The sequence below is a fragment of the Triticum urartu genome, chromosome 1A (assembly GCF_056163025.1).
Source record: "Triticum urartu cultivar PI428250 chromosome 1A, HENAU_Tu73, whole genome shotgun sequence".
In the NCBI taxonomy this organism is placed as follows: Eukaryota; Viridiplantae; Streptophyta; class Magnoliopsida; order Poales; family Poaceae; genus Triticum; species Triticum urartu.
The window spans coordinates 132,915,648-132,986,978 of record NC_141873.1 but is presented as its reverse complement, the minus strand read 5'-3'; the positions used below and the strand labels follow the sequence as shown (position 1 = coordinate 132,986,978).

The 71,331-nt window shown below is 48.4% G+C and overlaps 2 protein-coding genes and 1 long non-coding RNA gene across 8 annotated transcripts; all 3 read left to right on the top strand.

Annotated features, from left to right (window-relative positions):
- Positions 1-27,553: 27,553 nt before the first annotated feature.
- LOC147990359 (uncharacterized) lies at positions 27,554-37,680 on the top strand. The gene is made up of 3 exons (XR_015607731.1): positions 27,554-27,867; positions 28,859-28,933; positions 37,358-37,680. It is a non-coding gene; the product is annotated as an uncharacterized LOC147990359 (long non-coding RNA).
- A 16,142-nt stretch (positions 37,681-53,822) lies between these two features.
- Positions 53,823-59,824, top strand: LOC125554594 (uncharacterized). Of its 2 annotated transcripts, XR_015599366.1 has the most exons (6): positions 53,823-55,685; positions 56,681-56,826; positions 57,756-57,911; positions 58,365-58,517; positions 58,618-58,723; positions 58,809-59,824. XR_015599366.1 is itself a non-coding variant. In XM_087515794.1 (2 exons), exon 1 carries the CDS (start codon positions 53,997-53,999, stop codon positions 55,641-55,643), a length of 1,647 nt encoding a protein of 548 aa, XP_087371920.1. In that variant the 5' UTR covers positions 53,823-53,996; the 3' UTR covers positions 55,644-55,685; positions 56,681-57,471. The 2 variants fall into 2 exon arrangements, 1 of the variants encoding a protein (XP_087371920.1); XM_087515794.1 differs by lacking the exons at positions 57,756-57,911; positions 58,365-58,517; positions 58,618-58,723; positions 58,809-59,824 and having other exon boundaries at positions 56,681-57,471.
- A 131-nt stretch (positions 59,825-59,955) lies between these two features.
- Positions 59,956-65,762, top strand: LOC125554555 (boron transporter 4). 5 transcript variants are annotated; one of them, XM_048718081.2, is made up of 14 exons: positions 59,956-60,139; positions 61,606-61,712; positions 61,814-61,896; positions 62,092-62,284; positions 62,393-62,531; positions 63,019-63,184; positions 63,270-63,436; positions 63,529-63,702; positions 63,874-63,969; positions 64,055-64,171; positions 64,260-64,600; positions 64,693-65,014; positions 65,119-65,253; positions 65,350-65,762. In XM_048718081.2, the coding sequence occupies exons 1-14, from the start codon at positions 59,963-59,965 to the stop codon at positions 65,413-65,415; spliced, it is 2,283 nt and encodes a 760-aa protein (XP_048574038.2). In that variant the 5' UTR covers positions 59,956-59,962; the 3' UTR covers positions 65,416-65,762. The 5 variants fall into 5 exon arrangements, with proteins under 5 accessions (XP_048574038.2, XP_087371906.1, XP_048574043.2 ...); XM_087515780.1 differs by having other exon boundaries at positions 61,594-61,712; positions 64,741-65,014; XM_048718086.2 differs by having other exon boundaries at positions 61,594-61,712.
- The last annotated feature ends 5,569 nt before the right edge of the window (positions 65,763-71,331 follow it).

Here is a 71,331-nt window from a genome sequence, read left to right as displayed (position 1 = left end):
TAATCAACACTACTAGTCACCCACAAGCACCAATCTATAGTTCTGGTAACAAGATTGAACACAAGAGATGAACTAGGGTTTGAGATGAGATGGTGCTGTTGAAGATGTTGATGGATTGCCCTCCCCAAGATGGGAGAGTTGTTTGTGATGATAATGACGATGATTTCCCCCTCTGGTGGGCCCCTCTGGTAGTTATTTGCTCCAATATTCCATAAAAATTCTCTGTGAAGTTTCAGCTTATTTGGAGTTGTGCAGAATAGGTAGCCTGACATACTTTTCCAGATCTAGATTTCCAGCTGCGAGAATTCTCCCTCTATGTGTATACCTTGCATATTATGAGAGAAAAGGAATTAGAATTACTCCAAAAAGCATTATTATGGATATAAATATCTTAAATAACAATAAGAAAACATGATGCAAAATGGACGTATCACCCTCCAAGGGAGTCCGAATAGGACAAGGAGGAGGGGGCACGCCCCCCCCTTTCCCTCTCCCTTTCCTTCCTTTTCCCCTCCGGTGAGAAAGGAAAAAGGGGGGCGAATCCTACTAGGGGTAGAGTCCTAGTAGGACTCCCCCCCCCATGGCGTGCCCCTTGGTGCCCGGCCTCCTCCTCCCCTCCTTTATATATGGGGGCAGGGGGCACCCCACAACACATCAATTGTTCTCTTAGCCGTGTGCAGTGCCCCCCTCCATAGTTTACTCCTCCGGTCATAGCGTCGTAGTGCTTAGGCGAAGCCCTGCGCGGATCACATCACCATCACCATCACCACGCCGTCGTGCTGACGGAACTCTCCCTCGACCCTCTGTGGATCAAGAGTTCAAGGGACGTCATCGAGCTGAACATGTGCTAAACTCGGGGGTGCCGTATGTTTGGTACTAAGAACGGTTGGATCGTGAAGACGTTCAACTACATCAACCGCATTAATCTAACGCTTCCGCTTTCGGTCTACGAGGGTACGTGGACATACTTTCCCCCTCTCGTTGTTATGCATCTCCTAGTTAGATCTTGCGTGAGCGTAGGAATTTTTTTTGAAATTGCATGCTATGTTCCCCAACAGTGGCATCCGAGCCAGGTCTATGCGTACATGATATGCACGAGTAGAACACAAAAGAGTTGTGGGCGATAATAGTCATACTGCTTACCACCAACGTCTTATTTTGATTTGGTGGTATTGTTGGATGAAGCGGCCCGGACCAACCTTACATGACCACGTTCATAAGACCGGTTCCACCGACAGACATGCAACTTGTTTTGCATAAAGGTGGCTGGCGGGTGTCTGTTTCTCCAACTTTAGTTGAATCGAGTTTGACTACGGCCGGTCCTTGTTAAAGGTTAAAACAGCACACTTGACGAAAAATCGTTGTGGTTTTAATGCGTAGGTAAGAACGGTTCTTGCTAGAAGCCCGTAGCAGCCACGTAAAACTTGCAACAACAAAGTAGAGGGCGTCTAACTTGTTTTTGCAGGGCATGTTGTGATGTGATATGGTCAAGATGTGATGAGATATAAGTTGTTGTATGAGATGATCATGTTTTGTAGAAGTTATCGACAATTGGCAGGAGCCTTGTGGTTGTCGCTTTATTGTATGAAATGCAATCACCATGTAATTGCTTTACTATATCACTAAGCGGTAGCGATAGTCGTAGTAGCAATAGTTGGCGAGACGACAACGATGCTACAATGGAGATCAAGGTGTCAAGGCGATGACGATGGAGATCATGACGGTGCTTTGGAGATGGAGATCAAAGGCACAAGATGATGATGGCCATATCATGTCACATATTTTGATTGCATGTGATGTTTATCTTTTATGCATCTTATTTTGCTTAGTACGGTGGTAGCATTATAAGATGATCCCTCACTAACTTTCAAGGTATAAGTGTTCTCCCTAAGTATGCGCCGTTGCGACAGTTCGTCGTGTCAAGACACCACGTGATGATCGGGTGTGATAAGCTCTACGTTCACATACAATGGGTGCAAGCCAGTTTTTGCACGTGCAGAATACTCAGGGTAAACTTGACGAGCCTAGCATATGCAAATATGGCCTCGGAACACTGAGATCGAAAGGTCGAACGTGAATCATATAGTAGATATGATCAACATAGAGATGTTCACCATTGAAAACTACTCCATCTCACGTGATGATCAAACATGGTTTAGTTGATATGGACCACATGATCATTTAGATAACTAGAGGGATTTTGTAACACCCTCGATGCGGCTATATCTCCCACGTGTAGAAGCACGACTTAGAGGCATAACCGCATTGAAAGCGATGTCGCAAGTGAGGTAATCTTCACACAACCCATGTAATACATAAGGGAAAGAGATATATAGTTGGCTTACAATCGCCACTTCACACAATTACATGAATAAAGCATTACATCAGCCAGATATAATCAAGGTCCGACTACGCAACCAAAATAAAAGAAGACTACCCCAAATGCTACACAGATCCCCGATCGACCCCAACTGGGCTCCACTACTGATCGACTAGAACGAAACAACATAAAGGACAAGATCTTCATCGAGCTCCTCCTGAGCTTGGTTGCGTCATCTGCACGGACTCATCGGCACCTGCAAGCTGGGTTTGGAAGTATCTGTGAGTTACGGGGACTCAGCAATCTCGCACCCTCGCGATCAAGACTATTTAAGCTTATGGGTAAGGTAAAGGTAAGAGGTGGAGCTGCAGCAAGCGACTAGCATATATGGTGGCTAACATGCGCAAATGAGAGCGAGAAGAGAAGGAAAAGCACGGTCGATAAAAGTATGATCAAGAAGTGATCCTAAAACAACCTACGTCAAGCATAACTCCAACACCGTGTTCACTTCTCAGACTTCGCCAGAAAGAGACCATCACGGCAACACACGCGGTTGATGCATTTTAATTAAGGTCAACTTCAGGTTTTCTACAACCGGACGTTAACAAATTCCCATCTGCCCATAACCGCGAGCACGGCTTTCGAAAGTTCAAATCCCTGCAGGGGAGTCCCAACTTAGCCCATGACAAGCTCTCACGGTCAACAAAGGAATAGACCTCCTCCCGAGACGTTCCGATCAGACTCGGTACCCCGGTTCTACAAGACACTTCGACAAGTTAAAACAAATCTAGCAACACCGCCCGAATGTGCCGACAAATCCCGATAGGAGCTGCACATATCTCTTTCTCAGGGCACACTCAGATGAGACTAGCTACGAGTAAAACCAACCCTCAAGTTTCCCCGAGGTGGCCCCACAGGCAGCTCAGTTCGGACCAACACTCAGAGGCGCACTAGCCCGGGGGGGTTAGAATAAAGATGACCCTTGAGTCTGCAGAACCCAAGGGAAGGTGGTAGGTTGTTAGTGCAAATGGTAAAACCAAGGTTGGGCATTGCTGGAGGAGTTTTATTCAAGGCGAACTGTCAAGGGGTTCCCATTATTACCCAACCACGTAAGGAACGCAAAATCCGGGAACATAACACCGATATGACGGAAACTAGGGCGGCAAGAGTGGAACAAAACACCAGGCATAAGGCCGAGCCTTCCACCCTTTACCAAGTATATAGATGCATTAATTAAATAAGATATATTGTGATATCCCAACAAGTAAACATGTTCCAACAAGGAACAACATCTCCATGTCCCAACAAGGAACAAACTGCAATCTTCACCTGCAACTAACAACGCTATAAGAGGGGCTGAGCAAAGCGGTAACATAGCCAAACAACGGTTTGCTAGGACAAGGTGGGTTAGAGGCTTGGTTCAACAATATAGCAAGTGGTAGGTATCGCAGCATAGGCATAGCAAAAGAGCGAGCATCTAGCAAGCAAAGATAGAAGTGATTTTGAGGGTATGGTCATCTTGCCTGAGATCCCGCAAGGAAGAAGAACGAGTCCATGAAGAAGACAAACTGACGTAGTCAAACGGTTCCTCACAAACGCGACATTATCGGAACCAACCCGAAGAAGCAAACACCGGAAAGAAGCACACAACATAGTAAACAACCAACACATAGACATGGCATGATGCACAAACAAGTATGATGCATGTCCGGTTTAATGATACATGTCATGGCATGGCAAAGTGCAACAAACAACACTACAAATTAAGTGAAGCTCAATATGCAACGAGTTGCATATTGACAAAACACCACAACACGTTATTTAGTTCGATCTCGTTTATGTACCCAACAATATTAAATGTTCTTAAACATGGCAAGAGGGTGAAGCAAATGAAAACTACCCATCTAGTCAAGTTTAAATGAGGCCGGGAACAACAAACAACAAATTCCGGTAAATCCCCATATGCATATTTTAGATTTGGTGCTGATCTGCCCTAAACACAATTTTAGAGTTAGTAAACATGTAAAGTAAAGCCACCATGTTAAACTAGGCATTTTTCTACCCCATTTACATATAAAGATTATTAAATTCTGAGTTACGGTTATTTAGTTATGAATTAAACCATTTTAGCATGGCATAGGAGCAAATTTAAACAAACAACATTTTAAACATAGATGAAAGTTGCAAATTATTAATCTACACAAAATTCTAAACATTTTTCATATTTAGATCATTTTAAACCGATGCATGGTTATTAAGTTATTATATGCATGATCTACAAGGGGTTTTCTGTAAAACATCAGTTTTCTGGAAATTAGCTAAATTCGCAGAGCCTAAAAAAATACTGGGTCGGATCTGCTGGCCCAACAACAGGAAAAAAAGGGTGGGGCGCCAGGGGTGTGCTCACATTGGGCCTAGGCCCAACTGGAGGAGGAGGCCGGGCAGCTGGGCCTCGCGCAGCGGTCAACGGGAGAAGGAGGACTCGGCGCTTGTCGTCGTCCTCGCGTGCTCGCATGCAGAAGCAGGGAACGGCGTGATGCAGAAGGCGGTGAGGGAACTTGGGGCCCCGGGAAGAAGGCGGTGGGACGTCAGAAGCAGCAGAAGAGGTCGGGGATGAGGAATCCATGGCGGAGGCGGTGAGATCCGGCGGATCTGGGCGGCGACGAGGTCAGTCTCTGGCGAAGCAAAGGCGCGGGGACAAGGAGGGCATCGTCTTCAGTCGAAGCAGGGCGCGGCGGCTATATGACTGCTCGCCAAAGAAAGGGCGTGGGACTTGGCGCTAGAACTTGGAGGCGCGCTGGTCAACGTGAGGAACTGGACGAGGCGCTAGTCGTCGACGTCGAGCTCGACCCCGCCTGGATCGAGACGACCGTTGCAGCAGACGATGGTGTTGTTCGTTCCCTGATAGAGAAGAAAAGAATGAGAAAGAGATCGAGATGTGAGAGGAGGAGAAAAGCAAAACAGAGGAAGGGAGGGAGAGACAGACGACGAGGGGTCCTGGTGGCTGTTGCTGCACATCGGCAACGGTTTGCGCCTGGCGGTGGTCGGTGGAGGCGGGGCGGCCATGGGAGGAGGTTGGCGGCGCAGGTCACGCGGGCACTAGAACAGGGCAGCGGACGGTGGGAACGGGACCGCGACTTTGCGGTGATGGGCGCGGTCAACAGGGAAGGAGGCTCTGGGACGGCACGGGGCGGCTCGGTGGTGGACTTCCATGGCTGGCGGCGCCATGATTGGAGGAGGCAGCTGCAGGAAGGCTCGGGCTCCTCTGGTCGCTGGTGGAATGGGTGGATCAGGAGGGATTGGTTTTGGTTGGCTGGTGTGTGCAATCGAGGAGGGGATGGATCCCGAGAGGGATTTGGTGGAGTGGCGGCGGCGATGGGACAAACCCCCTAGAAATTAGGGTTGGCTTGATTTGGCAGGAGTTGGACTATATATACGGAAATAGGATTGTGGTTGGACCCTCCGATCGTAATCAAACGATCGCGAATAATATAGCTAGGGAGTCCAAATAATAAAACGGTGATATTTTGTAGACGTTTGGGGATGATTCGGATCCAACGGTGACGACTGTCCGGGTTGGGTCCGGGACAGCTTTTGGACGCGCGCGCGAGGAGGTCCGCGGGCTGACGAGAGAGCTCCGGCTAAGCCTGGCGGTAGGTAGTGGACTGTGCAGAAGGCCTCAGGCTGAGAGAAGAGAAGAGAGAGGCCCGGCGACTGTTTCTGGAGACCGAAAACGTCCGACGATAGACCGGCTATACTGCCGCTATAATTATCCGTTGGGGCGTCAAACGAACTCCGATTGCGATGAAACTTGACAGGCGGTCTATCTACACTATAACAACACCGCATGCCAACTTTCAACCCATTCCTAGAACATTTTCCGGCCACTTATAAAAATACTATTTCGGACATGCCGCGGGCGCATGCAAGTGTGGTTGGGCTCAGAACGGACAACGGACGGAACGAGGAGGCCGGGAGAGGTGCAAGTTTTAAAACATGATGATGCAATGCAGATGATGACATGACAAGATGCAACACGCAAGCAAATGACATGGCAACGACGGCGAATAATTGGACGACACCTGGCGCAACGGTCTCGGGGCGTTACAGATTTCTATCTAAGTGGGAGTTCTTAAGTAATATGATTAACTGAACTTTTATTTATCATGAACTTAGTCCTGATAGTCTTTGCATATCTATGTTATAGATCAACAGCTCGCGTATAGCTCCCATGTTTCATTTTTGATATGTCCTAGAGAAAACTAAGTTGAAAGATGATAGTAGCAATGATGCAGACTGGGTCTGTGATGCACCGCTAGGTGGCAGACCTATTGCAAGAGCAGATGCAGATGTTATGAACGTTTGACAAGCTCGGTATGATGACTACCTGAGAGTTTAGTGCACCATGCTTTACGGCTTAGAACCGGGACTTCAAAAATGTTTTGAACGCCATGGAGCATATGAGATGTTCCAAGAGCTGAAAATGATATTTCAAACTCGTGCCCGTGTTAAGAGGTATGAGACCTTTGACAAGTACTTTGCCTACAAGATGGAGGACAATAACTCAGCTAGTGAGCATGTGCTCAGAATGTCTGGGTACTACAATCGCTTAAATCAAGTGGGAGTTAATCTTCCAGATAAGATAGTGATTGACAGAGTTCTCTAGTCACTATGACCAAGTTACTAGAACTTCATGATGAACTATAATATGCAAATGCAAGGGATGATGAAAATGATTCCCAATCTCTTCACGATGATGAAATCAGCGAAGGTAGAAATCAAGAAATAGCATCAAGTATTGATGGTTAACAAGACCACTAGTTTCAAGAAAAAGGGCAAGGGAAAGAAAGGGAACTTCAAGAATGACAAGCAAGTTGTCACTCCCATGAAGAATCCCAAAGCTAGACCCAAGCCTGAAATTGAGTGCTTCTACTGCAAAGGAAATGGCCACTGGAAGCAGAACTGCCCCAAATAATTGGCGGATAAGAAGGATGGCAAAGTGAACAAAGGTATATTTGATATACATGTTACTGATGTGTACTTTACTAGTGTTCATAGTATCCCCTCGGTATTTGATACTAGTTCAGCTGCAAAGATTTGTAACTCTTAAAGTGCAACTATCCCTAGGTGGTTTTGGTAATTCCTAACAACATATAGCTCATTGAGCTAATGCCATTTCAAGATGAATATCTCAGGAAAGCTCAATGATTGGCATGGCATGGATGAAAAAAGTGGACCCCTCAAAATGCTAAGGACAAAAGGATTGGCTCAAGCTCAAAGCTCAAGACTCTACATTTTCTATTTTAGTGATCCAAGATCACATTGAGTCTATAGGAAAAGCCAATACTATCAAGGAGGGATGAGGTGTTGCTTAATGAGGCTCTTGCTCAAAATGCTTAGTAATATGCTCCAAAACCCTCAACTACTTTCTCACATCCACATATGACCTAAACCAAAAGTCAAACTCGGCCCCGCCGATTCTTTCTATCCGGCGCCACCGAGTTTCAAATGTCATAGCCACTGCCACAAACCCTATGCAAATCGGTCTCACCGATAGGGATCTCGGTCTCACCGAGATGGGATTGTAATCTCTCTGTTTCCCTTCGTAACATTTTGTTCCCACCAAGATGAGCGACCGGTCCCACCGAGATTGCAATGTAAACTCTCTGTTTTCCCTTCGTAATGTTTCGGTCTCACCGAAATGAGCGATCGGTCCCACCGAGTTTACCTGACCAACTCTCTGGTTAGCTTATTACCAAAATCGGTCTCACCGAGTTTGTGTAATCGGTCTCACCGAGATTATGTTATGCCCTAACCCTAATCATATCGGTCCTACCGAGTTGCATGTCGGTCCCACCAAAAACCCTAACGGTCACTAGCTTTGCTGAATCGGTCCGACCGAGTTTAACTATTCGGTCCCACCGAGATTGGCAAGCTGTGTAACGGTTAGATTTTGTGTGGAGGCTATATATACCCCTCCACCACCTCTTCATTCGTGGAGAGAGCCATCAGAACAAACCTACACTTCCAACTTCCTTTTCTGAGAAAGAACCACCTACACTTGTGTTGAGGCCAAGATATTCCATTCTTACCATATGAATCTTGATCTCTAGCCTTCCCCAAGTTGCTTTCCACTCAAATCTTCTTTCCACCAAATCCATATCCTGTGAGAGAGAGTTGAGTGTTGGGGAGACTATCATTTGAAGCACAAGAGCAAGGAGTTCATCATCAACACACCATTTGTTACTTCTTGGAGAGTGGTGTCTCCTAGATTGGCTAGGTGTCACTTGGGAGCCTCCGACAATATTGTGGAGTTGAACCAAGGAGTTTGTAAGGGCAAGGAGATCGCCTACTTCGTGAATATCTACCACTAGTGAGGCAAGTCCTTCATGGGCGACGGCCATGGTGGGATAGACAAGGTTGCTTCTGATGAAGCCATGTACCTAGGGTAGGGTCATGGATCTGTCCAACATACCCTCCCCAAGGACATCTCTACAAAGAACCAGAAGCAGTCAAAGAAAAACCATCATCCACTCGACCATGAAGATGTGTTCACTCGACCACCTTGAAGACACTCGACCATGCTAACAACCAGTCGACCACCAGAAGATGTGAAGTCCTTCACTCCGCAACGGTCGGGGTTTAAGTCATAGCTTTATGGACATTTATAGCACTTTACTTCGGACGTTACCAGTAACGCTCCTCCTTTATGAACATTGAACCCTGTGTAACGGAGGGGAGCTGGGGTCCTGGCGCACTCTATATAAGCCACCCCCCTCCTCTAGGATAGGGGTTCGCACCTTCTGTAATTCACACGCAAATATCCAGTCGACCGCCTCCGGGCTCCGAGACGTAGGGCTGTTAGTTCCTTCGAGAAGGGCCTGAACTCGTAAAACTCGCGTGTACAACTCCTCCATAGCTAGGATCTTGCCTCTACATTCCTACCCCCCTATTCTACTGTCAGTCCTAGAACCACGATAGTTGGCGCCCACCTTGGGGCAGGTGTCTTAGCGACTTGTTGGAGAAGTTGCAATTTTTCCGATCCCCTTCATCATGTTTTCAGGCGGAGGTTTGGCTGAGGGCCGCGAGATCCATCTCGGCGCGCTCGTGTTTGTCGCCGACGACTCCGCTTGGCTTCAGGAGGCTCCACTCGACGTCGACGCACTCCCCGCCCGCGGGGCGACGCACTTTTGCGCGTGCATCCGCGACGTCCTCCTGCAGCAGCCGTCGACCCAGTATCAGTCGGCTCCAGCAACTTTCACCCTCCCTGTGGCCCGTCGGAGCAAACGTTCCGGTCGGTCGAGGCTTCAGCGGTGGGTGAGGCATGCGGCGGCTCGCCAGTCTGCCACCCCTCAAGTCGTGGCAATCGAGCCCGACGAAACTCTCTATGGCCTGTTCGATCTGTCAACTGGTTCCGTAGAGACTGCATCCGAGTGCGACAGCAGTGACCCAGCGGCAGAAGTTTTGATGGTCAATGGACCACGTAGTCCTCCTGGCTTCACCCGTGAAGACGGAGGCGACGGGAACGGCGATCCGTTGCGCATTCATGAAGAGTACCGCCCCGAACCCCTCTCTTCACGGCAGAGGGAGGAACTTCGCCGCTGGAACATGGATGCATTACATACTCCTATAGTTGGAGAAACCCCTGAGGCCCAGGCCTTGGAGCAGGCGCGCTTGGCCAACTTGGCTGAGCGCACTCGACTGGAGAACCTCCAGCGCGCACTCGACGATCACGCTCGGCAGCGTGCTCCCGAATCCAGTCGACGCCAACTTTTTCCACCTCCGACTCAGGTATACCGAACCCCGATCCAGAATCTAGCAGCTGCTGCCCGGATAGCGGAGTCGATCCAACCTTCCCAGTCAGAAGCTGGCCGAGGTCTGGTGCAGATTCGAGCCTTGCCCCGGGCGGCAGGAGAACAGAATACGGTTGTATCTCAGTCGCGGAATAGGATCCATAGCAGATCCGTGGTTGCAGACACAGTTCAGTCAGCCCATAGCCCAAGATCGCCCCCGAGGCGTGAGGGACGTGGGGATCGACGAGATTAGTACAGAAACCGTGAGCAGTATGATCACCGAGTCGATCGCGATGATCGTCGTCGAGTGCCCACGCCTCCCCCAAGGAGTGGGTCATACGTGCCTCGGCAACATGAAGACAGACGCCCTCACAGTGTTCGGCGAGGAATTCCAGTCGACCCCAGGGAGCCAGGCTTTGATGCGAGATCTATTCTCGTTCAGGGCTTGGTCGACAGAAACAGAGCTCACCGAGAGGGCCATGACAGGGATCTGCAAACCAGTAACAGGGTGCATGTCTCAGGTCCAGAGTGCTTCAGCAGAGCTATCAGAGCTGCAGTGATTCCCCCCAACTTCAGGTTGGCGACTGGAGTCAGTAAGTTCACTGGTGAGTCCAAGCCTGACACTTGGCTTGAAGACTACCGAGTAGCTGTCCAGATTGGTGGCGGCAATGATGAGGTGGCCATGAAACACCTTCCTCTGATGTTGGAGGGCTCGGCTAGAGCATGGCTGAATCAGTTGGCACCTGGCAGTATTTATACTTGGGAAGATCTCGCCCGAGTGTTTGTCAGAACATTCGAGGGCACTTGCAAACGGCCGGCAGGTTTGACGGAATTACAGTGTTGTGTTCAGAAACCGAATGAAACTTTGAGGGATTATATCCAAAGATGGATCACCCTACACCACACGGTGGAGGATGTGTCTGATCATCAGGCAATTTGTACCTTTAAGGAAGGTGTCAGGTATCGGGAGTTGAATCTGAAATTCGGCCGGACAGGAAATATGACTCTGACTCGGATGATGGAGATTGCCACCAAGTATGCCAATGGTGAAGAAGAAGAACGACTCCGGAGTGGCAAGCACAAAGCAGTCACCCACGAAGCCGGAGGAGGAAACTCAGGTCGGAAACAGAAGCGCAAGGCCGAGCCAGCTGCTCCTGGTGAAGCCTTGGCTGTGGTTCAAGGAAAGTTCAAGGGGAAGCCCAAAGGGTCATGGAACCCCAAGAAAGTAAAAGATCAAGATGGAAATGACGTGTTGGATCTGTCGTGCCACATCCACACCAAAAAAGATGAAGAAGGTAATTTCATTTACCCGAAGCACACCACTCGGCAGTGTCGGCTCCTAATCCAGCAATTCCGAGAGAAACAGCCGAAGGAAAAGGAGAAGGAAGCAGACAAGGCTGAGGATGAGGAAGGGGGTGATGATGGTTATCCCCACATGAATTCCACTCTGATGATTTTTGCTGACGTTGAGAGCAAAAGTCAATTGAAAGTCATCAACAGAGAAGTGAACATGGTCGCTCCGGTGACACCCATTTATTTGAAGTGGTCACAAACTGCCATTACATTCGACCAGTCTGATCATCCAGCGCACATAGCCACCCCTGGGAGACAAGCACTGGTGGTCGACCCGGTGGTCGAAGGCACTCGACTGACGAAAGTCCTGATGGACGGTGGTAGTGGCCTGAACATACTGTATGCAGAGACGTTGAAGGGAATGGGCATTCCGATGTCCAGACTCAGTGAAAGCAATATGAGTTTCCATGGGGTCATTCCGGGCAAGAAGGCTGCATCCCTCGGTCAGATTGGTCTCAACGTAGTTTTCGGTGATTCCAAGAATTACCGCAAAGAAAAGTTGACATTTAAAGTTGTGGATTTCCAGAGTGCCTATCATGCCATTCTGGGCAGACCAGCTTACGCACGTTTTATGGCTCGACCATGTTATGTGTACCTCAAATTGAAGATGCCTGGTCCCAAAGGGGTGATCACTATCTCTGGTAATCGGAAGAAGGCAGAAGAGTGCTTCCAGAAGGGTTCAAAGATCGCCGATGCTCAGATGGCCATGGTAGAATTGCAAGAATACCAGAAAAATGCAGATCCAAGTGATTTGTTGCGATCCAAGAAGCTAGCCACAGATTCAGCATTCCAGTCGTCTGGTGAAACAAAGTCGATTCACATTCACCCGACAGACCCCAATGCCGCTCCGACTCACATTTCAACCACACTCGACTCCAAATAGGAAGAAGCGCTCATCCAGTTCCTCCGTGAGAACTGGGACATCTTTGCATGGAAGCCTTCTGACATGCCGGGTGTTCCCAGGGGACTGGCTGAGCATCGTTTGCGAGTCGACCCAAAAGTGAAACCAATCAAAGAACATCTTCGACGGTCCGCCGTACAGAAGAGAAAGGCAATCGGTGAAGAGGTGGCTCAGCTTTTGGCAGCTGAGTTTATCCGAGAGATTTACCACTCCGAGTGGTTAGCCAATGTTGTCATGGTCCCAAAGAAGGACGACTCACTTCGCATGTGCATTGACTTCAAGCATATCATTCGGGCCTGCCCGAAAGATCACTTTCCTCTCCCTCGCATCGACCAGATAGTCGACTCGACTGCGGGGTGCGAGCGTTTGTCCTTTTTGGACACCTACTGCGGGTACCACCAGATCCGTCTGTACGGACCCGACGAGATAAAGACAGCTTTCATTACCCCGTTTGGGTGCTTCTATTATGTCACAATGCCATTCGGTTTGAAGAACGCTGGAGCCACATTCATGCGGATGATTCAGAAGTGTCTGCTCACTCAGATCAGTCGGAATGTGGAAGCATACATGGATGACATTGTGGTCAAGTCACGTAAAGGTTCCGACCTACTGAATGACCTTGCTGAAACCATTGCCAGCCTCAGAAGGTATGATATCAAGCTCAATCCATCAAAGTGCACGTTTGGAGTTCCAGGCGGAAAATTACTCGGTTTCCTAGTTTCCGAACGAGGGATCGATGCTAACCCAAAGAAAGTGGCTGCTATACTCTGAATGAAACGCCCTGTGCGTGTGCATGATGTCCAGAAGCTTACTGGTTGCTTGGCCGCCCTAAGTCGATTCATTTCTCGCCTTGGTGAAAAGGCGTTGCCGCTTTACCGACTTATGAAGAAATCAGATAAGTTCGAGTGGACCTCAGAAGCTGATGCAGCATTTGCAGAGCTAAAAGCCCTGCTTTCCACCCAGCCGGTGCTTGCTGCTCCAATCAGCAAAGAGTCTTTACTGCTTTATATAGCAGCCACTGGACAAGTCGTCAGTACAGTACTTACGGTCGAGCGGGAAGAAGAAGGAAAAGCTTATAAAGTTCAGCGCCTAGTTTATTATATTTCTGAAGTCCTGACTCCGTCAAAGCAGAGATATCCGCACTACCATAAGCTCGTCTATGGGATTTACATGACCACGAAGAAGGTTGCACACTATTTCTCCGATCACTCTTTTATAGTCGACAGCGATGCTCCATTGTCAGAGATTCTGCACAACAGAGATGCAACTGGTCGAGTGGCAAAATGGGCGATTGAACTCCTTCCCTTAGATATCAAGTTTGAGGCAAAGAAAACTATCAAGTCCCAAGCAATAGCAGATTTCCTCGCCGAGTGGATCGAACAGCAACTGCCGACTCAAGTTCAGTCGGAGCACTGGACCATGTTCTTTGACGGATCCAAAATGCTGAATGGTTCTGGTGCTGGGGTAGTACTGGTATCCCCCCGAGGAGACAAGCTCAGATATGTCCTCTAGATTCACTTTGATTCCTCCAACAATGAAGCAGAATATGAAGCACTCCTGTATGGGTTGTGCATGGCCATCTCACTCGGCGTCCATCGCCTCATGGTCTATGGCGACTCGGATTTGGTAGTCAATCAAGTGATGAAGGAGTGGGACGTCAGAAGCCCAGCCATGACTGGTTACTGCAACACGGTGAGGAAGCTGGAAAAGAAGTTTGAGGGGTTAGAGCTCCATCACATACCCCGACTGAAAAATCAAGCAGCCGATGACTTGGCAAAGATAGGTTCCAAGAGAGAAGCCATTCCCAGCAACGTGTTTTTGGAGCATATTACCACGCCGATAGTTCAGGAAGACCCTTTTACTGAAGAGCCCCCGCAGCCTAAGAGCGCCATAGACCCGACTGAAGTCCAGGTCCCAGCCGTGGTCGACCTGATCATGGAGGTTTTGGCCATTACTCCCGACTGGACAGTGCCGTACATTGCGTACATCCTCAGGAAAGAACTCCCAGAGGACGAGGAAGAGGCTCGACAGATCGTCCGTCGATCCAAGGCCTTTACTGTGATAAGAGGACAACTGTTCAGGGAAAGCGTGACTGGAGTCGGTCAGAAATGTGTAACACCAGAAGAAGGTCGAATGATCCTCAATGACATCCACTCGGGGACCTGTGGTCACCACGCGTCCTCTCGGGCCATCGTGGCTAAAGCATACCGAGCTGGATTCTATTGGCCACGAGCAAATGAAATGGCGAAAGATATAGTCGACAGATGTGAAGGCTGCCAGTTTTACTCCGACATGTCTCACAAGCCAGCGTCAGCCCTGAAGACCATCCCCCTCGTCTGGCCCTTTGCTGTTTGGGGACTGGATATGGTTGGACCACTGAGAACTAGTAGGAGCGGCTTCACTCATGTGCTCATTGCAGTCGACAAGTTTACCAAATGGATCGAAGCTAAACCTATCAAGAACCTTGAGGTCAACACCGCTGTCAGTTTTATCGGAGAATTGACATTCAGATATGGAGTTCCACACAGCATCATCACGGACAACGGGTCGAACTTCGATTATGATGAGTTTAGAGCTGTCTGCGCTTCTCAAGGCACACAAGTCAACTATGCTTCAGTCGCTCACCTGCAGTCGAACGGACAAGCAGAAAGAGCCAATGGCCTAATTCTCAAAGGACTGAAACCCCGACTGATGCGTGATCTCAAACACGCAGTAGGCGCTTGGGTTGATGAACTTCCGTCAGTTCTGTGGGGTTTAAGGACAACTCCTAATCGGTCGACTGGACGAAGTCCTTTCTTCTTGGTCTATGGAGCCGAAGCTGTTCTGCCAAGTGACCTGCTCCACAACGCACCCCGAGTCGAGCTCTTCTCCGAAGAGGAAGCAGAGCAGGCCCGGCAAGATTCAGTCGATCTCTTAGAGGAGGAAAGAGAGATGGCCTTGATCCGGTCGACCATTTATTAGCAAGACTTGTGTCGATTCCACGCTAGAAATGTGAGGGGTCGAGCCTTTCAAGAAGGAGACCTGGTTCTTCGAGTGGATCAACAGAAACCGCACAAGCTCGCCCCGGCTTGGGAAGGCCCCTTCATCATCACCAAAGTCCTCCACAATGGAGCATACCATCTTTACAGTGTTGAGCATCAGAAAGACGAGCCACGGGCTTGGAACGCGGAGCTGCTCCACCCCTTTTATACTTAAGCATTCATTCGAATAAAATGTAATAAGAAGTACCTTTGTAATTTGTTCGTCAAAGACAAGAGCTTTTCAGTCTTCTCGCATGATTGTTGTTGCTTTTATTTACCTCTAAAATCCCCCAGTGGGTGGGCTTAGCCACGAATCCGTTTCGCCTAAGTTCGAACGAAAATCCTACCGAGTGGTGAGCAATCCTCCCACTCGGGGGCTTAGCTGCAGTCCAGTACTCGCCTAAGTTCTCTCACTTGGAGACTTAGCTGCAGTCCGGTACTCGCCTAAGTTTGAAAAAATCCCACCGAGTGGAGAGCAATCCTCCCACTCGGGGGCTTAGCTGCAGTCCAGTACTCGCCTAAGTTCTTTCACTTGGAGACTTAGCTGTAGTCCGGTACTCGCCTAAGTTTGAGAAAAATCCCACCGAGTGGAGAGCAATCCTCCCACTCGGGGGCTTAGCTGCAGTCCAGTACTCGCCTAAGTTTAAAAAATCCTACTGAGTGGAGAGCAACTCTCCCACTCGGGAGCTTAGCTGCAATCCAGTACTCGCCTAAGTTTAAAAATCCTACCGAGTGGAGAGCAACCCTCCCACTCGGGGGCTTAGTTGTAGTCTGGTACTCGCCTAGGCTCTCCCACTCGGGGGCTTAGCTGCAGTCCAGTGCCCGCCTAAGTTTAAAAACTCCTATCGAGTAGAGAGCAACCATCCCACTCGGGGGCTTAGCTGCAGTCTAGTACTAACCTAAGCCCTCCCACTCGGAGGCTTAGCTGCAGCCCAGTACTCGCCTAAGTTTAAAAAATCCTACCGAGTGGAGAGCAACCCTCCCACTCGGGGGCTTAGCTGCAGTCTGGTACTCGCCTAGGCTCTCCCACTTGGGGGCTTAGCTGTAGTCCAGTACCCACCTAAGTTTAAAAAATCCTACCGAGTGGAGAGCAACCCTCCCACTTGGGGGCTTAGCTGCAGTCTAGTACTCGCCTAAGCTCTCCCACTCGGAGGCTTAGCTGCAGTCCAGTACTCGCCTAAGTTTGTAAAATCCTACCGAGTGGGGAGCAACCCTCCCACTCGGAGGTTCGGAGCTACGCCACAAGTACAACGTGCGCTCCATCCCTATCCGCAAGGACGACGAGGTGCAGGTCGACTGCAACCTTCTCCTTCGGAGCTACGCCACAAGTACAACGTGCGCTCCATCCCTATCTGCAAGGACGACGAGGTGCAGGTCGACTGCAACCTTCTCCTTCAGAGCTACGCCACAAGTACAACGTGCGCTCCATCCCTATCCGCAAGGACGACGAGGTGCAGGTCGACTGCAGCCTTCTTCTTTGGAGCTACAGAACAAGTACAACGTGCGCTCCATCCCTATCCGCGAGGACGACGAGGTGCAGGTCGACTGCAACGTTCTCCTTGGAGCTACGGCACAAGTACAACGTGCGCTCCATCCCTATCCGCAAGGACGACGAGGTGCAGGTCGACTGCAACCTTCTCCTTCGGAGCTACGACACAAATACAACATGCGCTCCATCCCTATCTGCAAGGACGACGAGGTGCAGGTCAACTACAACCTTCTCCTTCGGAGCTACGCCACAAGTACAATGTGTGTTCCATCCCTATCTGCAAGGACGACGAAGCGCAGGTCGACTGGAGCCACCACTTCAGAGCTGGATCTCCAGCGCAAAGACTATTCCGAGCAGTGAACAAAGTCCATTCGAAGGCAAAACACAAGCGTATTCGGAGATAAACCAAATTCAGATAAATCCTAAAGTTCCAAGCAGCAAACCAAAAGTATTCGAGCATCAAGCCCGAAGGAGTTTAACGGTTACAGCAACCACTCGGCATTCCGAGGCAAATATAAAGCAGATTCAAGTCTCATAAGTTTGTTCACTCGGCAGGAGGAGGGCTGGCAGGCTCGACGAATTCGTCCAGGTCGATCCCATCCGCGATCCGAGTAGCAGGAGTGATGAAAGTTTCCATGAAGGACTGGAAATCATGCTTTTTGGTGTTAGCGACCTTGATCGCAGCCAGCTTGTGTTCACGAGCCTCCTTGCAGTGGACTCGCACCAAGGACAGCGCCACGTGAGCACCACACCGGGCAGATGACTTCTTCCATTCTTGCACTCGGTTAGGGATCTCGTTCAGTCAAGCCATCAGGGATTCCAGGTCATTTTGAAGCGTCGCCCTTGGCCAAAGCGATGAGTCGATTCGGGAGACTACCTCCTTCAGGCGCACGAGGTAGCTTGTGGCGCTGGCGATATGGGACTCCAGTCGAAGCACGTTCATTGCAGTTTCATCGCAAACTGGAGAAGCGATAGGGTCCAGACCCGTCTCGACCTTTCCAGTTTCCTCGTCAAAGTCTTGGCAGAATTCTGCAGCCAAAAATTAGTGAGTCGACCGAGCAGGATCCGTTTGCAAGCATCAACACAGTCGGTTTAAAAGAAATACCTTCCAGCGTGAGATAGAGCTTCTTGGCAAGAGTCCTCAGATAAGCTTCCGTGTCATTCCTCTTGCGGATCGCGGACTCCAGCTTTTCATTTAGGGCAACCTTGTCCTTCTTCAGACTAGTCACTTCACGGTTAGATTCATTGAGGCAAGATTTCAGCCTGTTCACCTCCCCTTCCAGCGTTCCGACTGAAGCCAGCTTCTAGTCTGTGAGAGCAGTTTTATCTTGGGCTGCTTTTTGCGCGGCGGCAAGGTCCGAGTCCTTCTTCTCCAGAGCCAACTTCATTTTCTCTGTAAAAAAAGCAATCGAATCAAACAAGAGATTGAAGAAATATATTGAAAGACAGTCGACAGGCAGTTACCTTCCATACCAGCAGCTTCGTCTTGAGCTTTCTTCAGATTCTGCTGGGCCAATTCCAAGTCGAGGTTGAGTTGCCTCTGGTTCTCCTCAAGTTCAGCAAACTTGGAAATAAGAGTACAAGACTTCTGCAGAAGGCAAAAGACGGGTCAGTCGATAAGATCAAAGGTTGTTTACTTCCGAGTGAATAAAACCTAAAGAAGTCACTTGAGACCCCAACCGACTGCACACAGTCCTGTAGTCTCGGGGACTACACCCAGCAGGTGCACTTGGCGTGCCCCCGCTGATTAAAACCCAACTCGACCGATCCGCCCGGATCAAGTCAAAAAAAAGCTGTTCAGACCCCAGTCGACTGCCAGCAGTCGACTGCGGTCTCGGGGACTACACCCAGTGGGTGCACTTGGCGTGCCCCCACCAGTTCAGATCCTACTCGACCGGTCCGCCCGAGTCAGGTAGAAGAAAAGAAAGGAAGGTAGAACTCAGACCCCAGTCGACTGCCAGCAGTCGACCGCGGTCTCGGGGACTACACCCAGTGGGTGCACTTAGCGTGCCCCCGCCAGTTCAGATCCTACTCGCCCAGACCGAGTGGAAGAACGTAACTACCAAAGACAATAAAACACCCAGTGGGTGCACTGATTCGACGCAAACAACAGGAGATTGTGTAGAAGAAAACTTTTTGGGTAGCATATCCTGATAGAACAAGAGCAGTCGAAAAGTCTACTTACCTGGACATTGGCCCGGTGAGCAGCGCTGGCGTCGTAGGCAGCCTGGCTATTTTCATGCACCGTCTTCATCCGCTCCATCATCACGTCAGCCTGTCGGATGGCTTCCGCAGCCGCTTCCGACTGGTTGTCCGGGACGGGGTAGCTGGTGAAGAAGAGAGCAGACGACCCAGGTGTGGCAGCTTGGAGCTCCGTGGCGTGGAGTTGGACGACTGAAGGAATCACCGGTGCAGTCGACGGCGCGGGGTGTTCACTCGACAAGGGTGCAGCGAAGGTTACAGAGGCCCTGCCCGCGTCTTCAGGTTGACGGACGGGTGGTGTTGTTGTTGGCCCTTGCCAAGACATCTTGCCAGCTGCTACCTTCTTGCTCTTCCTGGGCTTAAGAGCCACATCTTCATCGTCATCTGGAAGATCGATGATGTTGGGTGGAGCTGCAAGACAGATCATTTGACCCCAAGTGAACCGCTAGAATGCAATCGACCAAGGAATCAAGAACAAGATCATAAGAGTTTCTACCTGGGTTAGAGGTAACCGCGTCTTCCATCTCCTCGTCTCGATATTGGAGGGAAGAGGTTCCCGATGTAGCAGCTCTGCAAGTGTCTGTACTCAGTCGGTTACATTCTGTTGCTCGAGTCGACGAAAAGAACAAGTCAGATGATTACCCGGAGATGGTAGGGACGGTCACTTTGATCCTGGGCAAAGCCTTGGGCAGTTTGGAGGAGGTGGCCTTCGGTGCTTTTGGAGCTGGAGGTGGCACAACCTTGGGCTGCTTTGGGGCCTTCTCAATCGGCGCTGGAGAAGACGTCCGGGGGCGCTTCGAAGACTGCCCAGTTGGCGCGGTCGCCAGGTCCGGGGTGCTCGCCAGGTCGTGTGCGTGCTTGGATCTCCTCTCTCTGCGAGGAGGCGAGTCGACTTCTTCGTCATCGCTCGAGTCATCGCTCTCCTCGTCCTCCTCTGCATCCGAGTGCCACTCACCGCTCTCGCCCCCGCTCGCTCCCTCCTCGATGTCTTGCTCCTGCACTCCGTTGGGCATCGAGTACATGTCAATGAGAGCCTGAAAGAACAACGATTAAAAGGAGTACAGTCGACCGTCAACAAGGTGTCACACGGTGAATTGGAAAGATACTTGATAAAACAGAATCATACCTGCTCCGGCTGACGCGAGTGGTCGAATGGAATCACCCTCCTAGATCCCCGAGGGTTGTCTTTGTTGCTGGTGATTCCCATTAGCCACTTCTCCAAGATGTCCTCACTGACGTCCTCCGGGTGGATCCAAGTGGAGTCCTCGAGCCCAGAGTACATCCACATCGGATGATCACGTGCCTGAAGCGGTTGGATGCGTCGACCGAGAAAGACCTCCAGTAGGTCCATCCCAGTCACCCCGTCGCGGACGAGTTGGACGACCCGCTCGACCAGCACCTTGACCTACACCTTCTCTTCTGGGACCACCTTCAGGGAGGAGGGCTTCTCCATTCGAGCCAAAGAAAAGGGAGGAAGTCCAGTCGACTGACCCGGGGTCGGCTGGTCCTTACAGTAAAACCAAGTCGACTGCCAACCCCGGACCGAGTCGGGAAGGATCATTGCTGGGAAGGTGCTCTTGTTCCTCATCTGGATCCCCCGGCCCCCGCACATCTGGATCACGTGCGTCCTCTCATCACTCGGATTGGCCTTTTTGACCGACTGGGAGCGGCAGGTGAAGATGTGTTTGAAAAGACCCCAGTGTGGTCGACAGCCCAAGAAATTTTCACACATTGACACAAAAGCAGCCAGATAGACTATGGTGTTTGGAGTGAAATGGTGGAGCTGAGCCCCAAAGAAGTTCAAAAAGCCCAGGAAGAAAGGATGGGGAGGCAGTGAGAATCTGCGATCTACGTGGGTGGCGAGGAGAACGCACTCACCCTCCCTTGGCTGCGGCTCGGTCTCGTTCCCCGGGAGCCGCGCCGACTTGTGGGGGATCAGTCTCCCCCTCCACCAGGTCGTCGAGGTCATCTTGGTTGATCGTTGAGCGGATCCAGTCGCCCTGGATCCAGCCCGACGGCAGGCCGGATCTCGATGAGGATCCACCCCGGCTGGTCCGCTTTCCCTTCGCCTTCACGGTCGCCTTCTTCGCGCGCTCCAGCGCCACCGTCTTCTCTTTCCCCATGACGGCGGCTCGAGTTCGAGCGAGGGTTCGCCGACGAGGGCAGGAGCGAGCGTGGCGAGGAGGTCGAAGGAAGAAGAAAAGAGAATGGGAGCGCACGGGGCAGAGGCCTGGTCCGGTGCCTTTTATAAGGTCGTTCCCCGAGTGACTGACTGGTGGACCCGGACGATCTAAACAAATCCTGCAACAGTCGCGCGTGCAGTTCGTGGCGAAAAAGGTGGCGCGGAGATCGAGGAGACTTGCCTAATCCGTCCCAATTACCACGGTCTCGCCCGTCTGGCGCGCTTCCCGAAATTCAAATCCCGCAAAATCTGCGGAGAGCAGAGCAACTTGCCAGACTGAAAACGCCCTCTACATTATCATTCGGAATTCTACCGTGAAAATTCACTCGACAAAAAACCAAGAATGGACCAAGGCGACTGAAAAAGGAGTTGACGTCGTCTCCTCGGTTAATTGTTCCAGAACAAGGTATACTCATAGCACAAGAAATGAGTCAGAAGTGTTCCCAACTCCTTCCTCACTCAAACCCTGATCCATTCGGGGGCTAATGATGAAGCCATGTACCTAGGGTAGGGTCATGGATCTGTCCAACATACCCTCCCCAAGGACATCTCTACAAAGAACTAGAAGCAGTCGAATAAAAACCATCATCCACTCGACCATGAAGATGTGTTCACTCGACCACCTTGAAGACACTCGACCATGCTAACAACCACTCGACCACCAGAAGATGTGAAGTCCTTCACTCCGCAATGGTCGGGGTTTAAGTCATAGCTTTATGGACATTTATAGCACTTCACTTCGGATGTTACCAGTAACGCTCCTCCTTTATGAACATTGAACCCTGTGTAACGGAGGGGAGCTGGGGTCCTGGCGCACTCTATATAAGCCACCCCCTCCTCTAGGACAGGGGTTCACACCTTCTGTAATTCACACGCATATATCCAGTCGACCGCCTCCGGGCTCCGAGACGTAGGGTTGTTACTTCCTCCGAGAAGGGCCTGGACTCGTAAAACTCGCTGTACAACTCCTCCATAGCTAGGATCTTGCCTCTACATTACTAACCCCCCTATTCTACTGTCAGTCCTAGAACCACGACAGCTTCTTCGTGGACCCTTCGTGGGTGGAGCCCTCCGTGGACTCGCGCAACCGTTACCCTTCGTGGGTTGAAGTCTCCAACAACGTGGATGTACGATAGCACCACCTATCAGAACCACGACAAAAACATCCGTGTCTCCTATTGCGTTTGAATCCTCCAAACCCTTCCCTTTACATTCTTGCAAGTTGCATGCTTTACTTCCCGCTGCTCATATACTCTTTGCATGCTTGCTTGAATTGTGTTAAGATTGCTTGACTTGTCCAAAGTTGCTAAAATCTGCCAAGAACTAAAATTGGGAAAAGGATAAGTTTTTATTTGGTCAAGTAGTCTAATCACCCCCCTCTAGACATACTTTCGATCCTACAAACTCGAAAGTGGAGTTGCAAAATGAACAGATAATAGTTGAGGGCGAGGTGATGATGTGTGTTGGAAGTGATTCCAAGGTTGATAAGATCACCATCACACACTCCCTTTACCTTTGGGGTTAGTGTTGAACATAAAATAAATGTTATTTGGTGTTTGCGTTGGGCATGAATATGATTGGATCATGTTTATTGCAATACGGTAATTCATTTGAGTCAAAGAATAACTGTTATTCTGTTTACATGAATAAAACCTTCTGTGGTCATACACCCAAGGTGAATGGTTTATTGAATCTCGATCGTAGTGATACACATATTCATAATATTGATGCCAAAAGATGCAAAGTTGATAATGATAGTGCAACATACTAGTGGCACTGCCGTTTAGGTCATATTGGTGTAAAGCGCATGAAGAAACTCCATGCGGATGGACTTTTGGAATCACTTGATTATGAATCATTTGATGCTTGTGAACCATGCCTCATGGGCAAGATGACTAAGGCTCCGTTCTCCAGAACAATGGAGTGAGCCACTGACTTATTGGAAATAATACATACCGATGTATGCGGTCTGATGGGTGTTGAGGCTCGCGGCGAGTATCATTATTTTCTGACCTTCACAGATGATTTGAGCAGATATGGGTATATCTACTTAATGAAACACAAGTCTGAAACATTTGAAAATTTCAAAGAATTTGAGAGTGAAGTTGAGAATCATCATAACAATAAAATAAAGTTTCTACGATCTGATCGCAGAGGCGAATATTTGAGTTACGAGTTTGGCCTTCGTTTAAAACAATGTGGAATAGTTTCACAACTCACGCCACCTGAAACACCACGGTGTAATGGTGTGTCTGAACGTTGTAACCGTACTTTATTAGATATGGTGCAATCTATGATGTCTCTTACCGATTTACCACTATCGTTTGGGGTTATGCATTAGACACAGCTGCATTCACGTTAAATAGGGCACCATCTAAATCCATTGAGACAACACCGTATGAACTATGCTTTAGAAAGAAACCTAAGCTGTCGTTTCTTAAAGTTTGGGGTTGCGATGCTTATGTGAAAAAGCTTCAGCCTGATAAGCCCGAACCCAAATTGGAGAAGTGCATCTGCATAGGACACCCAAAAGAAACTGTTGGGTACACCTTCTATCACAGATCCGAAGGCAAGATCTTTGTTGCTAAGAATGGATCCTTTCTAGAGAAGGAGTTTCTCTCGAAAGAAGTGAATGTGAGGAAAGCATAACTTGATGAGGTAACTATACCTTCTCCCAAATTGGAAAGTAGCTCATCACAGAAAACCATTCCCGTGATACCTACACCAACTAGAGAGGAAGCTAATGATAATGATCATGAAACTTTAGGTCAAGTTACTACCGAACCTCGTAGGTCAACTAGAGCACGTTCCGCACCAGAGTGGTACGGTAATCCTGTTCTGGAGGTCATGTTACTTGACCATGACGAACCTACAAACTATGAGGAAGCGATGATGAGCCCAGATTCCGCAAAATGGCTTGAGGCCATGAAGTCTGAGATAGGATCCATGTATGAGACAAAAGTGTGGACTTTGGTGGACTTGCCCAATGATCGGCAAGCCATTGAGAATAAATGGATCTTCAAGAGGAAGACGAACGATGATGGTAGTGTTACTATCTACAAAGCTCGACTTGTCGCAAAAGGTTTTCGACAAGTTCAAGGTGTTGACTATGATGAGATTTTCTCACTCATAACGATGCTTAAGTATGTCCGAATCATGTTAGAAATTGCCACATTTTATGAAATCTGGCAAATGGATGTCAAAACTGCATTCCTTAATGGATTTCTTAAAGAAGAGTTGTATATGATGCAAGCAGAAGGTTTTGTCGATCCTAAAGGTGCTAAAAAAGTGTGCAAACTCCAGTGATCCATCTATGGACTGGTGCAAGCATCTCAAAGTTGGAATATACGCTTTGATAAGGTGATCAAAGCATATGGTTTTATACAGACTTATGGTGAAGCCTGTATTTACAAGAAAGTGAGTGGGAGCTCTGTAGCATTTCTGATATTATATGTGGATGACATATTGTTGATTGGAAATGATATAGAATTTCTGGATAGCATAAAAGGATACTTGAATAAGAATTTTTCAATGAAAGACCTCAATGAAGCTACTTATATATTGGGCATCAAGATCTATAGGGATAGATTGAGACGCTTAATAGGACTTTCACAAAGCACATACCTTGACAAGATTTTGAAGAAATTCAAAATGGATCAGTCAAAGAAAGCATTCTTGCCTGTGTTGCAAGGTGTGAAATTGAGTAAGACTCAAAACCCGACCACCGCTGAAGATAGAGAGAGAATGAAAGTCATTCCCTATGCCTCGGCCATAGGCTCTATAAAGTATGCCATTTTGTATACCGGACCTATTGTATACCTTGCCATGAGTTTGGCAAGGGAGTACAATAGTGATCCAGGAGTAGATCACTGGAGAGCGTTCAAATTATCCTTAGGTACCTAAAGAGGACTAAGGAAATGTTTCTCGGTTATGGAGGTGACAAAGAGTTCGTCGTAAGGAGTTACGTCAATGCAAGCTTTGACACTGATCCAGATGACTCTGAGTCTCAATTTGGATACATATTAAAAGTGGGAGCAATTAGCTAGAGTAGCTCCGTGCAGAGCATTGTAGTCATAGAAATTTGCAAAATACATATGGATCTGTATATGGCAGACCCGTTGACTAAACTTCTCTCACAAGCAAAACATGATCACACCTTAGTACTCTTTGGGTGCTAATCGCATAATGATGTGAACTAGATTATTCACTCTAGTAAACCGTTCGGGTGTTGGTCACATAGCGATGTGAACTATGGGTGTTAATCACATAAAGATGTGAACTATTGGTGTTAAATCACATGGCGATGTGAACTAGATTATTGACTCTAGTGCAAGTGGGAGACTGAAGGAAATATGCCCTAGAGGCAATAATAAAGTTGTTATTTATATTTCCTTATATCATGATAAATGTTTATTATTCATGCTAGAATTGTATTAACCGGAAACTTAGTACATGTGTGAATACATAGATAAAACAGAGTGTCCCTAGTATGCCTCTACTTGACTAGCTCGTTAATCAAAGATGGTTAAGTTTCCTAACCATAGACATGTGTTTTCATTTAATGAACGGGATCACATCATTAGAGAATGATGTGATGGACAAGACCCATCTGTTAGCTTAGCATAATGATCGTTAAGTTTTATTGCTATTGCTTTCTTCATCACTTATACATATTCCTCTGACTACGAGATTATGCAACTCCCGAATACCAGAGGAACACCTTGTGTGCTATCAAACGTCACAAGGTAACTGGGTGATTATAAAGATGCTCTACAGGTGTCTCCGAAGGTGTTTGTTGGGTTGGCATAGATCGATATTAGGATTTCTCGCTCCGAGTATCGGAGAGGTATCTCTGGGCCCTCTTGGTAATGCACATCACTATAATCCTTGCAAGCAATGTGACTAATGAGTTAGTTACGGGATGATGCATTACCGAACGAGTAAAGAGACTTGCCGGTAACGAGATTGAACTAGGTATGATGATACCGACGATCGAATCTCGCGCAAGTAACATACCGATGACAAAGGGAATAACGTATGTTGTTATTGCAGTTTGACCGATAAAGATCTTCGTAGAATATGTAGGAACCAATATGAGCATCCAGGTTCCGCTATTGGTTATTGACCGGAGATGTGTCTCGGTCATGTCTACATAGTTCTTGAACCCATAGGATCCGCACGCTTAACGTTCGATGATGATTTGTATTATGAGTTATGTGTTTTGGTGACCGAAGTTTGTTCGGAGTCCCAGATGAGATCACGGACATGATGAGGAGTCTCGAAATGGTCGAGAGGTAAAGATTCAAGGTAGTATTCAGACATCGGAATGGTTTCGAGTGGTTCACATATTTTACCGGAGTACCGAGGGGTTACCGGAACCCCCATGGGGAAGTATTGGGCCTACATGGGCCTTAGTGGAGAGAGAGGGGAGCCTGCAAGGGGTGGCGCGCGCCCCCCTCCAAGGGAGTACGAATAGGACAAGGAGGAGGGGGCACGACCCCCCTTTCCCTCTCCCTCTCCTTCCTTTTTCCCCTCTGGTGAGAAAGGAAAAAGGGGAGGGGGCGAATCCTACTAGGAGTGGAGTCCTAGTAGGACTCCCCCCATGGCATGCCCCTTGGTGGCCGACCTCCTCCTCCCCTTCTTTATATACGGGGGCAGGAGGCACCCCATAACACATCAATTGTTCTCTTAGCCGTGTGCGGTGACCCCCTCCACAGTTTACTCCTCCGGTGTGATGCCCGGATAGTTAAGCTACAGTAACCCTCTGATAATGATGCCACGTCACCACGATTATTGTTGCTAATCTCGCGTTAGTTCGAAATCGATTCAAATTTAAATTTAAAATCAAGCAAACAATAAAAGTTTTCAAATATTAAAACTAAAATGTTTGTTGTGAACCAAATATTGCATAGGTAATTATGGTGGAGAAACCACACCTTTATAAAATAAATGCACTAAGATGATTAAAACATTAGCTAAAACGTTAATTAAATGCCCTTTCTAAATTATAAAATATTTAAACATTTTATTTAGGGGTCAAACTTTTTGTGGCTGTGGGTTAAAAGATAATACTAATTTAGAAGTCTATTTTATCTTTTAATTAAACTAAAATACATTAAAGACTGAAAGATAAATAAACAAAATGTAAAACAAAAAAAGTAAAAGACCCCCTCCCCTCCCACATGGCCAACTGGGCCTCGGCCCAGCCGGCTGGCCACAGCCACCCCGGGCAGGCCGGCCCAGCCTTGGCCTACATGGCCCCTCACCCCGAAACCCAAGCACGTAACCCCCCACTCCTCCCCAATCGCTCGTCTCCCCACCCCACCCACGGGTGGATCTGAATCGGGGGCAACCAACGCCCCCAACCCCCTTGCTGATGCCGTTGCGTGCCATCGCCCCATCGCCCTCGACGCCGGTGGCCCGGACGCCGCCCCGATCCCGTCGCCCGACCCCGAGCCACATCCAACGCCACTGGATCCCGCCCTCGCCGGAGCACCACAACCTCCCTCGACCTAGTCACCTCATCCCCGTCGTCGCTCGCCTGTCGTCCCCGTCCTCCTCCCCGAACGGCCACCGCCCACCTCGACGCCCCTGCTCACCAACGCCGGTGAGGACCCGTTCGTCCTCCCCTTTCCCCTGCTCGTCGTTGCGGTCGCCACGCTCACCCCGGCCCCACTCGCGCTGAACACCACCCAGGCCATGCCCGCGCCGAGCTCCTCTCACCCGCGCCCCCGCCATACCCGCCGTCCGGTGCCCCATGAGCTCCGGCGAGCTCGCGTCGCCATCGTTGCGCCCATGAGCCCCTTGTGCACGCGCCCTCCCTGCCCCGACCGTGAACCGCGCCACTGGCTGCTCCCGGGCGAGCTCGCCGCAGCTGCCGCTGTTCTCCGACCAAGCGTCGTAGCCGCTGGCCACTAGCTTGCCTCCGCACGTGTGCGCGCGTGCACCCGTGTGGGCTTGGCCTTGTGCCACTGACCACAGGGGCCCACACCCCTGTATTTTTCCAAGGAAACAAAAGAAAACAAAAATGAAATAAAAATAATAATAACAATATAATTAATTAATTAATTAATCTTGTTAATTAATCTAATTAACCCTGTTAATTAACTTTAATTATCTATTTAGGTAAACAATCTATGACAGTGGGACCCACACGTTAGTTTGACTAGGTCCTGACTAGTTGACTGCTGACATTACCCTGACATCATGCTGATGTCATAATTACATTTTCTAATTAAATTAATTCTGTTAATTCTAGAAAATGATTAAATCCTTTTAAAATTAATATAAAATAAACCATAGCTCGGATGGAAAAACTTTGTAAATGAAAGTTGCTCAGAACGACGAGACGAATCTGGATACGTGACCCGTTCGTCCGCCACACATACCTAACCTATCGAACTCGCAACTTTCCCCCTCTGGTTCACCTGTCTGAAAACGTGAAACACCTGGGATACTTTCCCGGATGTTTCCCCCCTTCGCTGGTACCACCTCCTACCGCGTTAGGGCACACCTAGCAGCGCGCATAGTCATGTCTTCCATCGTCATGCTTATGTTTGCATTATATTTATTGTTTCTTCCCCCTCTTCTCTCGTTAGACACCGAGACCGACGCCGTTGCTACCCAGTACGACTACGGTGTTGACGACCCCTCTCTCTTGCCAGAGCAACCAGGCAAGCCCCCCCCCTTGATCACCAGATATCGCCTGCTCTACTCTATATACTGCTTGCATTAGAGTAGTGTTGCATGTTGCTGATTTCCGTTAATCCTATCCTGATGCATAGCTTGTCCTTGCTACTACTGTTGTTACCTTTACCTGCAATCCTAGTGCTTAGTATAGGATGCTAGTTTATCATTAATGGCCATACATTCTTGTCCGTCTGCCATGCTATACTATCGGGCCGTGATCACTCGGGAGTTGATCACGGGTATATACGTATACAAGATATATGATACTTGTGGTGACTAAAGACGGGTCGACTTGTAGGAGTACCCACGAGTGATTCACGGATTGGGTCCGAAAGGACGTTTGTCCCGACGGCCCTCTGAGTGGATCTTTGTGGCGAAGCGACAGGGTAGGTTGAGACCACCTAGGAGAGAGGTGGGCCTGGCCCTGGTCGGCGTTCGCGGTTATTTCAAGATAACACGTTTACCGAGATCTTGGTATTTGATCTGAGTCTAGCTACTGGCCTATACGCACTAACCATCTACGCGGGGACAGTTATGGGCACTCGACGTCGTGGTATCAGCCGAAGCCTTCGTGACGTCAGCGACTGAGCGGCGCGCGCCGGATTGGACTGGAACGCCTGCTAGGCTAGGTGCCTACTACTACGTGCAGCCCGCTGACGACGACCAGGAATAGTTTAGGAGGATCCCAGGTAGGAGGCTTGCGCCTCTTTCGATCTGTAACCCAGTTTGTGTTAGCCTTCTTAAGGCAATCTTGTTTATCTTATGTCTGTACTCAGATATTGTTGCTTCCACTGACTCATCTATGATCGAGCTCTTGTATTCGAGCCTTCGAGGCCCCTAGCTTGTAATATGATGCTTGTATGACTTATTTTATTTGTAGAGTTGTGTTGTGATATCTTCCCGTGAGTCCCTGATCTTGATCGTACACGTTTACGTGTATGATTAGTGTACGATTGAATCGGGGGCGTCACAAGTTGGTATCAGAGTCGACTGCTTGTAGGAATCCCCCTTTCCAACTCCTTGGCCGAAGTCGAGTCTAGTCATTGCTAAACTTTTACTAACTTGGCTATGTGGCTTACGGGCCCACGTCGCCATTGGGTGGTATTAGGATCTTTTATTCCTCGGCTATACTCTGGGACTCTTATCTCTCTTCTACTCAGGTTAAATGATTTTTCCAACTCTAACTCTAGGTTCTCGTAAATACTTTCTGCCGGTGAGCTCCCTTATTACAGATGATCACCTGCTGCGCCAGAAGATTCGGAAGATACTCTCTGATGTTTCCCCGAGACCCTTGTGCCCTTCGCCCTTGCAATTCCTTCCATCGATAAATCCTTATGGACAAATACTTACACATGTCCTTCTTACTTGCATTCCTAGCTGCTCTTGTTATTACAAGATGCATCGGATTATTCTTCGACTTCTAATAATCTCTTCAGCCACCGCCTTACAGATCTTGCCGCATGAATACCCCTACGGATAAATTCCTTGCATTTATCGAGTATCCGCTCATTCCCAGCTGTCCGTATGTTTCACAAAGTCTTCGAAATACCATTCGATCTTCCGAAAATCCTCAGCAACCTATTGCTCTAGAAATTCTTGCTTACTAGCAATATGATTAATCCCATAAGTCTGGTAATCTTATTGGCATCCTTTGTCAATATCATTTTGAGTCCATTGATTCAATATGTTGTGAATGCTCGCAATCCTCAATCAGGTCCTAAAATTCATCTTTCCGGCTCAGACTGAGCTGGTTCTCAACCAATCCAATTGCCGTCGATTGTACCCCTAAGGCTATTCAACTTATCCATCCCTAATCAGAACATTGCTTCTGATCCCTTGATTTGAAAATCACAATTCCTTTGCATTGAGCTTTGAATTAGTCAGTTGTTTCTATAATAAGATCTTGCATTCTTTCTCCTTCTAGTTGAGTACCGATGCTCACATCAGATTCCTTGTGGACCGCGAGATCCTTTGTTGGATTTCAACCAACAACGTCCTTCATATTCAATAACCTTGTGAGTTTTCCCTCGGATATATAATGCCATTGGTAAATCCTATTCTCTGAATTGACCAACCATGCTCTGCTATCGAGCTGGTGATATTTACTCTTGAATCTTGTGGTATATGTTTCTAAGATGCCCTGATGGGTTGAACCTATACCTTCTCTAAAACCGTGTGAACCCGAAAGTTTTCACCAGTCATACTCTTCTGGTGCTTCACCAGATAAAATTTCAACACTGCAACTGCTTCGAAGACGAGAAGTGAATGAAAGGTTATGCATTAAAGAAGTGGGAGTCGACCTTGAACTTAGTGTTCATGCCCATGGACCCGATGTGGAACTTATCATGGAAGCTTCTTGCAATAATAACTATTTCCTTGAAAATATCATCTGGATCTGTGAATTGATCCTTTGCAATCATGGTTCCGACCATGATTGTTCTTCTTTGATCCCATTTCTCGGACAAGTTAAAACATTTGTCTTCTACAGATCAATGCGTTTGCCCGACCTCTGTTATGATCTACCTTCGAGTATTACCCCTGGTATCTTGAGGATATCATGCCATTGCTCTACATCTTATGAATTTTTGATGAAGTACTACATTTCCCTCTCGCTGTCACTTCATGGGTGCTGGGTTGTTTGTCAACCCAAAACACCGATAAGTGAATCGGTTCCGCACTCCGAATCAATAACTCTAAGTAAATTTCGTTGCTTATGAGTTTTTTTAATCCTTCAAGTCATTCCTAACCTGATCGACTATATCATTATCGTGCAAATTTTAACTATGCTACCTGGTCCTTCCCGGAGCACAATATTTGACGATGAGTTAAGCTTATGTCGATTTTCCTCATCATATCATTTATCCTTGAACAACAAGCTTGATTTCAAGTTTGTGTCATACCCTGGGTTCCAATAACCTTGCGCTTCATCATTCCTTTGACTTGATGTCATCGTCGATCGATTACATCTTCATGAAATCTCTCGACAAATGTGTCGTGATAGCCATCAGCATTCTGAGCTCTTCCAGGATATCAATCGAATTCATGATGGGAAATACCATCCTTTCCCTCGATGATTTGTGTTATCATCGGCCACTTTATTGCCTTCCTTCCAATACAGACTTGATTGTGTTTTGTGTTATACCTTGAGCTCCTTGCTATCCAGCATTTGTTCTTCTTTACCTTGGAATATTACCACCTTTTATGACAAGATGTCGTGGGAAATTCCACCACCTCTTGAGAACTCTTAATACAAGTGATACTTCTCACCATCATCATTCCTTCTTGGTCCCCGTGTTATTTATAACCGGAATGCCAACAAATGAACTATGATGTGTGAATTCAAACTTCTAGTAACCCTATTGCTTGGAAGTTACGAACGATAAGTTTCTTTCTTCATGTGTTGATTATTGACTCACCATTCTAACATAGACCATGCTACTTAGTCCATCTTATAGGTGCATGTTTCGATCAATGATTCACTCGAGTATGTTCTCCTCGAAACATACTTTGTTATATACTTCGACATGTCCAATATGTTACTTTGTTCACATAATTGTGTAAATCCATCCTTTGGAAATCTCGATGAATTGTCGCTGAGTCCATCAGCCACCTCCTCATCATCTCCTTGGTTTACTAATGAACTCTTGTTTCAGAACTCACTTCCATAGTCCATTTCCCGGGAATCTTACAATGTCATCTCGTCAATATGTGTTGCACCTTTTCTTTTCAGGAATCCTGTGTCTGAGTTATCTTGACACCAATCAGATCTGAATCTCGGTCAGATATGATGGTTGGAACATATTTCCAAGAGTTATAACATTGGCCCTCATATGACCCGGTAAGGTGATGTCAGGCCTATCACAACTGGCCGGAGAACCTATTGTTATAGTTTCCATTTTAGCAAGGTTAACCATTCTTCTATGAGGAAATTGTAAGACTTATTCTATAAGTTGTTTATGATGAATCCTTTGTATATCCAAGTCCAACCTTTGCTTCAAGACCATGTCAATGCTATCTCGAAGCATGTCTGCGGTACTCTGATTTTTTTACAAGAACATTTGAAGCCCAATGCTAAAGGATTCTTGCTCAATTATCCAAACACCGCTGTATGGGTAATGTCATGAAATTTCTCTCCCCTACCTAAAGAGTTCTCTACATTATATCCTGTTATGGATATCATGCTCAGCTTGTCCTTGGGAAGGATATACCCTTGAAATATGTGTTTAAACAAATTTTTCTTTCCATTGTTATGATTAAATAGGATAGACACTTTTCCCTTTCCATTGGTTTGTTTAAACCCTCTCTGTGATCTATATGATATAAGCAGTAATAATTCCCTGCTTATGCAAACACCTCGGTGTACAACTCTGTCAGTAAGACCCTGTTACTACTGTTGATGACATTCCGGTAACCACCGATGGACGAGAACTCTGCCTATTGGTCCGCCTCGTTTCAACCAGCAGGAAAATGGTTCTGTTTGTCCCTCGCCCTTGGTACCGACGTTGTTGCCAACATAACTGGCAGGCTACTCTCTGACATGCCTTACTTACATGATTGTGCAAGGCGTCACCGCCCTTCCTACTTTTAACCCACATGGTGGGACCATAACCCACAGTTCCACAGGATCGAAACCTGACTCTTCTGTACACCCCTGTTCGCAAGGTTGTTCCTCGCACGTGGCCTCATATAATTCATGGACCACCTTCCTAGTGATCTATTCTGGTATCAAACACAAAACTTACCCCCATTGCTCTGGACCCCTTTTTCACTTTGTTTTAGGCATTGAGTGATTGCCTCCCCTCTCGAAACTTCCCATGATACCTCCTTACTTTGCTCTCGATATTTTCTTAAGTTTCAATTCAAGAGTTACTTTCCGCCACCTTCCTCGATGTTGTCGACCAGTTAGTCAACCTTGTAGAGGTTCGTTCTCCTGGAAAACCCACCCTTATTCTCTCGTATGTACAATGGAGTTCCCGAAGAAAGGATGCTGACTTCATCAGGATGGCCTGAAGTAGACAAATGAAGACGTCAATGTAATGAGTCGACCTCATCAAGAAGAGCAACCAAGACCGAGAAGATTCGTTAGACTTTCGTGACCAATCCCTTCCCCCTTACTCCCGCTCCTAAATCTCGGGACGAGATTTCTTGTAGTGGAGGAGAATTGTGATGCCCGGATAGTTAAGCTACAGTAACCCTCTGATAATGATGCCACATCACCACGATTACTATTGCTAATCTCGCGTTAGTTCGAAATCGATTCAAATTCAAATTTAAAATCAAGCAAACAATAAAAGTTTTCAAATATTAAAACTAAAATGTTTGCTGTGAACCAAATATTGCATAGGTAATTATGGTGGAGAAACCACACCTTTATAAAATAAATGCACTAAGATGATTAAAACAGTAACTAAAACGTTAATAAAATGCCCTTTCTAAATTATAAAATATTAAAACATTTTATTTAGGGGTCAAACTTTTTGTGGCTGTGGGTTAAAAGATAATACTAATTTAGAAGTCTATTTTATCTTTTAATTAAACTAAAATACATTAAACACTGAAAGATAAATAAACAAAATGTAAAACAAAAAAAGTAAAAGACCCCGTCCCCTCCCACATGGCCAACTGGGCCTCGGCCCAGCCGGCTGGCCACAGCCACCCCGGACAGGCCGGCCCAGCCTTGGCCTATATGGCCCCTCACCCCGAAACCCTAGCACGTAACCCCCCACTCCTCCCCAATCGCTCGTCTCCCCACCCCACCCACGGGTGGATCCGAATCGGGGGCAACCAACGCCCCCGCCCCCCTTGCCGCTGTCGTTGCGTGCCATCGCCCCATCGCCCTCGACGTCGGTGGCCCGGACGCTACCCCGATCCCGTCGCCCTACCCCGAGCCACCTCCGACGCCACTGGATCCCGCCGTCGCCGAAGCACCACAACCTCCCTTGACCTAGTCGCCTCATCCCCGTCGTCGCTCGCCTTCGTCCCCGTCCTCCTCCCCGAACGACCACCACGCACCTCGACGCCCCTGCTCACCTACGCCAGTGAGGACCCGTTCGTCCTCCCCTTTCCCCTGCTCGTCGTCGCGGTCGCCACGCTCACCCCGGCCCCACTCGCGCTGAACACCACCCAGGCCATGCCCGCGCCGAGCTCCTCTCGCCCGCGCCTCCGCCATACCCGCCGTCAGGTGCCCCACGAGCTCCGGCGAGCTCGCGTCGCCATCGTTGCGCCCATGAGCCCCTTGTGCACGCGCCCTCCCTGCCCCGACCGTGAACCGCGCCACTGGCTGCTCCCGGGCGAGCTCACCGCAGCTGCCGCTGTTCTCCAACCAAGCGCCGTAGCCGCTGGCCACCAGCTTGCCTCCGCATGTGTGCGCGCGTGCACCCGTGTGGGCTTGGCCTTGTGCCACTGACCACAGGGGCCCACGCCCCTGTATTTTTCCAAGGAAACAAAAGAAAACAAAAATGAAATAAAAATAATAATAACAATATAATTAATTAATTAATTAATCTTGTTAATTAATCTAATTAACCCTGTTTAATTAACTTTAATTATCTGTTTAGGTAAACAATCTATGACAGTGGGACCCACACGTTAGTTTGACTAGGTCCTGACTAGTTGACTGCTGACATCACCCTGACATCATGCTGATGTCATAATTACATTTTCTAATTAAATTAATTCTGTTAATTCTAGAAAATGATTAAATCCTTTTAAAATTAATATAAAATAAACCATAGCTCGGATGGAAAAACTTTGTATATGAAAGTTGCTCAGAACGATGAGACGAATCTGGATACGCAACCCGTTCGTCCGCCACACATACCTAACCTATCGAACTCGCAACTTTCCCCCCTCTGGTTCACTTGTCTGAAAACGTGAAACACCTGGGATACTTTCCCAGATGTTTCCCCCCTTCGCTGGTACCACCTCCTACCGTGTTAGGGCACACCTAGCAGCGCGCATTGTCATGTCTTCCATCGTCATGCTTATGTTTGCATTATATTTATTGTTTCTTCCCCCTCTTCTCTCGTTAGACACTGAGACCGATGTCGTTGCTACCCATTACGACTATGATGTTGACGACCCCTCTCTCTTGCCAGAGCAACCAGGCAAGCCCCCCCCCTTGATCACCAGATATCGCCTACTCTACTCTCTATACTGCTTACATTAGAGTAGTGTTGCATGTTGCTGCTTTCCGTTAATCCTATCCTGATGCATAGCCTGTCATTGCTACTACTGTTGTTACCTTTACCTGCAATCCTAGTGCTTAGTATAGGATGCTAGTTTACCATCAATGGCCATACATTCTTGTCCGTCTGCCATGCTATACTATCAGGCCGTGATCACTCGGGAGTTGATCACGGGTATATACCTATACAAGATATATGATACTTGTGGTGACTAAAGACGGGTCGGCTCGTAGGAGTACCCGCGAGTGATTCACGGATTGGGTCCGAAAGGACGTTTGTCCCGACGGCCCTCTGAGTGGATCTTTGTGGTGAAGCGACAGGGTAGGTTGAGACCACCTAGGAGAGAGGTGGGCCTGGCCCTGGTCGGCGTTCACGGTTATTTCAAGATAACACGTTTAACGAGATCTTGGTATTTGATCTGAGTCTGGCTACTGGCCTATACGCACTAACCATCTACGCGGGGACAGTTATGGGCACTCGACGTCGTGGTATCAGCCGAAGCCTTCGTGACGTCAGCGACTAAGCGGCGCACGCCGGATTGGACTGGAACGCCTGCTAGGCTAGGTTTGCTTCCGGTCGCATTCGCAACGTGCAGGTGTGCAAAGGGCGATGGGCCTAGACCCCTGCGCCATAGGATTTAGACCAGCGTGCTGACCTCTCTGTTGTGCCTAGGTAGGGCTACGACGTGTTGATCTTCCGAGGCCGGGCATGACCTAGAAAAGTGTGTCCAGCCAAATGGGATCGAGTGTGTTGGGTTATGTGGTGCACCCCTGCAGGGAAGTTAATCTATTCGAATAGCCGTGATCTTCGGTAACAGGACGACTTGGAGTTGTACCTTGACCTTATGACAACTAGAACCGGATACTTAATAAAACACACCCTTCCAAGTGCCAGATACAACCGATGATCGCTCTCTCACAGGGCGACGAAGAGAGGATCATCGGTTAGGATTGTGCTACACGGTGCTACTTGGTGAACTTACCATCTACTCTCTTCTCCTGCTGCAAGATGGAGGTTACCAGAAGCGTAGTCTTCGATAGGACTAGCTATCCCCCTCTTATTCTGGCATTCTGCAGTTCATCCACTTATGATACCCTTATTCCATTTGATACCAATGCATACATATGTAGTGTAGCTCCTTGCTTGCGAGTACTTTGGATGAGTACTCACGGTTGCTTTTCTCCCCCTTTTCCCCTTTCTATATCCGATTGCTGCAACCAGACGTTGGAGTCCAGGAGCCAGACGCCACCGTTGATGACGACTACTACTACTCGGGAGGTGCCTACTACTACGTGCAGCCCGCTGACGACGACTAGGAATAGTTTAGGAGGATCCTAGGCAGGAGGCATGCGCCTCTTTCGATCTGTAACCTAGTTTGTGTTAGCCTTCTTAAGGCAATCTTGTTTAACTTATGTCTGTACTCAGATATTGTTGCTTCCACTGACTCGTCTATGATCGAGCTCTTGTATTCGAGCCTTCGAGGCCCCTAGCTTGTAATATGATGCTTGTATGACTTATTTTATTTGTAGAGTTGTGTTGTGATATCTTCCCGTGAGTCCCTGATCTTGATCGTACACATTTGCGTGTATGATTAGTGTATGATTGAATCGGGGGCGTCACATCCGGTCATAGTGTCGTAGTGCTTAGGCGAAGCCCTACGCAGATCACATCACCATCACCGTCACCACGCCGTCGTATTGATGGAACTCTCCCTCGACCCTCTGCTGGATCAAGAGCTCGATGGACGTCATCGAGCTGAACATGTGCTGAACTCGAAGGTGTCATACGTTCGGTACTAAGATCGGTTGGATCGTGAAGATGTTCGACTACATCAACCGTGTTAATCTAACGCTTCCGCTTTCGGTCTACGAGGGTACGTGGACACACTCTCCCCCTCTCGTTGCTATGCATCTCCTAGATAAATCTTGCGTGAGCGTAGGAATTTTTTTGAAATTGCATGCTACGTTCCCCAACACCCTGTGCACGCTTTGAACTTCGTGGTGCTTCTATCCTAACTTTACTCTATTTTCATGTGTTGTTTATAAATTGTAGCCACTCAACTATTCATTGGGATTGACCAAATGGTACGGTGTTGGAAAGTTGTTGAAAGGAGAAACTTTTTTATGTTGATTTTTTTTTCAAATCCGACATGGTTTAAGAGTAGTCCTGAATGCGGTAAAACTCATTTCAAACAACATATGCCCAACTTTTGAACCATCTGTGGGAATGAAGCATACACTATACCATTGGGAGCTGATAAATAGTAACAACTCTTTTATGTAGATCATTTGTTCAAGTTCGCCACTGTTCAATAGCAGTTTTGGGAACGCCAGAAGGACATCAATTTTTTTGTTCCTTTAAGTTCCAAATGAACAATGGACTTCTCCAATTAGATTTTTTTTTAATTTCTCCAGGGAGAGCACATGAACTTTTAGCAAAAAACCTTTGTGGTTTCAGGTTTTCTACTCTTTTTCTCATTTTCAAATGCACTACGTGCGGCTTTTGAACTACTATGTGTTTCACCTCTAAATGACACTCAGATTTTTTTCGTGGCTGCTCAACCATTTATCAAATTTGGGAAAATTATATACCATTGGTTGGAAAGCTATTGAAATGGAGCAACTTTTTTGTGTTGAATATTTTTTTCTAAATTCACCATGGTCTTAGAGAGCAATTTTGAATACAGTAAAACGCGTTCCGAATATCATACGCTAAACTTTTGAATACTTTGTTGGAATGAAGCATATAAGATAACGTTGGGAAGCTATTGAAAGGAGCAACCTTTTCATGTAATTTTTTTTCATATTCGTTACAGTTTAAGAGAAGTTTTGAAAATGTCAAAAACTTACGTCAAATTCTTTGTTTTTTGAACTCCCAAATGAACACTGGACTTCTTTGACCAGATATTTTTGCACCGTCTTAAGATGAGCACATGAACTTCCAAGGCAAACTTTTCAGTTTTTAGTTTTTTCTTTGCCAAACTTTTGGTTTTAGCATGTCTGAACTTTCGGGTTTACCTTTGTGAAAGGCATGAATTTTTCGGTAAATTTCTTTGTTTTAATTTATTTATTTTCTTCCTTGTACTTCCTTGGATTTCACACATAAACTTCTAGATTGTATTCCCATGAATATTTTAGAGATTTCTCTTCAAAATGTCTTGTTTTGTATGTGAAGCACTAACGTCTTGAACTTCCCTCTGCTATAAATAGAACTTTCTTGGATTTTTGTTGATGTTATCAAAAAAAAATTGAACTTTCCTTGTTACGACCATGAACTTTTGTCTTTTTGTCTCATGAAATTTTAAAGTTTTCATGAACCTTTCAAGTTTTCGTTTATTTTCTGGATAGACTTGCTCAACTTCTCCTTGTGTAATCGTTGAACTATCAAAAACTTTATATTGTGAATATACTTTTCATTTTTTTATTTTTTGTTCCAGAACTCATGTACTTTTGTACCTAGAGCTTTTCGGGTTTTCCATCATGAACTTAGAGTGTTCATTTTTAATTATATTGTTATTTAGTGAACTTTAATTTTATTTTTCACATGAGCTCCTCCTCTAAGCATTATTAAAGTAAATTTCAATTTTGTAAACATCGAACTACTCGTTTTTAATTTGAACTTCCTTTGTTTTTGTTTTAGAAATGGGGAAATCCACAAAAAGGTGTGTGCCAACATCTTTTAATACAAACACGACTTTTATCGTTGACCACTCTAAACTTTGTTAATACAAACATCGTTAGGAGTTGTTTGTCCATTACGATCTTTCTGATCAAACCTTCTTTTAACACCTCGCGCCCTTCAAAAATAGATCGCCAAATTTGTGATGGGCGTGAACCCACCTGTGCGGTCAAGAAATCTCCATTGAGATAATAGACTGCCTTAAGAATTCGGGCACTCGATGTATCCACCTCGTGGACAAGCCTCCATGCTTGTTTTGCTAACAAAGCCAAGTTGAACAATTCCATTTTCTTGAATCCCATTCTGCCCATGTATTTTGGTTGGGTCATATCATTCCATGACGCTCACTCTATTTTCCTTTGTCCCTACTTTGCACCCCACCAAAATTTTCTAATCATACCACCAATATGTTCACAAAGCCCTCTTGCAATTTAAAGCACCCGTAGCATAAGTAGGTAGCACTTGCGCTGCCGATTTTATAAGGACCTCTTTGCCTCCAATTGAATTTTTTTGTTTAGTCCATCCTTGTATGAACTTCCATACCCTATCTTTAAAGTATTTGAAAACTCTATTTTTTAATTTTCCCACCTCGGTTATCATACCAAGGTATTGGTCTAACAAAGTTTTAACATGCACATTTAATGTTTGTTTAACTCCCCCTCACAGCTCATGAGAACACCCTTTGTTGAAGAAGATCAATGAGTTATTTAAGTTTATTTTTGCCATGACGAACTGTAATATAGTTCAAAAGCTGGGCACTTTCTCATGTGATGCTTGTGCATTGGCCTTCATACAGAATAGGCTATCATTGACAAATAATAAATGACCCAATTTGGTGCACTTGGTGCAACTTTCAGACCAATCATCTTTAGACTCCTACTGCTTTCCTTCAACAAGGAAGACAAAATCCCTCAGTTGCTAGCAAAAATAGATAAGGAGATATATAGTCACTTCTGGTCGATTTAAAATTCTCAAATAGTTTTCCATTGAATAGAACTAAAAAGGATATGGTTCGTACACATGCATCACCAACAAATCCAAACAAGGCTAAAACCCAACTTCTCAAGAATAGCTTCCAAATAATCAAATTACACTCTATCACTGTCGGCGTTTCGGGAATGGGGGTCCCCAGACTTGCCTGCCTGCGGCCTGCGGCGTGGCTCAAAGGGGGGCCCAGCACGGCCCGTCTTCACCAACACAAACCCAAGACCCTCGCGAGGGGCCAAGCCTCGCGGGGCAGACGACGCAGAGCTTCCTCAGGCACGGCCTCATCAGGCTGGCTCACGAGGAGGCGGAGAGATCAAGGCGGGGTACCTCACGAGGTGCCCGTGACGCAAGCCATGACGACTCAGGGCGCCAGGCGGGTGCCAGCCCGCGCAGCGTCCTCCTTTCCTCTTTGGTGCAAAGGGGGCAAGCGCAGCCACGGAGTACCGAGGCATCAGGCAAAGGTTGCCATTTCAGTGCAACGAGACCAAGACCAGGAGGACTACGAGAAGGAGGTCATCGTGGAGCCCAAGACGGCGTCATCACCAGAGCTTTGCGCAGACGAAGACTACTTTTGTCAGGATAGCTGATACTTGCTGTCCCTCTTCAAATTAGCCCGCCATTGTTGGCTCCCTTCCCGCTCGATATTTGGGAAGAGAACCAGGACCTCTATAAATAGGACCAGCCACCCACATAGCAAGGGGTTCGAGATCGGAAGTGAGAGGGGGAGAGAGGAAGAGATAGAGAGGGAAAGGTGACTGAACTCTTCTCAGTAGTTCATCCCCCCAGCCAAGAACAGACCCTCGCGAGGCTGTTCTTCCTTGTATTGTTCATCATCATCAGCCCAAGAGGCAATCCACCACACCACACACTGGAGTAGGGTATTACACCACAACGGTGGCCCGAACCAGTATAAACCATGTGTCTCTTGTGTTGTTCTTTCCTTAGTTTAGATCCTAGCATGGCGGAGGGGTGTAGGTAGGTAGGAGGCGAAATCTCCGCGCGCACCCCAGTGTTCGAACCTCAAGGGTCTGCCGGAACCCGAAATCAGACATTCGGCGCGCCAGGTAGGGGTGCACCGGAATTCATCTTCCACCGCCCCGTTCTTCTCCGACCATCGCGCCCATGTCTGACGCTCGTCGGGCCCGCGCCAAGCGCTGGGCTGCCCTTGCTTCCCGCGTCGCCCAAACGGCCCTTGTCGGCGGGCGTCCTCACCGTTCCCCGTCACCTGCCGTCAACGCCGCCACCGGTCCGGCGGGGGACGAGCAGCAAGCATCATCCCAGCATCCATCCGTGCGGCAAGACGGCCGCACCGCAACTCCCTCGCTCGCCCCAGCTGGATCTTCGTCTCGCGCGCTCCGCGCGCCCATGGAGGCTCGGGCTGCACTCATCGTGGCAAACGAGTTCCTGCGCTACCGTCCCGTCGACGACGTCTACGAAGAATGGCTCGACCGCATCGCCGAGCTCGTCCGCGCCGCGGGGGGCTCTCCTGCGCCGTCCGTTCCACTGCACCGCACCCCACCCCGCGCGGGCGACGAGGCTCCGGCGGCGCCCCGGCCGCCTCCTCCTCAAGAAGACGCCATGGCTCCAAGACGCGTGGCCCCTGGGCGGAACCCGCTCCGTCAGGTGCCAGCGCAGCAAGAACAGAGCTGCCAAGAAACCCCTCGCCCGCAAGAAGCTGCCAGGGCGCTCCCTGCTCCAGCACATCGCGACCATGCTCCGGCTCCCGCGCATCAAGACCCCGCGCTGCTCCCAGCTGCAGCGCGTGGGGACATGCAAGACCAAGCTCTCCGTCACCCAAGGCCTCCTGTGGCCACAGCAGGCTGCTGGGCCTTCACCACCGAATTACGCAGCGTCGCGTGGCCCGGCAAGTTCAAGCCAGACCTGCCCCCTCGCTACGACGGCACGGCCGACCCTGCGAAGTTCCTCCAGCTCTACGAGCTGGGCATCGAAGCTGCCAACGGAGACGAGAAGGTCATGGCGAACTGGTTTCCCATGGCGCTCAAGGACGGGGCCCGCACCTGGCATCTGAACCTGGCTCCAGGCACAATCTCCTCCTGGGAAGAGATGCGCACCCGCTTCATCGCCAACTTCCAAGGCACTCGCGACCGGCCACCCGTCGTGAGTGACATGCGCCACATCAAGCAACAACCCGGGGAGACCCTGCAGAAGTACATCCAGCGCTTCAACAACGCACGCCTCAAGATTCCCAAGGTGACTGAGGAGGCCATCATCTCAGCTTTCTCCGACAGCGTGCGCGATGTCAAGATGAAGGAGGAGCTGGCGATGCATGAAGACCTGTACACTTCCTTGGAGCTGTTCAACTTGGCAAACAAGTGCGCCAGGGCTGAGGAAGGGCGTCTCTCCCTCCTCGAGCTGCCTGCCGCAGACCCAGAAGAGAAGAATCTCAAAGCCAAGGATGTGAAGCGCAAGGGGGCTGCCGTGCTCGCGGCAGAACCAGACACCAAGCGGGGCAGAGATCAGCCCAAACCTTCCAAGGGCAGCCGGTACTGTGTGTACCACGACCTCCACACCCACAACACCAACGAATGTCAAGAACTCCGAGCCGTGTGAGAAGGAAGGATCGGCCGTCGCCCTGACCGCGGTGACCGGGGCTACGGTCGAGGAGGAGGAAGGAACGCAGGACACTGGGAAGACCGTGGCCCGCGCCAAGGGTGGCGCGACCAACCTCACGAGGATCGCTAGCAAGACCCGCCTCGCGAGAGAGGATGGAGGGATCAGCCTCGTGAGGGAGACTGGAGGGATCAGCCTCGCGAGGACCGCCCGCAAGGCAACACAGGCCTCCCACCGCTGCCGCCGCAGCCAAGGAGAAACGAGGACCGCCACCAGGATGAGGAGGCTGGGGGCTTCCAGGAGCCGCGCGCAATCGCCTGCATCCTGGGCGGGGCTCAAGCCCCAGCCTCTCAACGCATCTTCAAGCAGTTCGCCTGCGAAGTGAACGCAGTCCTCCCCAGGCTCGAAGCCACGCGCCCTCTCAGGTGGTCGGCGTGCGCCATCACGTTCAGCTCAGCAGATCAGCTCAAGTGTGCGGCTACAGCCGGAGTCCTCCCGATGCTTTGTTCCCTAATTATCAGCAACGTGGTGGTCACCAAGACCCTCATCGATGGAGGGGCAGGGCTCAACGTCCAGTCCGTGGAGACATTCAACAACCTCCAAGTGCCCTACAGCCAGCTTCAGCCAACCAAGCCTTTCTCCGGTATCACCGACGGCTCCACGGTCCCGATTGGGCAGGTCCGCCTCCCTGTCACCTTTGGGGCACGCGACAACTACCGCGCCGAGCTCATCGACTTCGACGTCGCTCACATTCGCCTGCCATACAACGCCATCCTTGGGTACCCAGCGCTGGCCAAGTTCATGGCCGTAACTCACCACGGCTACAACGTCCTCAAGATGCCAGGAAGTGGCGGAGTCATCACGGTGCTCTGTGAAGAGAGGGACGCAGTGTGTTCCCTGGAAAGAGCCTTTCAGGCCGCGTCACTGGAAGACCCGGATCGTGGAAGCAGGAGGCCTCCCGAGACCGCCCCCAAGAAGAAGAAGACATCGTCCGGCCCGATCACTCATGAGGCAGGCCCCTCTAGGCCCGCGCCTGCCCAGGGGGAACCTCCTTCCATCGCATAGGAAAGCGCGCCCGACGCCCGCCTCAGGCAGGGCTTGGGGGCTCTCCCCTGGAGGGCCACCGACCTAGCTAGGGTCACGAGGGAGGCGCTTGGGCACCACATGGAGGCGTGTTTCGAGGCACGTTTCCCTCAAGAAGGAGCAAGGCAAGGAGATCCAGACCCTCAGGAGTTCGTCAGCAAGGCCATTCAGGAGCTACAGGAGTCAAGAGTCATGAAAGGCGGCCGCCGCCTACCAGCAGTGGCTCCCCATCCAGGCAAGTATGGTGGGCTGCGCGTCTGCATCGACATACCAGGGCTCAACCGAGTCACCTCTCTGGAGCGCCTCTGGCCTTCGCGAGTGGGGCACTGCGGAGGCCCACCCCACAGCTACGTTCGCATGCCTTACGGCTTGCCGAGCGCGACTGACGCGTACTAGCGCCTCATGAGGGGCATCACGGAGGCACGAGAGGCCAGGCGTTTCGCTGCCCTGGCAGGGGTGGAGATGGCCCGCGAGGAGCCGCCAGCGCCTCCGGAGCCTCCCGAGGCCCCTAGGCCCGGGGGCTCATGAGGATCGGCTTCCGCAGCCCACCGAGTCTGCTACACCAACACCCCTTCGTCTTCAGAATCATCAGGTGACATCTTTCAAGTTTCACTTCCAGCTGGGAGCGCCCCTAGGGCTGCATTATTCCCAGGCCGCGTGGGTCCATCCCTGCGGCGTGTATCCCTTTTATTTCGCGTTGTTAGCTTACCTTGTTGAGGGCGCCCCTCGGGCTGCATGACCCCCCAAGTCGCTCGGGCCTGACCCAGTGATGTCCGCATTCCCAGCATCTCTTTGAACGAATCCACTCCTTCGCGGCTAATGTGTTTTACCTAGTTGCCTGCTCAGCTGACGCCAACTAATGGAGCTGCTCCCAAATGGCACGACGCTTGCGCATGGGTCCGTCCCTGTAACGCCGACAAACCTGGATGGCTGAGCTCTGGCCGCGGCAGCCCCGCATAGCGTCACCTCGTCAAGCCTTCAGTGCCTCACTACCCCTCGGAAGCAACCAACGGCTGACCGTCAATTGTCATGGCAACCCCTTGTTTTTTCTATGATGGACTTGCAGGACCTCCTGAAGGAGCTGCGTCAGGCGAGGCCCTTGCGGTGTCTCCTTCGCTCTCGACCGCGCGAACCACTTGCACGTTAAAGGGGGGGTGCCTAAGCATCGCGACTCAGGGCTCCTACTGGCTCTCCAGCCCTCACCCTCTGGCCTTGACCACGGCATCGCGACCTGGCATACCAGCGACGGCTGAGACTCGCTCGAGGGCCGGGACCCGAGGACGTAGAGCAGAAAGGGAAGCAAAAGCGAGAGGGGAGAGACACACGAGGACCTCGCCGAGCAACCTCGCGCCTGGCGATGCACGGACCCGGTGACACACCAGAGAGCGGCCCCTGATCCTCGAGATAAGTCATCGTCCGGAAGCGCCAGCTACCGTGGCACCATCCCCGCACCTAATGCTATCCCATGTTAGCGATGCCGCTCTCCTTTCTCACCGAACGAAGGCTGCTTGGGCGCCAAAGGGGACCTCTTGAGCATCGCGACTCAGGGGCTCTTACCGAACTCCGGGTCGCTCACCTCCTGGCCTTGACCACAGCATCGCGACCTGGCATACCAGCGATGGCTGAAGCCGCCTTGGGACTGGGACCTGTCGGCGCAGAGCACCAAGCCCTTGTGAGGTTCGAAAGGGAGGACTGAGTTAAGACGGGATGAGCAACTAGCGCAATTCTACGACAAGGGTTATATTAACAAAACAGGATCACAGGCTGTAACACCCCGGATATGACTTTCCCAATTTGTACTCCAACTCTTGCCGTTTCCGGCGTTAAGTTATTTTATTTTCTCGGGTTCGGGTTTTTGTCTCCGTGTGTTGTTATCGTTGTCTTGCATCTCATATCATGTCATCATGTGCATTGCATTTGCATACGTGTTCATCTCATGCATTCGAGCATTTTCCCCGTTGTCCATTTTGCATTCCGGCGCTTCGTTCTCCTCCGGTGGGCATTTCTACCTTTCTTTCGTGTGTGGGGATTAAACATTTCCAGATTGGACCGAGACTTGCCAAGCGGCCTTGGTTTACTACCGGTAGACCGCCTGTCAAGTTTCGTATCATTTGGACTTCGTTTGATACTCCAACGGTTAACCGAGGGACCGAAAAGGCCTCGTGTGTGTTGCAGCCCAACACCCCTCCATTTTGACCCAAAACCCACCAAAACCCTCTCCATCATCTAGAGCGTTCGATCACGATCATGTGGCCGAAAACCGCACCTCATTTGGACTCTCCTACCTCCTCCTATGTATAAATAGGCATCTCCCCCAAAATCCCGGATCCATTCCCACCCTAACCTAGCTCCCCGTCTCTCTGCGCGTCGGACAACGTCCGGACGCGCCGGACATCGCCGCCGCCCCAACCGGGAGCTGCCATGTGGCGCCCCCGTGACCACATCCCCGCCGGCCCGCTCGGCCCGGCCGGGGCCCCCGAAGCCCGTTCGGCTCGCCCCGCCGCCTGGGAGCCACCGACCGAGCGCCGCCGCCTCTTCCCTCTCCGGTCGCCACCTCCGCCACCGACTTCGCCGCCCTCCGCCGCCAAGCTCCTCGCCGGCCGGACCCGACCACCGCACGCCTCCCCGCCGCCGTCCCGAGGTGCAACGGCCTCGATCCGAGGCCAAGGAGGAGCCCCGCCGCCGCCTGCTTCCAGATCCGGCGCCGCCGCTGCGGTTCCGGCCATCTCCGTCGTCGGAGCTCCGGTCGCGCCGCCGCTGCCGGACGAGATCGGGAGGAGCCCCCGATCCGCATCGTCGTTGACCGCGGCTCCGAGCTGGGCCAGGCCAGCTTCCACCCCGTTTCCGGCCCACCTCCGCCCGAGGCCCAGCAACCCTACTTCGGCCTGCTTCCTCCGCCCGTTGATTTTTTTTTCCGCGAGGGTAAAATTTGTCTATGTCCCCGAATTCCCAGATTTCATGTGCCCATGTTCATCGTGCCGTAACTTTGCATCCGTAGCTCCGATTCATACAAATAGCATATCAAAATGTTCATCTCAGAGAGTACATCATTTCATTCCATTGCATCATTTTCATTTGAGTTCATCTTGATGCCCGAAATGCTGTTATAAGAGGGCTACTTGAGATAATTGTCAGATCTGCTACTCCATTTGGATATTTGTCATTTTTGCCATGATTATTGTGTGCATGATATGCCCAGGAGCTCTACATATGTTTTGTTAAGGGTTTTGCCATCTTTTCAGAGGTGTAACCCATGTATTTTTTTGATGTGTGTGGTGACTAGCACAAGCTTGCAAAGTGGTGCACTTGGTAATGCTGATTTCAGGGACTTAGCATTTCCACTAAGTCCTTGAGCTGTTTATCTCATATGGCCATATGTTCATGTTGTTTCCTAGAGATCCGTGCCTCTTTTGAGGATTATCAGTAAGGATGTTTTGTTAATCTTGTAGTGCTCTATCCATCCATGTCTTTGTTTGCAATTATGGAGCACCCTAGCTTGAGTCAATCGAGCTCTACTTTTGCTACTTTGTGAATCTGGGCAGATTGTCTACTAGTTAGCGATTTTGCCGAGGATGTTGTAGTTGATCCGTGCATGCCATGCTATTGTTCTTGCCGTGCTATTCTTGATGGGTGTATGCTTAGTTTGTCATGACTTGATCCGTAGTGAGTGCATTGAGCTCGTAAACATGCCTACTTGATATCTGTTTCAGCATGCTCCAGTTTTCACTAAGTCTGAGAACTGATTATGTTTTTGCCATGTTCACATGCTTGCAATTGTATTTTCTAATCCCTTTTGGCTCAAGGTCACCAAGGGACTTTTGTTAATCTCTTTGAGTAGCTCCATGCCATGCTTTATTTTGCCATGTTCAGGTCCTGTAGCATGTAGTTTTGTTGCTCCGAAGAGTGCTATCTGATCTGAGATTCCAGACAAGTGTTAATTTCACTAAGTCTGAAATCTGTTTGCCATATGCATTTTTGCCATGCTTGTTTGAACCTGTTAATGGATGAATTGGTCGTAGCTCAGTGCTATACTTTTGTTAAGCATCTTGAATGCATCCTAGCCATGTACTTTGTTGTCATGTTTGGGTGCTGTAGCATGTTCATCTCGTTGCATTTAGATGGCTACTCGCTGTAAATCGCAGAACATGGCCATATTTGAATTGCTTGTCATTTCCTAACCGTAACTCCGATTCCGGCGTTATTTATATTGTTTTCAAGCGATTTCATCTCATATTTCCAGTGGCACACTTGGATTCCCAAGTTGAGGCCAGGTTCATGCATTCCTTGTCACATCTTGCATATGCATCCCGCATCGCATCCCACATAGCATACCATCATTGCACCATATTGTTTGATCCTTGCACGTGGTTGATTGTGTCCTTGTTGCTTGTTTGTCTTGTTTGGGTAGAGCCAGGAGACGAGTTCGCTAACGAGGAGCCCGTTGAGTTTGCTTTCGAGGATCCAGTCAACTCTGACAACTTTGCAGGCAAGATGATCATACCCTCGAAATCACTACTATCTTTGCTATGCTAGATTGCTCGCTCTTTGCTATGCCAATGCTACGATGCCTACCACTTGCTTTCAAGCCTCCCAAATTGCCATGTCAAACCTCTAACCCACCATGTCCTAGCAAACCGTTGATTGGCTATGTTACCGCTTTGCTCAGCCCCTCTTATAGCGTTGCTAGTTGCAGGTGAAGATTGGAGGCCGTTCCTTGTTGGAACATTTATTTACTTGTTGGGATATCATTATATTATCTTGTTATCTTAATGCATCTATATACTTGGTAAAGGGTGGAAGGCTCGGCCTCTCGCCTAGTGTTTTGTTCCACTCTTACCGCCTTAGTTTCTGTCATATCGGTGTTATGTTCCCGGATTTTGCGTTCCTTAAGCGGTTGGGTTATAATGGGAACCCCTTGATATTTCGCCTTGATTAAAGCTTTTCCAGCAATGCCCAACCTTGGTTTTACCATTTGCCACCTAGCCTCTTTTTTCCTTGGGTTTCCGGAGCCCGAGGGTCATCTTATTTTAAACCCCCCCATGCCAGTGCTCCTCTGAGTGTTGGTCCAACCGAGCGATGTCCGGGGCTACCAGGGGCAACTCTGGGCTGGCCTACCCGACGTCTGGCTCATCTGAGTGTGCCCTGAGAACGAGATATGTGCAGCTCCTATCGGGATTTGTCGGCACATTCGGTGGTGTTGCTGGTCTTGTTTTAACCCGTCGAAGTGTTTTGAAGAACCGAGGTACCGAGTCTGATCGGAACGTCTCGGGAGGAGGTCTATTCCTTCGTTGACCGTGAGAGCTTGTCATGGGCTAAGTTGGGACTCCCCTGCAGGGATTTGAACTTTCAAAAGCCGTGCCCGCGGTTATGGGCAGATGGGAATTTGTTAATGTCCGGTTGTAGATAACTTGAACCTTGACTTAATTAAAATGAATCAACCGTGTGAGTTACCGTGATGGCCTCTTCTCGGCGGAGTCCGGGAAGTGGACACGGTGTTAGAGTAATGTTGGCGCAGGTTGCTCTCTAGTTTCTCGCTCGTGCTTTGCCTCCTCTTCTCGCTCTCTTTTGCGAACAGGATAGCCACCATTTTTGCTAGTCGCTTGCTGCAGCTCCACATATATATTACCTTGCCATACCTATAAGCTTAAATAGTCTTGATCGCGAGGGTGCGAGATTGCTGAGTCCCTGTGGCTCACATATTACTATTACACCAGATGCAGGGCCTGATGATTCCGCTCCAGGTGACGCGCTTGAGCTCAAGTGGGAGTTCGACGAAGACTCTCAACGATACTATGTTTCTTTTCCTGATGATCAGTAGTGATGCCCAGTTGGGGGTGATCGGGACCGTGTCGCATGTTGGGTTATCTTTATTTTGGCGCCGTAGTCGGGCCATGAGTGTTTGGATGATGTAATGTTATTTATGTACTTGATTGACGTGGCGAGTGTAAGCCAACTATGTTATCTTCCCTTTTATTACATATTTTTATTACATGGGATGTTGTGAAGATTGCCTAACTTGCGACATATGCCTTCAATGCGATTATGCCTCTAAGTCGTGCCTCGACACGTGGGAGCTATAGTCGCATCGAGGGTGTTACACAAGCACCTTACAAGCCCCCACGGGGCGCGTCTTTGATTTCTCGCAGGGAACAGATCCTAAAGGGACGCAAACTACGCGCATCCCTACAAAAGACGCCATCATCAACAGTGGGCCGTCAAGCATCGATGCCAACCCCATCCAGATCAGAGTCGGCGGCGGCCCGACGAGCCCGCCCTGCTCCAGGAGCGGCGCCGGCTCGGGGGCTCGTAGCTATCGTCGCTCATCTCTGGAGTTGCGAAGGGCTCGCCGGAGTCGCTGGAACCTCCGACGTCTCCACCGCCTGAGGAGCCTCCAAGGGAGCGGGGGGCGAGCCCAGTCCTCGTCGCAGCAGGGCCCTGGCCACCTTCCCCGGGGCAGCACTCCAGCCGACGCCCACTCGCATCGAAGACCTTGAAAAGCATCACCGAAGCACCATCGTAGTCCAAGTGGATCGCGAAGACGCCCCTTGTCCTGCAAACCCGGGCGATCTCTCTCCAGCCCCGAGTCATGTAGACCTCGCCCGGGGCGACGACCGCGACCTCTGCCTCGGTCGCGAGGGTGCTGCAGCCGGCGTGCTGCAGCCAGAGCTCCAGGGGCTCCCCCTGCGGGATGATGGAGGCGAAGAAGGGAGAAAGGCGGATCCAAGACTGAAGAGGAATGGCGACGTGGAGCACGAACTCTTGGGAGGAGCCCTCGGTGTGGACCCCAGGGGGGACGACCCACACCTTCGTGAACCAGCGGCGCCGCCCGTGGCGGTCAGCATTAGCTCCTTCGGGGCCCTCGACGTGGGCGTACAATGGAAGCGGGAACCCCGGCAGCGCCCGCTCGCACAAAGGCCTCGACACCACCTGAAGGGCCCTCTCGTCCGGGCCACGGGGGATGAGCCGTTTCTTCGGCGGGAGTGGGTCTGGTCCCTCTCGGGGAGCCTTTCCCCTCTCTGCCGTCGAGAACCGGCGGATCGGAGCCATCACGGCAAGACGGAGCAAGGATCGGGAAGAAGGAGAAGCAAGGAGGGATGGACTGGAAGGGCGCGCGCCGTTCCGTACTTATGGCCGGCGAAGGCCAACCGCCGACCTCCACGATCACAGGTAATCATGACCCGTTTTTGCATGTAGGGACTTGTCCAATCCGTGCAGTTGCCGAGGCGTCGTGGGGAAGTGGAGGCGCCCACGTCCAGTCAACCGCCATGCGGCGCCCAAGGCTGCAGGCTGTTAGGGCCCGCGGCGCTTCGCTCTTGCCCTTTCGCCTCCCTGCACGGCCAAGTCCGGGCGCGCCTTGGGCCCGGGGGCTACTGTCGGCGTTCTGGGAACGAGGGTCCCCAGACTTGCCTGCCTGCGGCCTGCGGCATGGCTCAAAGGGGGGCCAGCACGGCCCGTCTTCACCAACACAAACCCAAGACCCTCGCGAGGGGCCAAGCCTCGCGGGGCGGACGACGTGGAGCTTCCTCAGGCACGGCCTCGTCAGGCTGGCTCACGAGGAGGCGGAGAGATCAAGGCGGGGTACCTCGCGAGGTGCCCGTGACGCAAGCCATGACGACTCAAGGCGCCAGGCGGGTGCCAGCCCGCGCAGCGTCCTCCTTTCCTCTTTGATGCAAAGGGGGCAAGCGCAGCCGCGGAGTACCGAGGCATCAGGCAAAGGTTGCCATTTCGGTGCAACGAGACCAAGACCAGGAGGACTACGAGACGGAGGTCATCGTGGAGCCTAAGACGGCGTCATCACCAGAGCTTTGCGCAGACGAAGACTACTTTTGTCAGGATAGCTGATACTTGCTGTCCCTCTTCAAATTAGCCCGCCATTGTTGGCTCCCTTCCCGCTCGATATTTGGGAAGAGAACCAGGACCTCTATAAATAGGACCAGCCACCCACATAGCAAGGGGTTCGAGATCGGAAGTGAGAGGGGGAGAGAGGAAGAGATAGAGAGGGAAAGGTGACTGAACTCTTCTCAGTAGTTCATCCCCCCAGCCAAGAACAGACCCTCGCGAGGCTGTTCTTCCTTGTATTGTTCATCATCATCAGCCCAAGAGGCAATCCACCACACCACACACTGGAGTAGGGTATTACACCACAACGGTGGCCCGAACCAGTATAAACCATGTGTCTCTTGTGTTGTTCTTTCCTTAGTTTAGATCCTAGCATGGCGGAGGGGTGTAGGTAGGTAGGAGGCGAAATCTCCGCGCGCACCCCAGTGTTCGAACCTCAAGAGTCTGCCGGAACCCGAAATCAGACAATCACATACTTTCACCATGTCAATCATTAGGGCACAACTTCTATGCTTCTTACCCTTGTTAGTTTCATAAAGTGTAAGCATCCGAAGGCCAAGATGATATTATCGATATTTAACCTTCCCGAAACAAATGCAGACTATTCGAGTAAATAACCTCCAAAAGGGAGAAAAGTCAATGTTTGGTCCCTCAACTCTTTGACTGGGCCGATTTTGGTCCCTAAACCAAACATCTTACACCCTCAACACGAATGAGTTCATTTCGGTGCTGAGCTAACATGGGTTTGGCCAGTCTTTATGCACAAGGCTATATTTTTTTGTTTCTCTCATTAGTCTTTCTCATCCTATCTCTCATTTTATGCGTGCGCACGTTTTTCTTTTCTTGTTTTTCCTTGTGTGTGGTTATTTGGTTCCAGTTTTCTGTTTTGTGTTTTTGTTAGGTTTATATTTTGTCTTTTCGTTTTTCAGATTTGGTTTTTCTTATATTTCTTCTGCTTTTTCACATTTTGTTATTTTTTATAGTTTTTTTTCCACATTTTGTTATTTTTTTACAGTTTTCACAATATATGGTGAACATTTATTTCAAATACACGTCAAACTTGTTCTAGTATACAATGAACATTTTTAAATATACATTGATTTTTCTATATATGATGAACATTTTTTGTTATATACATGGAACATTTCTTAATATATGGTGAACTTTTTCTAATTATATATGATGAACATTTTTGTAATACGCACATAACATTTGTTAACAGACATTGAACTTTTATATATAACACATACTGAACAATTTTATAGACTATATATTTCTATTTTTAATAGGTTTTAAAATACCTAGCTACTAAAAACAACAGCCGGTTTTTTTGTATGAAAAATAGTCTTAGAAACCGAAGAAAAAAAAAACGGTCATGGGCAGAGTGGGCCGTCCTATTTGCGCTGGACTTCAGCGAAGGCTCCTCCTATCTGGGCTGAAGCTTATACTCCGGTTGGTTGCAGCTCCGGCCCACGTCTACAAAACCCCACGCAAAAACCCGCCTTGGCATGCCCAAAAGGGCTAGCGCTTCCCCGCCGCCGTTTCAGCCCAGCTGCCCCATCCCAAATCAGTCTCTCCTCGGTCTCTCTCCTCCCTGCGCCGCCACCCCCGCCGCCACGGCGCCTGCCGGTGAACCCCTCCGTTGGCGACCATCGCGCTCGCCACCGCCCTCCCCACCGCTCGGCTCCTCCTGCGCGGGCGCATGGCCTCCTCCGCCTCCGTTGCGGCCCTCACCGCACTCCCCTTTCCCACTTGCCCCTCCTCCGACGACTCTGACGACGCCAAGCCCCTCCCGCCTCCACCCGCGTCGGGAGAAACCCGCCCTCCTCCGCAGCATCAGCAGAGGCCGCGGTGGTGGCAGCTGGAGCGCGACTGCAACGTGGCCATGAAGGCCCTGGCGCGTGCGGGCGAAGTCGACCAGGTGCTCGCCCTCTTCAGAGAGCTCAGGGCTTCCAGAACCGGGCCGGGAGGTGCCTCGCCGCCCAATGTGCTTTGCTACAACACTCTCGTCAATGCGCTCGCAGAAGCTGGCCGGGTGGAGGAGGCCCACAACGCGTTCGATGAAATGCTTGCAGCAGGGGTGGCGCCCAATGCATCGTCCCTCAACATCCTTGTCAAGCTGCATTCGTGGAGATCTGCGCGGTTTGACCTCGCGTACAAGGTGATCATCCAGTTGCAAGAGCTCGGGGTGGAAGCTGAGGTGGGCACCTACTCCACGCTTGTCACGGGGCTGTGCCGTGTGGGGAGAGTGGGCGAGGCATGGGGCGTGCTCGAGTGGATGTTGGAAGTGGGGTGCCGTCCCATGGTGCAAACTTACACGCCCATTGTACAGGGGTATTGTCGTGAAGGTCGTGTCGACGAGGCCAAGGAGCTGATGTCCACGATGGAAAATGCTGGTTGTCCTCCCAATGTAGTCACCTACAATATTCTGATCAGGGCTTTGTGTGATGCTGCCAGATTTGACGAAGTCAGGCAAGTTTTAACGGATAGTAGAACCAAGGATTGGAAACCCAGTACTGTCACCTACAACACATTTATGAATGGTCTCTGCAAGAAAGGTATGGCTAAAGAAGCACTTGAGCAGTTGGATGTTATGCTAGGCGAAGGGCTGGATCCCACAGATTTCACTTTGAGTATTCTTCTGAATTGCCTTTGCCATGACAAGAGGATTCATGATGCCGTATGCTTGCTGGAGAGGAGCACATCATTGAAATGCTATGCTGGTGTTGTTGCATACAACACTGTGATGAGCAGGTTAGGTGAAATGGGACATTGGATGAGTGCTCTAAAGTTGTTGACAGACATGATCAAGAGAGGTGTCATGCCAAACACGAGGACATTCAACATTGTCATTCGTAGTCTTTGCTTTCGCCGAAAGTTCTCCATAGCCAAGAGCCTCGCAAGTAACCAAGGTTTTGCTGCAAATGTCGTGACATACAATACACTCATTTATTTTGTTTTTTACTACAGTCGAAAGCTCAGTGAGGTGAAGGACCTAATATTTGACATGACAGCAGAGAGGATTGCTCCAGATGAAGTTACCTACACTATAATCGTTGATGGATTATGCAGAGATGGATTTTTTGATACAGCCACTAGTTACTTTCTAGAATCGCTTGAGATTGGACTGTCAAGGGATCTTTTTGCTGTCCTTACAAACAGGCTTGCTCACAATGGCAAAATCTGGGAGACAATTCACATATTCAAGGGAATGGAAGAAAAAGGTTTTATCCCCGATAGTTCTATATTTGACCTCACAATCAGAATATTCTGTAGGGCTGGTTATTGTCACGACACAGATATGTTTAAGGTTAACTTTATTCTGGATACGATGTTGGGAAAGCAGTGAACTGAACCCTTGTGTATCTAGGAAAGCCGGCAATAATTGAAGGTAGCATACTCTTTCTTTCTGTTCTTCTGGTGATTTCAATTTAGATGGATTAATGTTGTTCTCACTGCTGAATACTTGCGGATGAATAACAATAGTATATTTTACACCGAACTAGCAACTTTGTTCTAACCATTGCAATTAGCATTTGAGATTACGGAATCTGAAACTTTAAGTGTTGCATGCCAAATTGTTGTGCTGTGTAATTATCAATGGCTCTCAATGATCTTTGTTCCAAACAATCATCACTAGATTTTCCTCTAACCATATTTTATTATGTGTTCTCACTTCTCAGAAATGTTGCCTGTACCATAAAAATCAGACATAATGTGCTAAATAATAAGAAAATTTGTCCCTTTTGAGGGAAAACGAAAGTTCTTGTGCCTAAACAAACATTTTCTTTGTAGCACATTATGATTGAGTAACATATAGGAGTAGTTATATTCGTTTGTCTGCCCGGTTCTCAAGTAGGGATGCAAATTTCTGACCCTCAGGGCACCCTCTGACCCTTGTTTGTTCAACCAAATGGACTAAATTTTCAAAGTGATGTGACTTTTAAAAGTTTAGTTCATTTGGTTGAACTAAAGAGGGCCAGAGAATACCAAAAGGGTAGCCATTTGCACCCCGATTCTCAAGTGAGACACACCTCTAGTGATTTTCATTGATACATTTATTTATTTTAGGATCGTATATTTAACCATAGGTTACCTGTTGGTACTTGGAACCAATACTTTATGATTTAAAGCCTTAGTCTGGCAATTGTGCCAATTTTTTAATATATATTTTGGCAGCTGAAATATCCTATAATGTTTGGTATACCTCCCAAACTATTATGAACAACGCCTCCTCTAGCACACTATGCGATTCGAGTTGGTCTTTTTATCCAAACTTTGCACAAAGTAGAACTCCCTCATCTTTTACTCAGGTTTTCTTTAAGTTATACATCTCACATTTCAGGAACGTATTTCTTCTTTTAATTATTTCCCTCCTTCCAACAGACATGAATGAAGAGTCGACATTACTAAAGATACTGACACATGTAGTGTCTGGCTTTTATAACACTCTGTACATGGTACAAAGATGGCCACATGCCTGTTCATGTTAACATATTCCACACTGCCACTTGACAGATGAAGTCTAACTGGTGAGTTCTGGAAAGATTGCCAGACTTAGTTGACAACATAGAAAGATTTTTGTAGTGGGTACTGAAGTGAAATTACATTGATTTACATAAATGGTGTTACTTTTGTATCTGGTGTTGTAAACTAGTAGTAAGATCTAGCAAGAAATATTTATAGCTGATATCATAATTCTCTTGGACATTGGTATCATCGTCTCTTTGAATTTTATACAAGTTCTGTCATACATATCTATGTTACAAATATTTTAGTTACTAGGATGCATTTCTCCTGTTGTCTATTCTATTTTCCACAACTGTGACACCTTAGCCTTGCCCGGTTGAAATTCTGCCCAAGTGTGGCTGGTCAGTAGCATGGATACTAATTTGAGATATGTACCACCTTGCTAATTTAAAGGGGGGTAGTCACAAATATAAATAAATACCAAAGGGCTCCCAAGGCAATAAGGTCCTGCTGGCCCTTTTTGTGCGAAGCAATGACAAAAGCATAAGCAGCTTAATGCATGTGTCGGCATACCAGTATGTACATTTGGTCTAGGCCAGTTGGAACCTTGTTGTGATACAACATATTGGCTTCACTGTTTAATCTATGAATCCTGTTTCTATTATATCTGCACTACTTTAACCTCCTGTTTTCTGCAAGCTTTGTAATCAGCAGCATGCTGCACAGGTGGGATTCGAATGTAACTCAAACATGTGCTTTTACTGCACCAGTCTTTTGTGAGTGTAATCTTGCCGGGTGTCCGTGTCTTTTCGGTAATTTGTGTAGTAGACACATGACTCTTAATAGGACTCTGATGACCATGAAGTTCTGAAATCAATATATTTTTCATCTTTTATATCTTCTTTGAAGGTATTGGTATTTTAAATAATTTTCCTATGATAGCATGCTGTTGCAATTTCAAAAGAGTATCCTAAATCATTTGTGCTGGCAGGATTCTTGTTATCTGGTTCAGATAAAATTTGATTACCGAGGTGCTGGGGTTGCTATGTGTATTCTTCTCTATCTACAATAGGTAGAGTGCATATAGCACGAGGCGTTGGGGTTACTCTCCATGGAGCTCTTTATAGAAGACAGAGAAAAGTGGCAGGTACAATTATTTGCTTATTACGTTCAGATGAATTGTTTCTTTGTCTCAATATCATATTTTATTGCTCTTAGTAGATGTAAATGTTGTACGGTAGCCAAATGTTGCACTCTGATATTATGGTCCTCTGAGTACTTAAAAATAGGTTCTATGATGTTGTTTTTTTCCTCTTAAGATTATCACATTGAAACCACATTCAGTGGAAACATGGAATGTTGGAAACCATTACATGGTCCACTCCATTAAAAATGTACAAGCGATATCAAGATTTATTAAGCGTGAACTCTCAAAACCTTCCTTGCTCCACCCTCCTCCCTAACAATCTCCACCCACATGTGCTGCATGAAACTTAAACCAACGAGAACTCAATGATCTAGGACTTGGCTCTGCCAACCCTCACAATCTCCTTCTATTGCCACTTGCCACCATGCTTGTAGTCACCCCTTGTTTTTACAGGATATAGCAGCAAATGCCCCTACTCCGTTTCACCCTTCCAGGACGCTCTAGCACACATTTTACTCCTCTGAGCTAGGGTTCGGTTAGGCAGTGGGCCTTGACCAGTAAAGCTGTGGCCAACCTTGACCTATCCAGTTCACAAACAACAAGGATGTGAGTGCTTCGAGTTTGAGTTCTGATTTGCGTCTTTTCGTTCCGGCCTCATGATTTTTCTTCATTTTTGACAGCACAATGGGTGCATTTTTTTTTGTAGTCATGTTCATGGGGGCGCTTACTCGGAGGGTTGTGCGTACTTCTATCAATGCATCAAGTCGCAAAGCTTCTGCGTTTTCTCTGTGAAGGACCACAACATTGTCTTGGTAGCTTACTTGAGCTATATGAAGCGATGTCATTTTTGTTATGTTTTGAATGATTTCTAATATTGCTTTTACTTGTTGGTATCAGCGTGGTCAATCTTCCAGACATGCAAGTATTGCGGCGCGGTTCTGTTTTAAATGATTGCCATGGCAGGTTAATCTTTTCCGTTTCCTAATATTCCTCGTTCACCTGGATGCATGCCTTATTTTTGCCGATTTGTATGTAGGCTTGCATGAATTTGCGTGGGAATGAATATATTATGGCACGAGCAGTGTTGTTAGTTGTGAGGTTTTCCCCGAGGTGATGTAGTCAGATTTGTGCCCCATCTCCCATGTGGCTCCATCCACGTGATGTTTACTGGTAGCTAAATCCTGAACCAACTTGTGGTGCCAATTTGATATTATACTGAATCAAGCAGCGTGGATCCTTCTGTTTGTTTCAGTCAGGATGTGATTGCTATTGTTATGGTACTGAATTCAGCCTCAGGCTAGTGGTATGAGGTTACACAACGGGTTACGGATCGATGTTAGCATGCATGTATGTATAGTTGCACCTCATTCCACACGAAGCACGCGTGCAGTTCTTCTGCTTGATAAAACCATGCTCCCATTGTACAGGTCACGCTGAATATGACATGGCTGCGAGAGGGCAGCACCCCGTACGCTCGTAAGTCGTAATGGCAGCAGAGCCTGCCCAATCGCCCCATTTCCCTGATCGCCATGTCTCGATAGTCGATAGGCCAGCTGGTGGGTGCATCCCTCGCGTACGTCTCGTCTAAGTTTGGAAGGGAAACGTGCATCAAGTTTCGATCGGGTTGGCCGAGGCCGAACCAAACGGCGGAAACGTCGTCACGGCATCATCGGGTCTGCTAGCCCCCGCGTGCGAGTTGCCCAGCCGGTGCTTGGAGCGAACGTGCCCGATCAGGCTCAGAGCAGGCGAGAGGACGATGTGGACCAGATCGGGGGCAGCTGTCCTGCTGGCTGACACGCGCGGTGACTCGCACTGGCCCCACGCAGATCGTACCATCGGCTCGAACGGACGGCCGCGATGCTCCTCGATTCAAACCCGCAAGGGCCGTGCGCCGGTGACACCTCGGCCCCACGCAGTCCCGGCACCACGTTTACTATTTTCATCGGGCCCACGTGACAGAGAGGGAAATCGGGGGGCAGGCGCGCGCACACTCGTCTTCTCTCCCCGATGGGGTCGCCGGGGTCTACAAATAGGCGGCCATTGCAGAGGAAATGAGTGGGAAGGAAGGAAAGAAGGCTGCAACCCCGCCCGGCCCCGGCCCCAGCTCGCCTCCTCCGCCTGCCGACGCCGGGTTTCGCACCCTGCGTCGCCGGTGGAGGCGGCATTGCCGTTGCACTACGGCGCATCTCCGGCGCCACGCTTCGCCTCGACCTGGTACTCCGCTGCTGGTAAGGCTCCGCTCCGTTCCAATCCCTCAATCCCCTCACCTCGAAAGGTCCTCCACGGGTTGGTTGCTTGGGTTTGCTGGGTGCAGCCGTGCGGATATGTCAAATTTGACGCGTCCGCGTTTCTGTCTGTTGCTCTTGTTGATTCAACTCGGGGTGATTATGTGCGCCTGAAGGAAATGTTTCCATGTAGCTCTTGAATTTGATGCCGTACATGTTTTTTTTTGGAAGAATGCGATTCTTCGCCAATTTGTTCATCTGCAGCAGCAGCAATGAGCACGTAGGGTGAATTTCTCTCTATCTCTGTAACATTTCTTTGGCCATCTCCTAGCACTTCTGTTTGAAGCGTTCTAATTACTTGCAGCTTTGTCGCATGGATGCAAATATGCAATCCCCTGCAAAATTGTAGCGTCATTTCACTACTTTTGGTTGTTATTAACATGGCCCCAAACATGCATGATTTGTACCCGCTTTTTATTTATGTGAATTTGGAGCTTGCTTCAACTTCTCTTCACGATTGCGGTGCGTGAAGCTTGCATACAGAGGAGATCAGGCAGCTTGATTGATTTCCTTAAGCAGAGCATGGCCATCGCATAAGCTTGTGGTATCATGTTCATCCATGTATGGCGTTTGCTTCCCTTTGCTATGGCCTATTGTCACATAATATTTGCCCCCAGCCTTTGGGGCTAGTTTCAAATGTCTGTTGGTCGATAGGATGCTTGCGTCTGCCTAATTCAGCTGGTCCAAATGGTCTGCTTTAATGACCCTCCCTTTTTTTTTTGTTTTTCCTGAAAGTTGAAAACCCTCCCTTTTTGGCTATCTTGTTAAATGAAGGATACTGGGCATACCAAAGGCTATCATTCAGTGGTTAATGACCAGTCAAAATTTGGCCCATCCAGCATGCTAAATATAGCATAACAAACAGAGGCAAGCCAAATTGGGCCAACCTTGCTATTTCCTTTGGCTGATGCTTCACGTGCTAGCTATCGTATTCTTTCACAGACGAAATCTCAAGTTATGAAGCAACATTGTATGGGGTAATGCAGCTCTGTCCATTGTCTTCATGCACAGTTTTCTTTGCAAATTCTCTTGGCTTTGTTTGTGTGGGAACAACATGACATCTTCAGTTGATTTTTACGAGATGCTGTTTTACTTGTTGTGGCGTCCAAAATAGAACTTCTAGTCTTAGTTCATTTTTACATGATGTTGTTCATAATCACAAAACTGTGATCATGAACAAGTAGTTTCAAATATGACTCAAGAGGTGCCACCTTTTTTTCTGCCAAACCTAAGTATTGTTGAAATAGTTGTTGGTATAGCCACATCTTTTCCCTGTTGGTAAACATTATATCTTGAATTAGAAATCTGTGGATGTCTTATAAAAATTAAGACAGGGAATATATGACTCATCTCTGTACACCATGCCTTTGCACGCACGATATCTGATTATGTTTTAGTCCCCCTTTCAGGCAATGGAACCTAAGAAAACCCTATTTAAGGGAGTGATTGAGGATTTTAGAGGAAGAGCATCTTGCTACAAACAAGATTGGCACAATGGGTTCAGTTCTGGGTTCAGGTTTGCTGCACCTAACAAGTCAATGCTTATTTAAATCTACGACACTTACCAAAATTTTCCAGTTGTGTTGACTGTGTTGAATGCAACCTACTTACTGTCAGGATATTGGCACCTACTCTGTACATCTTCTTTGCATCTGCACTACCTGTTATCGCCTTTGGGGAGCAACTAAGTAAAGATACAGGTTTGTTTATTCTTCCTTGCACTGTCAAGAACTTTAGGTCAGTAGCATTTTTCCCATTTCTAAATACTGTCATGATATGCTACATCCTTTACTTTTATCTTTCCATGTGGCGCTTGACAAAGATAAGGAGAATGTAGTCGTGGATCCTTGTTCTTAGGCACTGAAAAATGAAAATAAGTTTTTGTCGTGTTTCAGATGGTACGCTAACGACAGTTGAGACGTTGGCATCAACTGCTATATGTGGCATCATACATTCTGTACTGGGCGGACAACCACTGCTGATTGTGGGAGTTGCAGAACCAACAATTATAATGTACACATACCTGTACAGTTTTGCCAAAAATCAGCCAAACCTTGGAGAACGATTATTCCTGGCATGGGCTGGATGGTAAGGGATGATAAATAAATAAGAATTACTTCTTGTGATTGTCTTTCAGTTACGCCAAATGGTACCTCTATATTTATTTCATTGTTTTCCATTTTTATCCTCTGATAGGGTTTGCATCTGGACTGCGGTCATGTTGTTCCTCATGGCAATGTTTAATGCCGCAGCTGCTTTGAATAGATTTACAAGATTTGCGGGAGAATTGTTTGGAATGTTGATCACAATCCTGTTCATGCAAGAAGCTATCAAGGTATAAAATTTGCTAAATGTTACTGTGTACTGCTACCAATGTTTAGAGATATATGATATTTTAGGAGTTGGGTGGTCCATCTTTCTCGACTTTGGCCGCTAATATTTATGATCATACAAAACGAAACTGAATTGGGTCAGAGCCAGAGAGCCATAACCGAACTAGGATCAGCTACTGCTTCGGTTAGGCAAAAGCGAGCATTCAATTGCATCAGCAGCTGCTTTTACCTCAAAACTATTCATGTTAGTTATATGAAAATAGTATGATTGCATCTGTTACTTCAAAAAAAGATGTATCTGTTAGAAACATGAAAGCAGAAAAGTGCTCTCGAAATAATAAAATTACATGATAATTAATATATAACCATAAAAATAGATTGTCAGGTTTTTCTTATTGAAGATTGTGCCTTGTTCAAAGCACTATATATTTTGGAGTAAAGGGAGCATTCTGGTAGACGCTTACTCACTACGTGGCCTGTTTTCCGCAGGGAATGTTGAGTGAATTCAGTGTGCCTGAGGGTAAAGATCAGAGCCTACCCATATACCAATTCCAATGGGTATATATTAATGGTCTGCTTGGAGTTATCTTTTCAATGGGACTGCTCTATACTGCGTTAAAGAGCAGAAGTGCAAGGTCATCGCTCTACGGAGCTGGTTTGTCATATTTCTCCATGTAGTACATTTGATCAACCAATCTTCTCCACGTACAAACTATCAATGCTTCAGGTAAAACTTTCAGGATGGCTAAGGAACGTGATTGCTGACTATGGTGTTCCACTTATGGTGATACTGTGGACCGCGTTGTCATATTCGTTGCCCACCAAGATACCTTCAGGTGTTCCTAGGAGGCTGTTCACCCCACTTCCTTGGGAACCCAAGTCACTGCAACATTGGACGGTAGCCAAGGTAATAAGGCATTTTACTTGGATCCAGGATCAAACAGTAGATATGTCACAAATGTGAACTCATAATCCTGATGGGTGGTGATGAACATGCAGGAGTTATTTTCTGTCCCTCTAGCCTACATACTTTTGGCGATTGTGCCTGCTGTGATGGTTGCGGGGCTCTATTTCTTTGACCATAGTGTAGCCTCACAGATGGCTCAGCAGAAAGAGTTCAATTTGAAAAACCCATCAGCATACCATTACGACATTTTGGTCCTGAGCTTTTCGGTATGATCTATTATTCTCTCTTCTTCTGGCATTATGGATGTCAGTCCTAATAGAATTCTGAAGATCTTATCTGTGAATTCCAAGTGCTTACAGAAAATAGAAAAACTGTTATAAATTAGGCAACATGTGGAGAATTGTTTACTGTTCTCATGGTATAGAAATGCTACGCAGGTGCTGATTTGTGGCCTTCTTGGCATTCCTCCATCTAATGGAGTCCTTCCCCAGGCCCCCATGCACACGCGAAGTCTTGCTGTCCTCAGGAGGCAGGTTGGTAGTTTGTGGTCTTCTTGGCTTTTCAATGAGCTATTCAGTTTCACCTTGCTCATCTGCCGTCTCTCTTGGCTCAAATTAGGCGCTCCGCAAACAGATGGTCCGAACCGCCAAGGAAGGCATGATGAACAATGCTAGCAGCTCAGAAGTTTACGGCAAGATGCAAGAAGTTTTCATTAAAATGGACGACAAAGGCAACGTAAGTAGTCACTCGCCAAAATATGCATGTAAGAATCATATGATCTCAGATTTGTTACTTAAAACTATATATCTTTAACGTCGCGCAGGAGGATTCTGCTCACAAAGAGCTCAAGGAATTGAAAGACGCCGTTATCACAGAGGGGAAAAAAATCACAGAGGGGAATGGGGCAGTGACTGCGCCTGAGGTATTTGACCCTGAAAAACATCTGGAAGCTTACTTGCCTGTACGGGTGAATGAGCAGAGAGTAAGCAATCTGCTTCAGTCCCTGCTGGTCGCGGGTTGCATTGGAGTTGTGCCGGTCATTCAGAAGATACCCACATCAGTCCTGTGGGGGTACTTTGGCTATATGTCCATCGACAGCCTGCCTGGGAACCAGTTCGGGGAGCGCTTACAACTTCTGTTCATCGCCCCTCGGCGGCGCTACAAGTACGCTCTATTGGCGACTCTTGTGTCTGTTCATTTCTTTCCATCATATGCAACGCAGCCTTATGCATCTTGGTCTCATTCGGTTCATTCAGGAAAACCGGGAGTTGGGGTGAATATTCATCTGTTCTAATTTTGGACAGGGTTCTTGAAGGCGCCCATGCGTCCTTCTTGGAGTCGGTGCCTTTCAACCAGATATTGGCCTTCACCGTTTTCCAGCTGATTTATCTGTTGATCGTCTGGGGGATGACATGGATACCGGTGGCGGGAATCCTGTTCCCGCTCCTCTTCTTCTTCCTTGTCATCATCAGGGAGCATCTCCTCCCGAAATTCTTCGACATGCGCCACCTGTGGGAGCTGGATGCGTCCGAGTACGAAGAATGCGAGGGGGTGCACCGTGACCCATCGATACCAGAGGTATGGGCTTCTGTCACTCCCGGTTGCATTTACTGCATCTTTGAGTCTCATGTGCGGTTTAGCATGTCGCTGCTGCTAGGATTTCATTTGGTTCCCTTGCCCAGGGTGATGGCGAATCCATCACACGAGGCATCGAAGATCCCTCTGAATATACTGCCGAGGTGATGGAGGAATTCACGACTCACCGTGGAGAACTGAAGCACAGGGCTCCAAGCTTCCGTGACGAGCGGCTGATACGGGTACCGGCTCCGACCCCCACCCACGCGTTGGTTTTTTCGCCCTGTGAAATATACCTTGTGCCGAAACTTGACATTTCGTGTATTTTGTTTTGGCAGCTGAACTCTGTCCAGATGACGAGACAGTTCTCCCGGATCTCTTCTTTTGCTCCTACACGGCCCTGACTACGAAAGGAGATTGTTCAACAAAGACCTTTTACTGGCATGAATCTCCTGACGGAGGGTGCAAAAAATGCGGCAGCTCGTAAGTGAACGTACGGATGATTTTTTGGGGCCGAAGACACGTCGAGGAAACTGTGCAAGAGCAAGTGCCAGTCGCTGCGGGGGAGAAATGGGGAGTTTGTGTGGGTGCGCGAGTGTTGCTAGGTATGTGCTGTTGTGCATAAGAAAAAATAGGACGGGGTACGGCGAGGGAGCAATCTACTCCATAGTAAGTAGTATTATGTTTGTAGTACAGACGCAGCTCCTAGTTTTATGTAAGTGATTCAAACCGGCCGACCGGTCTCAGCTTCCGCCGGCTGCCTCGTGCACGATGAGAGTCCTCGCGTGGGGCCCGTGAACCGTCCATACCCTCTCCTATCTCTTTCACGCGCAGCTATCCGCTCCATTCTTTTTCACGTGCTCAGGCTTCTCATTCGTGTCACATCTAAAACCCGTCGTAGCCACACCCGCCTATGGCCGCTCGGTGCGAGAGGCACCCACCGCCGCCGTGGAGGGCCGCCGCTGATGTTGCGAAACGCCGCCACATGTGTTGCAAAGGGCCGGCCTCGGGCAGGTCCAAGTACTTCTGCGAAGCGGGGTGATGATGTGTCATCGGCTTCGCACACGATTGGTGTTGGTGCGGTTCTGTGCTTCTGCTATGGTCAGTGTTGCTGCGAGGTTGTCATGCTACGACAAAGTTGCACCCGCGAGGCGACCATGGTGCTGGAACCAGCTACGACCAGTGGCGGAGACAGGCCTGGGGTAGCTAGGGCTTTAGCCCCAGGTCTAGAAACAACTTTCTTTGTAATTTCTTCATGCAAAGTATAGAAAATCATAGAAGTTTATCACTTAACATAGCACAGCCCCAGGCGTAGTCTGCATCTAGCTCCGCCACTGGCTACGATTAATGCTACGATCGCGGTTAGCGCGTGCTAGAACCGACGTTGACGAATGCTGGGACCACGGTCACCACGTCCTAGAACCGGCATCGATGGATGTTGCGACCCCGGTCAGCTCGTGTTGGAACTGACATAGGTGAATGTTGGTACCGCGGTAATCACATGCTCGAACCGGTATCGATCAATTTTGGGACTGCGAGCGACCGCGCCGCACCCAGCTGCTGCAAGATGCTGAGACCGCGCTAACCACATGCCGGAACCGACATCTATCAATGTTGGGACCACGGTAACCACATGTTGGAATCGCCGCCCGCACCGCACCCAACTGTTGCAAGATGCTAGGACAAGGGATCTCCGCTCCTGCAACCGGCAACGCTGCGCAATACTACCAGAGACAAGTAGTGTTGCAACGGGGGTGGCGGTGCTAGCCATGTGTGGCGGTCGTAGCATGCTAATGCGGCAACGATGTTGTCATCACTAGAGACGACAATTCGTGAAGCTTGGCTCAAACCTATATATGCCGATGGAGGGTTAAGTAGTATACCATCCAAGAAAGGATCAAGTGAACACGTGTAAAGGAGATGATTCATCTTTATGTATATGAAGTAGATGTGGCACGTGTCACTTGACAATGGAACTCTTGACATGGTGATGTCCGCAGAATGCTCCGCATCAAGCGGTGAATGCATTGTGCTCCTACAGCGAGTTTTTGCGACGGAGGTGTTGCGACTTTTTTTCGTCAGGGGAAGGCGCGCGGGGAGACGTTGGGGGATTTTTTCCCCTAGTCGTTGGATGTGCATTGCGGGTGGTAAAAGACGGCCTAGTCAACGCAATCCTGGACGTACGCTTCGGTCCAATCCAACGACTCGTAGGGCCACCGACAAGGTGTCACACCCTACTCCTGCCTTGTGTTCTTGATTGTATGTGAGAGATCTCCTGCTTACAAGGGTGCAACAAGCTCTAAGTGTTCTAATGGGGATCCATCCTCGTAGACGGTCTCCTTTGCGACTTATATAGCGCGGAGAAGATTACATCATTGGTCCAAACATGATGACAACAACTCGGTAGTGAGACAATGTTAGCTTGCATGTCACATAGGTGACCCATTAGGGATTGGGCGTGCAGAGAAGTCGTCTTTGGAAGTGGCATCTTCGTGACACACGTCAATGCTAGTCTACCTGCTCCTTGAGGCCTTCAACGATGCGTCCTAGACAACACACCCCTCGTGTCATCATTGCATCCCTACGATGTGAGCCATGCTAGGCAGCATGGGCTCCCTCGATACCCATCGGTCATCCTTGGGGTTGATGGGCCGTGCCAGTTGGTACCCATGCTCAGTGCCGATTGGTGCTCGGGAAGAAACCCCCGAATGCCACCCACCGCGCTCATCTAGATCCTAATCGTTGTGGTGTCGAGACTGACTCTGCTTGGTGGCCTCGGGGATCCCGTTTCTCCCTCATCTTTAAGGCGTGGCCGGAATCAGTTGATAATTTATGTTGATTTTGATTGAGGATGATGTCGTGAATTTCATAAATAGTTGTAATATTGTCATGGACGTCCTGTTGGTGATGATGTGTTGGCCTTGCAGATGTCTTTTAGCAACGAAAAATAAACACTGTAAAGGCATGAAAAAATCCAGAAAAATACAAACATCCATATGAAATCCAAGACTTAAACCAGGTGGACTTGTTTCACCGGACCGGGAATTCTATTACTCCTAATTAATTTGAATCGGAGGAAATATATACCTTTCTACCTCGCATATCTCCAAGTGTGGACGCTTTTTTTACTATTATTTTTGCAAAACAAATGTGCACGCTACTTATTCGAACATCTCTCCCTACATGAATATATAGACATTAAAAAGATCAAGTTTTGTGGTAAGCAATCCAAACTATTTATAAGTTTTAAGAATATTATTTTCTTTGATATTTTATCTCATTTTTTAATGTAAGTCTAGATAATAAAGAGACAAGCAATACAGTTATACAGAGGCTACAATTAAGCTGTATGGGTGTGGAAGAGGTGATCAAAGGTAAAGCTCCAATGTTGATGGAACCAGTGATTGAGAAAACTCGGTCATCATCGCCATGTCTTCCTTGGCCGGCTCCTCCGCCAGGCTAGATAGCTCTCTCTGTTGATGGTTCTTATTGTACGGAAGATGGAGCTGCAGGATCAGGTATGGTTTTACGTGATGACAAGGGTGGTGTTTTTTTTGTGGCTTACCGACGCATTTATTACTGTAATGAGGCGCTGGAAGCGCAGTTACATGCGATTATGGAAGGAGTAAGTCTCGCAATTCAACGGTCGAATCGACCAGTTCAGCTACAATCTGATTGTTTGGCAGCTTTATCAACACTGTCTAATGATTCACTGGACAGATCAGCATATGGTCATCTCTTGGCAGAAATCAAAGGTTTACTGGAGAATAGAGTGTTTGTTCGTGTTAAAGTTTCTCGTGATCAAAACAAAGTTACACATTGCTTAGCAAATAACACTGTGTGCTGGCTTAACCAATTTCCTCTTTTTATTTCTGAACTTGTTGCACCCTATTTCCATCGCAAAAAAAAAGTTATACAGAGGCGGCCAGAATTAAAGTAGTAAAAAACAAGCGAGAAAACGTGTATTACCTCTGTCCCAAAAAGCTTGTCTTAGATTTATCTAGATATAGATGTATCTAACACTAAAACATGTCTAGATAAATCCGTATTTTGACAAATCTAAAACAAGCTTTTTGGGACGGAGGGAGTACTAGCTGACCGTATATGCGAGTCGACAACATGAGCAGCGGACGGCACGGGTGGGTGCCTGGCGCCTGCGCTTGGGCGTGCGTGCCTGTGACCAGCCGTGTCCCGGCGGGCAGGCACGTCGACGCGGCTGGACCATCTATCCAGTCCGTACCGTTCCACCGTTTTGTTTCTCTGACAACCACGCCGACGCGGACCCTTTTCTCCCGTTGTTTATTCATGTACGACCAGGCCGGAGATGGATCGATCCGGGTCATGGTCAGGATAAGCACGCACGGTCACGCAAATCTGGCCGACTCGTATCCGAGTCACATAGTCACCTACTCCGTGGACCCAACTTCGACCGGATCGAACAATGGCACGCATGGATTATACGGTTTCGCCCTTCGCCTAAAAAAAAAACTTGTTTGCCCCTCAGTGGGAAGGCTTTTGAGATTGTTTTCACCAAGTTCCCAATAATAACCCTTTTAGAGCTTCTACAGCCCGGCACCTCAAATGCCTGGGCCGGTCAGTGACCAATCAAAAAAAAAAACTTGATTCAGACGGGTGTTTTAAATGGGTCTCAAATGTCCGGACACGGGCACAAGAGTCCTCTCTTCCGTGCTTACCACTGCGGACATTGCTGTTGGCACGGACGCCACTGTGGTACTGCCCTTTGCGCCCTGTGTGTTTGACACATTGTTTGACCATGACTTTGTGATTTATTTGTATAGAAAGCGATGAATTCCGATGCTTCGTCAAACGAGGAGTATGGACCGACGGAGCTTGATAAAATGATTGAAGCCGAGTTCTTTAGTTTGTCACATTCAAACGAAGAAGTGGATATGATCATGCTATGACCATGCAAGAGAAAATGAACCAACAAGTGGAGCACATTCTCAGCTTTAAGGGCTCGACTAAAGAAAGAAAGAACGATCAACTGGGATGGGGTCTCTTAAGCACGACTACTGCACAGGGACTACTTTACTCCGGACCCAACTTTCCCGATAATCCATAGTTTCTCGTTGTTTTCGGATGCGCAAACCATTGGTTTTGCGCATTTTAGAGGGAGTGGAGGCACACGATGACTACTTCAACCTCACAAGGAATTGGTGCAACCAACTTTCTTTTTCTGCTAAGCAGAAATGCACGGCTGCTCTGAGGATGCTTGCACTTGGTATTGCCGCAGACAAGGTTAGAAAAAGCGGTAGGCGTAAGCAAGGCAGTTGGCCTTCGCCTAGTGCCTAGGCGGTGCTTAAGCGTCCTAGGCGTGGCCTAGGCGGTAATATAGTTTTTACAATCAGAATGTATTTGTGGTATTATATGTGTGTCAATATTAGTTTAAGTCACATTAATAATTTAACTACCAGCTACTGCCATTTGAATATGACATGTTTGGCATATCAGTGCAATATCACAAGATTTCTCACTCGGGTGGACAACTTCTTGCTAGCCCTGCCTAGACTTGCGCTTATGTCCTAGGTGAGGTGTTTGGCCATTGCCTAGCGCCTAAGCGTGCCTAAGCGTCTCCTAGGCACTGCCTTTTCCAACAGAGGCCGCAAATGCCATTGGTGAGATGGTCTGGATGTGGGAGAGCACATGACTGAAGACCGCTGTCAAGTTTGCCCGCGCCATGGTGCAGGTATTTGGAGCAGAGTATTTTAAGATAACCAAATATGCAGGACACAGAAAAGTTGGTGGGCTATTTGAGAGGCCACATGATGGTTTTTAGAAATGCTCAGATCAATTGATTGCATGCATTGGCAATGGAAGAACTACCACAAAAGTTTGTGGGGAATGTATCAAGGTCACACTAAAGAAGTTTGAAGAAAATATGCCCTAGAGGCAATAATAAAGTTGTTATTTATATTTCCTTATATCATGATAATTTTTTATTATTCATGCTAGAATTTTATTAACCAAAAACTTAGTACATGTGTGAATACATAGACAAAACAGAGTGTTCCTAGTATGCCTCTACTTGACTAGCTCATTAATCAAAGATGGTTAAGTTTCCTGACCATGGACATGTGTTTGTCATTTGATGAATGGGATCACATCATTAGGAGAATGATGTGATGGACAAGACCCATCCGTTAGTTTAGCATAATGATTGTGTAGTTTTATTGCTATTGCTTTCTTCATGACTTATACATGTTCCTCTGACTATAAGATTATGAAACTCCCGAATACCAGAGGAACACCTTGTGTGCTATCAAACGTCACAGCGTAACTGGGTGATTATAAAGATTCTC

Excerpts from the sequence above, each read along its gene's own strand:
- LOC125554594 (XM_087515794.1), top strand. The coding sequence starts at position 53,997 with ATGGCCTCCTCCGCCTCCGTTGCGGCCCTCACCGCACTCCCCTTTCCC.
- LOC125554555 (XM_048718086.2), top strand. The coding sequence starts at position 59,963 with ATGAGTGGGAAGGAAGGAAAGAAGGCTGCAACCCCGCCCGGCCCCGGC. Across the intron at positions 60,140-61,593 it reads GACCTGGTACTCCGCTGCTG|TCCCCCTTTCAGGCAATGGA; the intron begins GTAAGGCTCCGC and ends ATTATGTTTTAG. Across the intron at positions 63,703-63,873 it reads TTTTGGTCCTGAGCTTTTCG|GTGCTGATTTGTGGCCTTCT; the intron begins GTATGATCTATT and ends AATGCTACGCAG.